The sequence below is a fragment of the Giraffa tippelskirchi genome, chromosome 13 (assembly GCF_054371585.1).
Source record: "Giraffa tippelskirchi isolate mGirTip1 chromosome 13, T2T-mGirTip1v1.2.pri, whole genome shotgun sequence".
Taxonomy (NCBI): domain Eukaryota; kingdom Metazoa; phylum Chordata; class Mammalia; order Artiodactyla; family Giraffidae; genus Giraffa; species Giraffa tippelskirchi.
In genome coordinates this window covers 103236843-103301453 of record NC_137287.1, presented here as the reverse complement: position 1 = coordinate 103301453, position 64611 = coordinate 103236843, and the positions used below count along the sequence as shown (strand labels likewise).

Sequence of the window (64611 nt, the reverse complement as noted above, 5' to 3'; positions counted from 1 at the left end):
CATCCTCTCGTGGGATGTAACTGGTGTGGTGCAAAGGGCACTTGAGGGCACAGACCTGGGTCCAAATTCTGACTTTGCCACTTACCAGTAGTGTGACTTTGGGATAGTAACTTAAACTCACAGCCTCAGTTTTCCTCATCTGTCTTATGACTTGTTGCAAGGACATATGGAAAAGCATTCTTCCTTCCATCTTAATTCTGGTAATGGAGCCTTGGCTAAGGAGATAAACACTCAAACTCAGCAGCTCTCCTGGGTAACATGAACAGGCTGCACAAATGTGACTCTCCAGGGAGCTCAGAGGGGAGGCATGTTCCTGCTGTCCACGTGGGCTCTAGGTTTCGCCTGGATACTGAGGGTCACAGGAGAGAATGGCTGCAGATTCCCTGATTCATAGGGAGCATTGAGTTGGGAGTCCTGTTGTCCACTAGGACAACATCTCCTGACATGGTGGTCCTCACCCTTGGGGATACGTCACAGCTCTCTGTAGGGCTTGTTAAAACACAGTGCTGGGCTCCATGTCCATAGTGTCTAATTCAGGGGGCTGGGGAATTTGCATTTCTAGTACCAGTGATGCTGATCTGCTGGTCTCCAGGCCAACCTGAGGACCACCGCCCTAGAGAAAAGTTCCCCAACTCTAGTGGCTGAGCTTTCAAGCCCGCCAATTCCTACCCATTTTCCTGGGGCCGCTGGGTAGGAGTGTTTTGGTATGTGTGTGAGGAAGACACAACACTAAGACCCTGTGGTCAGTACAGCTAGGGAGATGCACAAAAAGTTGTTTAGTGAAGGTGGGAAGATACTGACAACCCCTCCCAACTCCCACCTGCTATGTTGCTTCATGTATTGGTTTTCTATAACTGCAGTAACAAATTACAAGAGAGAAAATGGCTAATGTGCAAATAAGAGTCAAGGAGGCTACAATGTAGACATCAACCTCCAGACCAGTGAGAATGAGATTCTACAAGCTCCACTAAACTTCCTTGCTTCTCTTGCTTATGGCTGACTAGTAGCTGCTGGCCCTGTTCTGTCAGGCTGTTAGCTTTGGGTAAACTGCAGGGGCCTCTGGTGACACATACTGACAATTAATATTGAACATACAACTCAAGCAGGGTCACACTGAATCACACCGGCCAACACAGGGATGAATAAGTGCCCAATGTGCCAGTCACCATGACTGCCCAGAGTGCTTTCTGGTCATTTTCAAGCTAGGAGCAAATTCTCCTCCATGGAGCCTGAGAAAAGGTCCTTTCTAGAAATGCTGTTTTAAACTTCTAAGATGGAGAATTGAGACCCACAAAATGCAAATGACATGCTCAAGACCACAAAACCAGAAGCTGCTCTCCCAATCCCCAATCTGGGGTTCACTCCACTAAACAATTTTGTACTCCTCCAGAACTCTGTGACAGTTATCTCAAATCCATCCAAGTTCCCTTTGACCACAAACATTATAAAAACTGAATTGCAGCAGAGAGAAATGGAAGAGCAGCAAGGCAAGGTGATGTCCTTAAACCGCCTCTAACAACTAAAGCAGCTTACATCTTGGAAAAGCCAAGGGTGGGAGGGACTTCCTTGTTGTAGTCTGTTAGAATTCATTGAGCATTCTGTGCTCTCTCTAACCAGTTCCAAGGTCAAGAGAAACATCAGAAAATATGTGTGTGTGTCAGAGGACATTATTTAGAGATTAGTCCCCTGGAGTGATCTGGGCTAGATTTCCGCTTCCAGAACAACCGTTGGAAAGTCCTCAACGAGTTAGTGCACTGGTCTCCAACATACTTCACTGAAGTTCAAATGGAAATCTAGGGGCAGGGAGCTTGCTAGAAGAGCCCTCTTGCAGTGACTGAGCAGCTGACTATAGAAAAATATAAATGTGAAAGCAGGGCTAATGTGATGAAAACAAATTGCCTAGGAAAAAAATCTGAAAATATTCAAGCTGGGAAGAATCTTATTTTTCTTTCTAATTCAATCTCCTCTTTGACAATATGGAAACTGAAGTGATGTGGAAACTGAGGTCCAGAAAAGGGGAGTGCCTTTTTAAAGGTCACCCAGTGTGCCAGTGCCAGAAGAGAGATTATATTCCCTGCCTCTACTCTTCCCAAAAGACACCATCACAGCCCAGCTAGTTAAGAAAGACAAAGGCGGTTCTAAGACAAATCTCAACAGCTTTGAGACAATCTACTGGGTAAATGTGTCTTAAGACAGAGTTCTAAAACTTTAAAATAGCATAACTAGAATTCTCTAGAGAAAGGCTTTGCTAAGGGCCTATAAACTTTTTCACTGGGCACCAGTGCCAGTAACATTGACATGTCAGCCAAAAGGAGCTTTCCAATTTGCAAACGTGTATGCCAGAATGACGTCATTAACTATGCTTTTGGGAGGGACTTACATTTCCTTTGAACATTTTAATTACAAAGATTGACTAAGTGGTTTGAAATAGCCATTTAAATTTTAGAGAAAGATATAATACATTAGGGGGACAAAGAAATCTGTCTTATAAATAGCCTAGAAAAATCTTTCGCAAAACAAACATTTTCAATGGGGAGAAGTAAACTCAACACAATGGAACAGCATGCTGCTATTACAATTGGTATTTATAGAGTATGCAGTAATACAGGAAAAATATTTTGAGTTACTACTCTGAAAAAAAAATCAGAATACAAAAAATACATATAAACAGAACACCCCTACAATGTAGAAAAAAATTTTTATAAGAGAAGATTATACATAGAAAACACCAGTGTTCAACATGGGTGATGGGACCACGTATTTTTTTCTCCTGCCATTACCAGGTATTTTCTGAATTGTATACAATTAACAATAAATCCCAATTTTAAAAACAAAAACACTGCAAAATCCGGTTGATATTTTTGCATAGAGAAAATTCAGAGTATGTAAGAGAGTATGTTGGAGCACTGTGAGTGGAGTACGTCAGTGTCAGGTCAGACTGTTTTCATCTCTCCTTACCAGCAAACTTGATAATGCTGCCCCAAAATGCTTTCCAAATAACAATTTATAACCACTGACTATATAATATTTGACCCACTGAAAAACACCCATCTTGGCTCCCAAAAGCAGCCCTGAGAATACTGTGTGCCTGTGTGTGCTCAGTCACTCGGTCGTGTCCAACTCTTGCGACCACATAGACTGTAGCCTGCCAGGCTCCTCTGTTCATGGAATTCTCAGGCAAAAATACTGGAGTGGGTTGCCATGTCCTTCTCCAGAATACTACCAGTGCTGAAACAAGCTGATGACAATTAGCCCGTTCACACACCTGCCTGTGAGGTTCTGGGATACTAGTCCCGTAACTACTTGAGTTTTGGCAGATCAGACTGGCCAAGTTTTTATTTCCCTTCTATTTAATAAAATTTTAAGAAAAAGAAAGAAGGTAATTGATGTCCTCAGGCAAGGCTTAATCTGGCAAAATAATTCCTGATAAAACCTAAGATTTCCCTAAGCCCCTCCAACCATGGTTTCTTGGAGTATGTTAGCATTTGTCAAGCCCTTTTAGGAAGCTGATACCTTCAGCACTTAAGAGCCATGTTTTGACCAGAGCCCTACCTCTTATTCTCTTAGAAAAAAGAATAGCAAACAGCATCAGACATTGTTTTTGATGTCAGCAATCTTCACCACAGTACTAGAGAACAGAATGGGTATGTAGGAAGACAAAAACAAGGAAAAGGTATGTCCCCAGGCTTCTTTTTTGTAGCAACCACACAGGCTTCGGTTGAATAACAAATTGTCCTGGAATTCTTGGCACTGGAGCAAACATGCCAGCTCCCTGGTTACACCTTCGTCACTGCTCCAAGTACCACACACTTTAACCTTCCTGCTCTTTCCATAGGCCTGGGTTTGTCCTGTATCCAGGAAACTTTATATGTTGTCTAAACTGAGCATCCCAGCAGGCTGCAAGGCAGATTCAGAATGCTGGCCAGTTTCTACCTGGATCCACACCACCAAGTTGTTACTCAGCCTGCCTGTGCAGAAATAGGAGCCCACCCACGTGGCTGACAGCTTTTTCAACTGCTACTCTCAGCAATGAGGAACTTCCCCTGCAGACAAGATTCAGAAGGGAAATGAAAAGGAAGGGTATCAAGATTCACCTGAGAGGATACACAGGTTTAACCAGATACTCAGGCCAATAAGCCCTCAAGGTTTCAGCAAAGCCAAGAGGAGCTAAAAGGCCAGGTGTTGCTGACCTGACCTCCAGGCCTTGGGACCTCAGGTCACTTGGCCAGGACTTCACACAGAACTAGACCCCACATCAGGTCTGCCTCCACATCACACTAGATTCTCCTAAGAGGGTTCATACTTTCGCCAGGGAGAAAGCTAGCACAATGCCCAAGGTAGCACCTGAGTCATATCACCCATGCAAAATACATATGAAAAGAGCAAGGTGCAGAGTGTAAATTATGACACTAGGTGTGGAAAAATAAGAGACAGCAGGTAGGAATACATCCATGCTGAAACCGTCTCTGCAAGGGAACAAATCTGGCAGCACCAATACCTGGAGTGGGGAACTAAACACCTTTGCAGCTTTTGAATTTTGAATAATGTGACATATAACCTTCAAAGAATAAATTAAAGGCAAATGCATAGTGCTATCATCTTAGTATTAAAATATGCTCTGTGACTCTGCGTGTATATAAAAAACATTCTGGAAGAATACACAACTGTTAATAATGGGTAACTCCCGGAGAATGGGAGGAGGGACAGAAAGGGAGACTTTCATGTTTTACACAGTTTGTACTATTTTATAGTACAGTCAGCCCTCTGTATCTACAGGTTCCATATCTGCAGATTCAACCAACCACAGATCAAAAATTTAAAAAAAAAAAAAAAATCCAGAAGTTCCAGAAAATAAAACTTGAATTTGCTGTACAGGGACAACTTTTTACATACCATTTACATTGTATTAGGTACTGTAAGTAATCTAGAGATGATTTCAAGTACATGGGAGGATGTACATAGGTTATATCCACTTCATATGAGACTTGAGCATCTGTGGATTTTGGTATCCACAGGTCCTTGGAACCAATCCCTTGTGGATCCTGAGGGATGACTGTACTACTTTCATAATTTTTACTTAAAAAAGAGACATCTTTAAGAATGGCAATCTCACCTCAAACAAGAATTTCTAAATTCCTGCAGCATTTTTTCTGTCTCCTGTTACTCACAGTCACATCCTATCTTGTATGACGACAATTTGTGTACAAGACTTATCTCCATTAAATGCTGGAGCAAATGCCACTGCAGCCTGTCTACTACTTAAGCTCCACTTTCCAAGGACAAAATTCTGTGGAAAAGAACTGGTAAGGAATAAAACAGTAGTCAAAATGGCAATAAAACAATTACACAAGAACAAAATGATCAAATTCAGAGTGAACAATAATTTTATATTAATTAGTATAAAACTACTAGCAATGGGGAACCATGACCACGTCAAAACAACACTGAAAACAAGAGTCCTTCCCAGAAAGTGTGGGAATTCCAATAATCTGCATGTGCACATATGCTAGGAGTTTTACAAAATTGCCAAGCCAAGTATGGCCACCAGATTTCCCAGTAGAATTCAGTAAATTCCTATTAGAGGTCCAGTTCTTTGTTTAGGAAAATTCCAGGGTAGCTTGAGTATTAAAAGAGAAGCTCCCTCTTGGACAAGTCCTGAAGGAAAAAATAGAACACAAATTTCTCTGTAAAATAAAAGCAGTTTGATTTTCAGGGAAAATGGGAGGCTTTACTAGGAAAATGAAAGTCATGTGAGGTGGTCCAAAAGAAAGGATTCAATACTAGATAGACTCTGCTGAGAAGAGATAGACAGCCACCCGGTCTGGGAAGCAAGGGCATCTTAATTTGAAAAGCTATTTGCTCTGAAGTAATATAATCCCTCCTTGTTGTCTCTAAGAGACTGTCACACATTACCACCCTGATGTAGGTATGTCCAGAGAGGGTAATCCAGGCTGGAGCAAATGGAGTTGGAAGGATCCCATAGGTCCACAATTCTTGATAACACTCTAAAATTCTCACCCTGAGGGTCAGATTTATTCTTCTATCTGAAACTGAAACAACAAATGGACAAAATATATGAAAAAATGATTTTAGATGGTACTATATGAATGATAGCAAACTGTTAAGAGAACTGATGATACACGGGAAGGAGAAAAGTTGAAAAGGACAAACACAGAGAGGGGATCAACATATGAACAGAGGTAGAAAAACCAGAGAGGTGACAAGAAACAAATGAAAGCCCTCCTCACCCCCTGAGAACCCACAAGAGATACAAGGACTGGGGTAGAACTGGATTTTTCACAGCACAAGCCTGGAGAACTCTATCTCTGTTTGGGGCTGATACCTGAATGCCCTTCTCTACCCTCTCTCCCTCTCCATGTCCAATCAGTAAGCAAGTCTTGTCAGTTACAGCTTCAAAATCCATTCAGAATCCAACCATTTCTCATCACACCTCCACTGCTACCACCCTAGCCCAAGCCACTACCAGTTCTCACCTGGACAACAGCAAGAACCTCCTCTCCTTCCTGTTTCCAATCTCACATGGCCCCAAATCCCCATCTCAGTCTATTTTCCACACAGCAGTCAGTCAGAGAAACATTTATCACCTAACAAAAGAGGACAGTTACTTGTTTATTGTCTGTCTCCCTTCTAAAAGGTAACCTCCATAAAGTCAAGGTCTTCTATTTCTGTTCATTGCTTATATGCCCAGAGACTAGACAATGCCAACATATATATAACTAGCACCAAATCAATCTTTCGTAAGTGAACTACACAAGCTGTTATGGACTATACACCACATATCCCTAGGAAACGAGCAAAAGAACTACACTTTGTATCAGTCTGTGAGCCTTCAGGAGACCCAGGGATCTGCAAATTACACCTCGCTTTGTTGCCCATCACTAAATCTGCAATGGACTGTAGATAATGCTCACCAAATGAATAAACAAAAGGAATATGAAATAGATCCAAAATGATATATACTGCCTAGGACTGACTGGCCTTTAACTTGTGGCACAGAAGTAAGACTGGTACAGAGTAAGAGTTCATAAATGATATCAAGTCTAAAAGAAAATAAACTATTTCACATGAACCTAGCAAATTCTGTGCCAACAGAATACAAGGACCATAGATATGATTACCCTAATTTTTATCTTCAAGGAATAACATAATTTTAGTTATCCACATCTCTACTAGTTTGTAAACAAGTCCAAGTAACTCAGTGGTTTACCTGTTCTACTAGAGATATATACATTAAGAAATATGTGGGAGGCACAAAGAAGGAAGTTATCATCCTTACCGGACGAAACCAGATGGTCAAGGAAAGATTTATGAGAAAGATTTCATAAGGAAGAGTTTACCAGATGAGAAAAAACACGTTTGAAGAAGGCACAGTCCGTTTCGAAGGAATAACAGGCTTCCAGAGTCGTTCCTAGGAGGGAGTTAACAAACAATGGAAGGATTCTGACAAAGGACAGAAAAGAGCACTTTGCTTTAAGGACAGAGACTGCTTTTAAAAGCTCCTGGACTCTCCTCTCAAAGTACCCACTTCCCCAATAAGATGTGACCTCTAAAGGGGCTCAACAGATGTAGAAACATCAAATAACAAAAAATCGGGGCTGGGGGCAGGGAGGGGAAAGACAAACTTTTATTCCAGTCCAGGTCACTGGAAGACTTAACACATGTACTGCTCAGCATTCTGTTATCATAGGCACCAACAAGGGAAGAATCTGCCTGAACAGCAGACCTGCCTGAAGCCGGCTGATGGCTGCTGTGAGATTCTGGTCAGTCAAGTCTCTTTCTCATCAGGGGGTTCATGAGGCTTCCCCACTCATAGTAATGGGCTCCTTAACTCTAAATTCATTTTGCACAGAGAAGAGGAAAGAATCTGACAAGAATCTGATGGTTCCATTTAATCCATGACTTAAATCTCTCAGTATTTAACTATGTTTATTTTACGATTAAAATAGAAAAAGAGAGGTGGGATAAGGGCAATAGAAATTACACTGCGCTGATACAGAGGCTTAAATTCTAGTCAGAATTAAGGTCCATACTGAAGGTCAACCATCATACTGATGGTTCCAAAGAGTCTGGTTGAGACATACATGAGTTGAGTCTCATTATTAGCCACAAGAATATAGGAAAACAACTCTCAATGAAATCGGGAGTCCACACTTATCAGGCATGCTCTGTCAGGCATGAGTAGGAAAAAGCCTGGAGAAATGGATTCTCTCTATGCCCCCATGACAAAGGTGGCTCCTGGTTTGATGGAAAAAGCAGCTCAGGTTCCCAGATGGTGTCCGCAGCTCAAAGCCAAGTTTAGCAGTGGAATCGGGTAGAGAACTTTGGTGAGACAGGCACAGTCAGGGGCTGGTCACTGGACTTGACTTCCACACCCTGGTATCTTCGTATTGGATTTGCTTTGTGCACCTGCAGAGAAAAATGCATTTTCCATTGATGAGGATGTAAGAGAACTACACTTATGGGTGTTTTTATTTTTCTTGAGAACATTTTTGTATAGTATTCAACATCCCAGTCACTAATTAAGAGAAGGGGGAAAAAGGCAACACAGTTTAGCATGAAAGCATTAAGAACTCTGGAGCCCAAGTAGATTTCATATCCATTATTTTTTTAAAGATTTTTTTTTTTTTTAATGTGGACCATTTTTAAAGTCTTTATTGAGTTTGTTACAATGTTGCTTCTGTTTTTCATGCTCTGGTTTTTTGGCCATGAGGCATGCGGGATCTTAGCTCCCCAACCAGGGACTGAACCCTCACCCCCTGCACTGGAGGGAGAAGTCAGCCACTGAACCACCAGGGACGTCCCCCAAGTAGATTTCTATTCTGGTCTTGCTGGATTCCTCAGAGTGCACCTATCTCTAGTCTGACTGTTCAGTACTGGGGTATAATGGGGCTTGTACTCAATTACATCAGAGGAGTTACACCTTAAGAATCTGCCAGAGTCCAATCTTAAGCTTACTGAATCTTAAAGCAAACAAACAAGCAAACAAAAAACTAGGAAGCACTGCTGGGAGAAGGCATGGTCTCATCCATTCTTAACCCTGAATTAAACCAGATTACCAAAGAGCTCTTACAATATGGATAAACACAAGAGGCAGGACTCAAGCGGTGAAGAAAAGTCAAAACACTTGAGGCTGGCTTTGTGAGTATATCTGGACTGAGGATTATATATATATATATATTTTATCTAATTAGCAAATGGTAGCTTGGTTTTGTCAAGAAGCTATTCCCTTTAATAGTTTGTCCCTAGAGCCTTCCTTGGCATTGTCACCTCTACCAACAGCTATATCAACTGCTGGCTTAGCTATTTTAGACAGAATCTCAATAACTTCTGTATTCCCACAGTCATCCTTTTATTACACTAAGCATTTGAAGTTCCATCTAAAACTTCCCTGATTAATGCAGTTCATGTGGCTTGCTACCATCTTAGGGAAAGGGTCCTTAAGGTGAATTAAGCTTTCTTTCTGGGTAACTAATATTTAAATCATTATCTAGTGATAGCATGGAAGGTCACCTGAACTGATATGCACTATAACTCCAAGGAATCTGAGTCAAGTATTTCAAGGAAAATGAAAATACAGTTGTCACACAGCTCCCATGCCCTTCCTTACCTATATATTCTAATTGTAAAACACACTGGTTTCCTTATTATTCCTTAAGCCTTAAGGCAATGATAAAAATAAGTTAAATAAAGAGTCCTGGGACTTCCTTGGTGTTACAGTGGATAGAAGTCCCCCTGCCAATGCAGGGGACACGGGTTCGATCCCTGATCTGGGAAGATTCCACATGCCGTGGCACACAACTACTGAGCCCAAGTGCTGCAACTACTGAAGCCCATGGGCCCAGAGCCCACGCTCTGCAACAAGAGAAGCCACCATAATGAGAAGCCTGCGCACAGCAAAGAAGACCCAGCACAACCAAAAACAATTTTTTTAAAAAGTCCTACAAATGTGTTATTGTACACTGGCATAGCATGTGATGTTCTCTTTAGGAAGAAATTCTGACTGAATCTAGGATCAAAGACAAATGCATTTTTTAAAATAACTAGTTTGTTTATATCTCTCAACCATGATAAGTTTTGCAAGTGACAGGTTGGTTCCCACAAAGGGCCAAAATTATAGTATAAACTTAGGAGATCCATGGATCACAATATACACATCTTTAGCCTCATTCACGTGTCAACTTTGTCACCACCCTTGGTTTGTGTGACTTCTTGGTTTCACTCATCTTTGATGGCGTCCTTGGAGGCCACCTTAGATCCCTTCTGGAACAAGGCAAGGTACAGATAAACAAAACAGATGCAATCATGGGTTACCAGCTCTTTCCGTAGTCTGGCCAACTCCTCCTTCTGCTGCTCTTCCTCCTGCTGCCTGGCTTCCTCTAGCTGCTGGGCTTTCAGGGCCTCCACCTCAGCCATTCTTTTCTCCAGCTCCTGCCGCTCCTTGGCTCTCTTCTCTGTCGCCAGCTGAAAAGGTTCCTGAACTAGAGAACCAGAAAGGCCCTCTGAGTACAGAAACAGAGAGAATATTGGTGCACAAGCATGACTTGCAGAACCCTAGCCCCATAGACCCAGCAAGTGTACAGAGAAGCATGGCAACAGAAAGGAGGAGCTCAAAGGAAGCCCAAGGGGGAGAAAGGTGAAGTACACCACAACAAAGAGTCCTCAAATTTTCAGGGTTGTAAGGACACCTATAAATCATCTAATTAGGAGAAAAGCAAGACCCATACAGATAGTGGCTTGTTCAAAATTACATAGTGACTGTGAGACAGATTTAGGAGAAGAATCCCACTTTTCTAGAAACGCAGCTCGGTTCTTAAAGGAATCAAATGTTTTCTATCTAAGACTAGCTTTAGGGTAAAGTCCAGAAAGCAGTCCTGGCTCTTCCCTCCTTACTTGCTACTCTCTGGGTTGGGAAATAAAACTGTTGAAATGCCAGCTGCCTCCACCCAGGCACTGTTCTGCTACATTCAACAAACATATAGGGGAGAAATGCTAGATCTCTACAGGCAAATGCTTCTGGTTGACACAGCATTGTACTGACACAACTCAGTCCTAGGAAGTCTCAAAATTCTTACCCAATCCCTCAAGAACACATAAAATACTACCGATAACGGATTTTTTCTCTCGCTTAGGAACAAAGGGCTCCTGGGAGATGACAGTGTTTGGACGAGCCTTGAAGCAAGCTGCTTCTTTCTGCTGTTTTAGTTCTTCGTCCAGCTGTAAGAAAGAAAATCTGTCAGACAAGCAACCACCAACTTTCCATAATTACCACCTCAATGACTCAAGTTTGAATTTTTCTGAACTGTTTCATTTATAAAGACAGCAGGTGATTATTGATCAATACCATGGGAACACAATGAGCAATATCCAGACTGTAAAACCTAGATAGGACAAACAATCCCATTTACTCAACATAAAAATGCACACAGAGCAGCCTATAGATGAAAAGGGATTTAGAGATATATCAAACAAATATAAAATACAGACCTTTTCCGAATCCTGATTTGAACAATTCAACTGTTTTAAAAATGAGAGATAGGGTATATATGAATGCTACTTGTCACTATTAAGAAATTACTGTTAATCTTTTTAAGTGTGATAATAGCATTGGAGTTATGAAATTCTTTTAATCCTTACATTTTAAAGTTACACACTGAAGTATTTTTGGATAAAATGAGATGGCACCTAGGATTTGCTTCAAAATAATCTTGTGTAGGCAGAAATATCCAGTATAGAGATGAGTAGGTAGAAAGTTAGATGAAATAAGATTTTTCATGTTTTGAGCACTAGAAAACAGGGTGACAGGTTCATGGAAGTTCATTATTTATTCTTTCTATTATATATGTCTAAAAAACTTTAAAAATATTTTTATTATGGAAAATACCCCCCACATTCTATGTCATGATTGCTTTCAAAGCAACAGCCCTAAGTTCTCCTAGAGAACAGTGCCAACAATGGGCCTAGATTTAGTAACTTAATCAATCGTATCTCTTGGGCTTCAACAGGGGTGACTTTCTACAAAGATCAAGCCAGAGCCCCTTTTGGACAGACACCAAAATAAGAGATAATATCAATACTGACAAACTTAGGGATTCAGGAGATTTTTTTTTTCCAGACAAGGCAGGATTAGATCCCAACTAAACCAGCCAACAACTGATTAACTGTTTTAAAGCACCTATCATCTATAAAGAGCAAATAGCACACTATGTTGAGAAAACATACTCTATTGAGAATCTATTCTTACCACAGGTTCTTATCAAAGCACCAACAGAAAAAAGTGAATATTTAATGAACAAGTCCAATAGATGAAATAGATGAGATCTTTAAGAATCTCCTATCACAAAAAAAGTCTATCAGCTCTCATATTCTCCAGATAACCACTTACAAACTTAAGCTTGCAGACCAAATTCAGCTTGCAATGTCTTTTTGTACAGCCCTTAGGCTAAAGATGGTCTTTATATTTTTAAAGGGTTGAAACACACATGTGACAGAGACCATATGTAAACAACACAATCTATAACACTTAATATATGGTATTTTATAGAAAAAGTTTTCTGACCCCTGACTACAGTGAGAGTCCCTAAAACAATCCAGTATGTTAGTTTCCAGATGAAGCCTGGTGTAGCGGATCTACCTACTGTAACAAACCAATAGTCAAGCAATTCACATTTTAGCTGCTCTCCCCATCCCCACCTGGTGCTTCCAAGTCTGTGCCTTCAGGGCACCTCTTCTGTCAGTCTCCAAGCAGAATGGCTCAACCTGGGTGGTATTCTTCACCTTCTTTTCTGGCAGGTTAATGGTGTCAAAGTGAGGCAAAGGATGTGCCTTGAACTTGGGCACCTAATAGAAGAGAAAATGTAAGATTTAAGATAAGGCCTTTCTAGTCAGAAAGCCACAGCTGCTCCAGAATATTTGGATGAATCTGAAAAATATGAAAGGCGAGTTTTCAAACCAGTACGGTACAGAAGACTAATAGGCTCAAAAGGAAATCAAGGTTTTCCTCCCAATTTTGCCAATAACTAGCAGCATGATCATGGGCAAGTCACTTAACTTCCTTGTGCCAGAATGGTTATTTAAATTACTTGCCCTATTTATATTTCATAAGGTTCTTAGGGGGATCAAAGGAAGTTAATGATTATATAGTTAAAAGTACAACATAAGGAACTTCCCCGGTGGTCCAGTGGTTAACAACTGCCTTCCAATGCAGGAAACACGGGGAACTAACATGTCATGGTGCAACTAGAGAACCCATGTGCTCTGGAGCCCATGAACCACAACTAGAGAGTCCATGTGCTGCGATGAAGATCCCGCATGCCGTAACTAAGACCTGATGCGGCCAAATAAATACATTTTTTAAAAAGTGCAAGATAAAAGATTACCTTTGAGTGATTAAAGACTAGTATTAATATTGTGCTACTTATAGAAATGGAAACACCTACCTCTCCTTTCTGGAGTTCTTTTATTTTCTTCTCTTTCTGTAATTGACGTTCTTTGTCTCGGGAATCAAAAGAAAAAGGGCATACTTCCACAGTTCTCCCCACTGGGATCTGGGGCTTAAAAGGCATTCCAAAATATGGCACAGGTTGAGCTCTTATCACTACTGGCTCCTCCTCTTCCTAAGGGAAAACATTGCAGTTTAGAGACAAGACTTCTCACTCTCTTGCCTCCTGTGAATGTGAAGTCAGAAGACAATATATGAAAGAAGTCATTAAGGCAAGTCACTCAACTTCTCAGGTGTCTTAGCTTCCTTTTCTATCAAAGAGGGATACCTACCAACTAACCAACCTACCAACCATTTACTAACTCACAGGTGTGAGATCGTCATGAAAGCATTTGATAAACGAACACAATTAATTTTGAAGGATCTAAAATTTTTCACAGGAAGGTTGGAAAAACTAAATGAGCTCAAACAGTGTAAGTAAAATGAAGAACAGAAGCAAAGTACTAACCAAGCGTATACCTTGGCCTCTTCTTTGACCTAGCCTCCAGACTCCACTAAAACATGTGACTGGGAGTATTTCCAGTTGCCAAACCCAGAATAGGACCAAGTAAGTTGACTGGGTTCAAGCTGGTAACATAAGAGTACTGTGTATTCTAGTTTCAAATGAATCTATAAAAAGGTTTATGCTTGAGATATGCTATAAAATTACCCTAACTCTGGATATTTATAGATAAAAAGGGAGATGTAACAAGAAACTAGCCTGATCAATGACAGTTTATATATTCCAACTTCATGAACCATCACCACATAGTCACTTTAACACTTGGGTCAATGGAGATAGGACAGGGCAGATGTAACTATTTAGTGTGAATTTTAAAAAACCTTCACTGAATGATGACAATAGCTCAGGCAAAATAGAGTATAGGTCTTAAAAAAAGACTGATTTTCAATCCAATGGAAACAAACATAACTCGTTACAACCAGTTACCACTGAAAGCCAAAATGACTCATCATTGTCATTCAGTTGCTAAGCCATGTCCAACTCTTTGAGACCCCAAGAACTGCAGCACACCAGGCTTCCCTGTCTTTAACTGTGCCCCAGAGTTTGCTTAGATTCATGTCCACTGAGTTGGTGATGCCATCCAACCATATCATCCTCTGTTGCTCCCTTCTCCTCCTGCCCTCAATCTCCCCCAGCATCAGGGTCTTGTCCAATGTATCAGCTCTTTGTATCAGATGGCTGAAGTATTAGTTTCCACTTGAGCATCAGTCCTTCCAATGAATATTCAGGGTTGATTTCCTCTAGGACTGACTGGCTTGAACTCCTTGCTATCTAAGGGACTTTTAAGAGTCTTCTCCAGCACCAAAATTCTAAAGCATCAATTCTTCAGCACTCAGCTTTCTTTATGGTCCAACTCTCACATCCGTATATGACTACTGGAAAAACCATAGCTTTGACTAGACGGACCTTTGTTGGCAAAGAGCCTCATACACTTACTACTTTGTTCTTGGAAAAGCAAAAATAGATGATCAATTATTCGTACCCATTGCAGGCAAGAATGACTGCCTTTGAATTCCTCTCTGTTTAAGAAAGAGTAACACTTAGATTTGGAGAAGGGCATGGCAACTCTCTCCAGTATTCTTGCCTGGAGAAACCCATAAACAGAGGAGCCTAGTGGGCTACAGTCCATAGGATTGCAGAGTCGGACACAACTGAAGTGACTTAGCATGCACGCAATGCTTAGATTGATTATGCAGAAGGAGTAGAGATCCCATCCTAGGGAATCACCTCATCTTCTTTGGTGGGTATTCTGATTCTGTTCTTCAGAGCGAAGGCTGGTGACTTTGGAACAGTGATTGGAAGCTCTTTCTTTTCAGGAACACCCTGAAGGGAGTAAGCAACTCTGTTAGATATCCCAGAACAATCTCAACTAGGTTATGTGATGAAATTAATACCTTTCTTAGAAGTTCATGTATCAGAAATCAAAAAAGGCTAGGTGTTATTTATCCACCTAACACTGGTATGTATTAGTACTCCAAAGGTGGATTAACATGACAGAAGATCAACAAAAAACATAGTTTGAGTTGTATATTCAATAAAAAATAGAACTCATCAAATCTTTGATATTTTTGAAAAACACCACAAAATAAACTAACGTCAATATTTTATTGCTTCTCTCCCTTTTTATACCCCAATCCCTTAAAAACAAAATCAAAAAGGACTTCCAAATGTGGAAGAATGGACAGAATATGGTCCATTCTCCTAAACCTATTTCACATACATCTCTACAATAAGAACTTATATTTTAAAATGTTACCCTCAAAAGGTGAATGGAAAAAAGCACTGGGCAAGGTCTAGCTTAATTTCCTTTTGCCAAATAACTGGACAAAGAGCAAGAAGTTAACAAAGATATACAAGAGGCTTAATATCTAGAATTTTAGAAATGATATATAAAGTAAAATAAGGCATTTTTCACCTAAAAGACTGAGTAATACACTTCAAAGACTGATTAATACCAGTGTTGGTTGGCATGTGACGAGAAGTGGGCAGTCACATACAGTTGGGGGAGGTACAGGACACAAGCTGGTACAATCTTTAGGAATTAGCTATTAAACCTTTAAATGGTCATACTCTTTAACCCAATATTACACCCTAATATTTGATCTCTAGTTTAGTTTTTAGGTATATTTCAATATAACATTTTTAAAAAGAATAAAAACAACTGGTTAAATCCTTTCTTAAATTGTGGTACATATCCACACAATAGAATATTATACAGTCATCAAAAAGAATAAAATAAATCTTTATTACTGACATAGAACAGTATTCATAATATTGAGAGAGGAGGGACAAGTGGCTGAAACAAAAAATATTTTGTGTTTTTAAACTGTACATGTAGAAAGACAAATATATGATATCACTCACGTGGAATCAAAATTTTTTAAATAATATAAATGAACTTATTCACAAAAAAGAAACAGACTCACAGATCTCAAAAATAACTTATGGTTACCAAAGGGGAAATAGGGGCAGGGGGTGGGAGGTGGGCAGGGATAAATTAGGAGATTGGGATTAACACACACACTACTATAGATAAAACAGAAAATCAACAAGGACCTACTATATAGCACAGGGAACTCTACTCAATATTCTATAATAACCTACATGGGAAAAGAATCTAAAAAAAATGACTATGTGTATGTATATAACAGAATCACTTTGCTGTACATCTGAAACTCACACACTGTCAATCAACTATACCCCCCCAAAAATTTTAATAAGTCAAATTAAAAGATAAATGCACATACACTAAAATAAAATGTATATATAGTTAATCTAAGCATAGAAAATAAAATAAAATATGACACCAAACTGTCAACTCTCACATCTCTTTGAGAGCAGATTAAAAGAGGCATTTAATCTCTATATTCCTTAATTCTTATACATTCAACTCCTATGAAGATTTTCCTGCTTTGTGATTTCAGAACACTGCCAACATTTCAAATCCTTTTGGACTGAACTATGTGTATCATACTATGCATGTGATTCAAAACTAACATATTTTGGAAAGTTGTTCCCCAAGTATTTTCTAACTCTGCTAGTTTACCCTCTATCATGAATCTGGCAATCTCTAGGGCTGTTGTTCTACATAAAGTGTATGACCAGATCAATTTTAAAAATTCCAAAGGATTTAAGACATCCTCAGTAACTCCTTATTTGTTACACCCACATCCATATGCTTCCCCCATCAGCTCTCTATTCTACTTCTCTAACTCTTCAGTTATGCCATAGGCCACACTATCTATTGCCGGTACCATTCCACTAGCCCACTAACAGCTTTCAGCATCTCATCTCATTCTGCGAGTCCATCTTCTTATACAGTCAAAAGATCTGATCGTTACTTCCTGACTTAAAATTCTTTAATGGCTCCTAATGTATACTTACAACAGTATAACATATTCCTTAGCATGAAGGACAAGGTGCTTCATAATTTGGTACCCTGCCTGACTCTCCAGGCATGTCTCTTGTCCCTCTTTAGACATCATCTTTCAGCCACAATAAACTACTGGCAACTGCCAAAATTTAACACTGGTTCTCATCTCAATAACTTTGCCTATGCTCTCTCCGAAATGCTCCAGCTGCTGGAAGTATCTAATCTTTCTTTTCAAGCCTCCACTAAAGCATCTCCTCTCTTATAAAACCCGTCAATAGATCACTCCCTGAACCTACTGACCCCACTCTCCTTTGTACATAGTCTATTATGGTACATACAAAAACTTCACTGCAGGACTTCCCTTGTGGTCCAGTGGTTGAGAATCTGCCTGCCAATGCAGGGGACACAGGTTTGATCCCTGGTCTGGGATGATCCCACATGCCACAGGGTAACTAAGCCTATAGGCCACAACTAGTGATGAACTGGAGCTCCCCAGAGCCCGTGCACCACTAGAGAAGAGCCCCCATTCACATCAACTAGAGAAAGCCTGTGCACAGCAACAATAAATAAATTTATTAAAAAGAAGCCTTCATGGAGAAGGAAATGGCAACCCACTCCAGTATTCTTGCCTGGAAAAGTCCATGGACAGAGGAGCCTGGTGGGCTGCAGTCCATGGGGTTACATGACTGAGCACGCGTGCATGAGGGTGGAGGGAGATGGGTTGGTAGCAAGAAACTGGTAGAACTAAAAAAAAAAAAAAAGAAGAAGAAGAAGCCTTCATTGCACTTGTTGATTTAAGATATTCATCTCCTCCTACTATGAGTGCTTTGAGAGTGGCGACTGTTATTCCATCAATCCTTAATACCTAACCCAGATCTTGGCAAGTATAAGGCATTCAGTAAATGTTTCTTGAATGAATATTGTAAGCATGAATAACAGAATTTATACCTTGGACTTGAAGACTCTTGGACTCTACCTTGGGAGACTTCTTAATCCCAACAATGCTGCAACTGTGCCAAACATGTTTGGAATGTCTTTCTTGGAGTGGCCTTCAAAGCCAGTTTTAGGGCCATGCAAGGCAGTTGTTCCCTCTTTACTTTTAATTAAGCAATACTGTTTCCAGCTCTATTACTTCAGACTACTCTGAAGTTTTAATTCTGAATGACTTTAGACCAACTCCTAAAAGCTAATTAATCTTTAAAGTATCAAGACCTGGTATTGTTGAAGAGATCCAAAAAACTGCCACAACATCCAAGACAAGTGGCTTTTCCAAAATACTTTGTACACTATCAATCTTTGGAAAGAATACACACTCTCTCAAGGTGACCACTGTAAAGGGGAGCTTAAATCTGCTGTGAAAAGTTGTCACACACTCTCCAAAGAAAATCAGAATCACCAGTATAGTAAAATTTAATACAGAACTTGTAACCAGACTGACAAAAGTTTATGAAGTGGGTTTTCATCTAATGCTTACCAGAAAACAACAAAAATCTGTTGTTCTACATCCTGAACAGGTAGACACCAGCCTGGAGCTTGAACATTGCCAGGACAGGTGGAAATGGAAAGAACACTGAACAAGAAGTTAGAGGTCCGTTCTAGCCCATCTTCCATTCCCATCTGTATAACATGTCCTTGGTTTTTTTCTTTTCATAAAAATAATTGAAATAAATATCTGAGAACTCATTTAGTTCTAAAATAACTCCTCATTTCCTACCTTCCCCCCCCTCTGTCTGCATCCTCCCAGCAGAGATATGCATTTTAAAAGAAATCTCTAACAAGTAAGCCAGGAAAGAGATATATTTGATATGAGTGGGAACAATCCTCATATTACTTGGGGGAGAAGGAAAGGTGATTTATGAAAATCAACTTTGCAGCAACTATTTATCCATACCCCATCTCCACTGCAATCAAAGCCAATAGGGGGCTCATTCAGAAATAGAGATAAGGAAACTGGGTTTCTAGAAACAGAGAAAGCTTCTTGTTTTACTGTTTTAAATTGTTTTTAGTTCTAAGCTCCTTGAGGGCAGAGATACTGCCATTTGCATTCCTTTGCATTCTCTACAGCACCTACAAGAAGTAGTAATTGTTCAGGGAACATATGTTGATTAGTATTACTGTCCTTATTTGTTGACATGCCAATCTGCTCTTCCAGACTATGAAAGCTTTGAGGATGAAGGCTGTGCCTGATTCCATTTGAATTCCCAGTGTCTAACACAGGCTGATGTATTTCAGCTTGTATTGTCTCTCACACAGTTGTCCAATACCCCAGTGCCTATGCTATGCTTAGATGTTGGGGAAGCAGGAGTGAACAATACAGACAGACATGGTCCTTGCTATCTGGGAGCTCACATTCTAGTGGAGGAAAGAAAAGACAATGAAAAAGTAATAAACCAAATATTTCTTGATTTTCACAAGTGCTCTGAAGAAACCCAACAGAATATGGAGGAAGGATAATGGGGAAGCTCTGAAAGGAAGCTGAGGGAGGGTATTTCTAAAGAGGTGATAAATGGGTATAAGTGGGCAACATGGATGGATAAAAGACACATTTAGGAAAAGCAGCCTGGGATGGGATGTAAGGGGTGAGCATGTCTCCCTAAGGCAGATATGCCCCCAAGTGCCCTGGGACAAGTTATCAGGCCTGTCCCAGAGCAATTAGGAAATCACCATGAAGCAATGTTATCTCAGGGACTATGAAAGAATTTTTTTAAAGCCTGCTGGTCTCCCCAAGTCCCTAAAATATCACTGCTAAAATTACTCACTGGCCTCACTGATACCATATCCACCTCTGTGGAGCCCCAACTCCCCACTAGATGTCGGCACCAAGTTCACATTTCACACCCTGGAGCTCAAGGCTTTCATCACTCCACCTCGGCCCCAAGAGCCCTTTTCTCATCCCTGCCTCAAGGCCCATTGCTGCCCAAGCCCATCTCTCATCAGCCCCATTGTCTCCTTGCCACCTATCAACAAGTGGGAGAGTACAAGAAACGCTGTAAGGAAACGAGGAAAGAGAGCTTCAGCATTGAGGGGACACAGATGGAGACAAACAGTGGCAGACAGACAGCTGCACTCATGCTCTGGAGGCATGTTCTTCTGCTTTAAATAAGAGTCCAGCACCAAAAGTTAAGACACCTAACTTCAGTTCTGCCACCAACTTTTAAAAATGTTCCTATGGGCAAGCCACGTTCTTCGAAGAAAGCCCCCCTTTTCTAAAAAAATGAAGAGAGTAGAAGGAATAAATATCTCTATGACTCCTTCTATGCTTTGTTTTCTCTCGAATCCAAAAGTTGAAGTCCCTGGAAATTTCAGCAGGGAAAGAGCTGGAAACAAACTCAAAACTGCACTTGCCAGAATAAACAATAATAACAGCATTGTGAGGTAGAGAAACATAGTGTTTAAGGAGATGACAGGTTCAAATCCTGGTTCTGTATAATAGACACCTCTTAGCATCTCTTTGCTAATCTGAAAAGTAGGGATAAAAATAGAACCTATTTCTTAACAGTTGTTGTGAGAAATCAATAAGATAATCTGTATAAAATGCTGCACAATGTAAGCATGCAACGGTTATCACTATTAACAACACGACTGCTTACTCTATGTCAGACACTAAGGTCTTCATCGGGGCTCTCTAATCTATGCTGCACCTGACAAATCAAAACTCCAGGGTTGGGGCCCAGGAATCTGTTTATGTAACAAAATCCCAGAGGACTTGGAGACCCAGTTGATTTGGCAATGCCTACCCTACAGCATACCATATCAGTTCAGTAGCTTCTTATTTACTCACCTAGTGTTTTGCTGATCCGTTTATCCAGAACTCCCAACAATGCATTACCCAGTACAACACTACTTTATGATCTCACTTAACCAACTCCTAATGAACTCTAGTCACCCCCCCCCCCAACTTACCACTTCACCACAATATTTCCAAAGCACAACAAACTGCCAAACCAATTTCCTCAATCAGTGTTTCTAAAAATGGAGTTCAGGTAATACTGGTGATATTTAGGTAGGATGTAGATAGTTTTTTAAAAAATAATCACATATTTTCCAAAGAACCTTTGATTTTAAAAGGTACCTTCTATTTTAATACAAGAGCATGGACCTTTGAACCATATTACCTAAATTCATATCCCACCTCTGCCATTGGCTACTTTATGATCCCATACTGGACTTTAAGTGTCCTAAGAGCAAAATCCACCTCTGACATGTCTCTTTTTCACCCAGAGCTCCTAATATGATGTCCTGATCACAGTATCCAAACATGTGTGACTGGGTGGATATGTGGTTGTGAACATGACACTTCAACCTGCTCGCAGGGCTTCCCCACTCTTACCACAACATCTTCCAAGATCTTAGTAGGGCAGGGCCTGGAATGAAATTCATAGTGTTCCTCTTCCAATTTCTTCTTTGACTCCCGCTCCTGGATTCTTTTCTCAATTTCTAAATCAAAGCCAACAGGCTGAGTAGGTGGCTTCACAGGCGGTTTCTTAGGCAAGATGGGCCCACCTTCAAGAATTCTGGGATCAAGTTCCTGTGCTTTGAATTTGTATCTGTAAGGCAAGAGTTTAAGTGATAACCACAAAAAAAATTTTTTTAATAAAATGAAAACTAAACAACAAAGTAGGCCAAAACCAGGAAAAAAAAAAAAAGTAATCATTAAGATTATCCATCATGTGCAACAAAAATTCAACTCTCTCCATAGCCATTATCCCTGCCTTGAGAGCAAAGAAAAAACAAGACAGTCTAACATCCCCACCACTCTAAAGACTGGGGTTTCTCTTGTACTTCTTTTGAGAAAAGAAACTCCCCCTTCCCAAAAGAAGTACAAGAAAGGAGAAAGAAGGCTACAGGAGACAACCCCCAGACTTAACTCACATTAAATTCCAGTTCTCTCTACTGGTAACAGTTGTAACAATCCCTTGGGTAGCCATAAAAGGGTGAAGATTTACCTAAACCTCAAAGGGCACTCTTTATTGGAATCATAAATTCTCCCACCCCAATGTCTGATTATTTTTTTTTACCAGTTTACACTCCAGGACAGCTCCCTACTCCCACTTTCAATCCTTTCATCACAGAGGCAAGGCAGAGCCTGTAGCTCAAATACCATAATTCCCAAGGCAAGAAAAACAGTAACTGTCCCCCTTACAGAAGTGAAAAGGAAGCAGGCAGGTTCTAGGAACTCTTCCTCAAATACTGCCAGTGGAACTTACTGTTGCAGCTTCTCAAGCTCCTCGGCCTCCAGATCTGCTGCACTTTTGCAGGTCACAGGACGTGTACGATGTTTGGTTTGCAGCACTGGAGTCTGTGGGTCTCTGCATATTCTGACCACAGATTTGGAGGGTAACGGCACTGTAAACCAAGATCATAGACATTCACCTAGCTAAGACCCCGTTTACCTGTAGGTGCTGAATCAGCTAGGCAGCCCAGAGATGCTAAGCCACAGAGTGGCTGGCCCCTCACACTCAGCTCAGCTCACATCAGTCAGTCTGACAAACATTCAGTCCCTTCTCCCCTATCACTCTTTATTGAGAGGTGATGATAAAGGTAGCCTGTGGGTAAACTCTGCTATCATCTTCTGAATCTAAAATCCATTTGTGTCTGATGGATTTCTTACCACTGCAGAGGCCTGCTCTGCCTTTCTACTGACAGTGCCAATTATTTTGCATGTTATTGACAAATAAGATTTAAAATAAGGCATTTTTAAAGACCAAGTAATAATTTCCAATATTATGAACTCCTTAAAATCATCTATATCAAAACATCAAGACTATTTCCCACAGAAAGTCAAACAGAAAAAGTAAAAAAAAAGAAAAAAAAACTATGTCAAAGCACCAATATTAAGATCACCATCACCATTCACAGAAAATACTATTTATCTGGTCAGAAGCAACCTTGTCAATTTTCATAATTACCCAGAATGAATTTTCTAATTTAGACTTTACCATCTAACAATTGGAGATGGAAACCAAATCTACTTATTTTAGAAATAAGACAGGCTTCAAGTATACATATAACTATTATTGAGCTATAATAGTCCAAAATTTTAAATAAAAATTGCAGAAAATAATTTTTCTTTCTATTTGCTAGGACCAAGATTCTAAGAGCAGAAAACCAGACTCTAAGAGTCACATATTATTTGGAAAGTCATGGTTAATATTTACATTTCCATTAGAATAAAAAAGATTATTTTCATGATATAAAATTTGACAAATGGCTACTAGAACATAGTAACATTAGGAAATGCTGTCCTTAAAGGAACTAACTCCTCTGGCTACCTAAAAGAGCACTAAACAGTGCCTATGCAAAGGCAGGAAAAATTTAGAAACCTTCAAACAACCAGATTTTGCTTTATCCAGAACACTACCCTGTTGACAACTAGTTTACACCACACCTCCAATCCTCAAACTTCTTTTAGGAATTATTTTCATAAAGATAGACGTTATCAGATTAGCTTCCTCTCATCTGTTCACCACCAAATCTACAAACTAACCAACATTTGCACTCATTGCTCTCTTCTACTCCCCTTTCAAAGAACAATCACCCGACTCGTGCTAAGTATCCCTCTCCTACCTGCACAGGTTCTTAACCATTGGTTATCTCTTTTCTCTCCTGTATTTCCCTGCCTGGACTTCTCAGCACACAGCCCTGCTCTCTCTATCTCACACTTCCTTTGATTCTTACATTTCCTTCCATGTTCACAGCACGCACAATAATCTGTGATGACCTGTTTATCCCTCTCGCTGAGTTACACACTTGATGTTGAGTAGCACCAAGTCTGTTTTGCTCACTTCTATACTGCCTACATCACACAGAGTGTCTGCTTTGTAGTAGTCAACATTTACTGAGCCAATGAACAAAAAGCACACAACATTAAGTGAATAGAAAGCTTTCATTTTCTACAGGTAAATGTGTACCTTGACACATGGCAAAGATAACCTTGATGTGTCATGACCTTAGTTGATGTCTCACGTTACCTTAATTCCCCTCAGCCAATTACTGACCAGGAGGATCAAGGTGGTTGATGGGTGTTAAGTGGACAGATAGCTAAGTGGTTTGAGACATGTTCAACTATGGGTACATTTGTTGTCTGCATACAATATATGCCATGCTTTAGTTCAAAAACTAGGATTTCAACTAAAGACAAATTTGTACCTAAGATGCAAGCAAAGGGAATTCTAGGGGAGGCTCCGGCCAGGTATGATACTGTAAAGAAACTTACTAATATCATCCTTCCTGTTCCTCAGGTGGTATCTGGTAGGGGTTCGTTTATGGAATGCTTCGACCTGCTGTGCAAGGGGAACATACGTAGAAGCCGTCTCATCAAATGTTCTTTTCTTTCCTTGTGACAGGTTGAAAGGCATAACAATGGTGCATCCCTTAGTCACTCGGGCCTGAAAACAAAGAATTCATTCCCTAAATGGAATGTTGTGGAAGAGTTCAGATACACCACAAGTCTCAAACTCAGCACAGAGGATCAAAAGGAAAATAATCCATGGAAAGCCAAGATTATTCTTCTTCTTAAGTTGTCAGTCCTTGAGCATGGGTTACAATCTGTATACTCCCATCTTTTAAAAAGGGGGAGAAAGCATCCAGCACTTAACAAATTGTCTATTCTGTACATAAGGTGATTTTTCCCAAGCATGTTCATGTTTTGAAGCAATCAAGAGCAAGTTTTCTTAGAATTAGAAGGGGGAAAAAGCTGTACAGGTATCCCACCCTGAGTCATTTAAAAATTTTAACTGGGCTTCTGGATCTGCTCAGGCAGCTGTCTGAATCAAATTCTCTTCTCATATCCTAACCCAAAACTGACTAATGAAGAAGTCTACTCCTTGGGTCATTAATTTTTATAAAATTAGTTTCTGACTAGAAGTAAAACTCAAGGACCTACATCTCAAAGGAAGAAGCACAACTCCAGGATTTAAGTCTGCAAAGGACTGACTTAAACAAGTAATGATGATGGACTTCCCTGGTGGTACAGTGGATAATGCCAATGCAGGGAACCTGAGTTTGATCTCTGGTCTGGGAAGATTTCACATGTTGCAGAGCAACCACAACTACTGAAACCTGTGCATACTAGGGCCCAAGAGCCCCAGCTACTGAGCCCATGTACCGCAACTACTGAAGCCCGTATGCCTAGAGCCTACGCTCTGCAACAAGAGAAGCTACTGCAATGAGAAGCTCATGCACCACAACAAAGAGTAACCCCCGCTCGCCACAACTAGATAAAGCCCGCACACAATGATAAAGATCCAGTGCAACCAAAAATTCATTGATTTTTTTAAAAAGAGATTAACCTACTTAAAAAAAAAAGTGATGATGATGACTGCAAATGCAAGTAGAAATTCTTAGTGCTAGATTTTTTACTTAGGATTATTACTGCTTTTGTTAGTGTTCTGGTAACAAACAAAACTGCATAGGATTTGAGTGGTCTGCCCCAACTTGACTTTCCCCGTAAGCCCATTATATTTTGCACAAAACTTTGCAGACACAAGATTTTTTTAAAAAAATTTTCAATAGCACAAGCTGTAACAAGCCTGTACCTACAATTTGCCACATGTAATTCTATGTGTTTTATGTTCATTCTCAATTCAGTTTTCACAGCAATTTATAAGATGCTTCCCAAAGACAGTGATTTATTCAAGATTACACAGCTAACAGGGGGCAAAGTAAGGATTTAGATCTATCGTAACTCAAAAACACATGCTTCTCTCAGTTACATTACTACAAGTAGTGACTACAAATACTACACCAGAATCTTCACTGAATAACTAACAAGAATATTGATCTAGTCAGTCAACTTACAGGAGATGGAGGATGCTTTCGCAGTTCCGATGTAAAGTTCACTTCCTTATACTCCTCCTGGTTTTTAGGATGCTGTTTGATCCGCTCATCTGTGCGGAAGTGGAAGTCAACTGATTTGGTTACCTGGCTCACTGATTTCTTCACAGGTTGCCCTGAGTAAAAAGTACAGAAAAACATACAGGTAACACTAAGAATACAGAACATACATAGAGTAAGTCCCTTTTGATTCAGTCCTTTTGGTATTTCTATTACCATGGATCTAACTTTGTTTACTCTCTGCATGTAACCCAACTTGAAACAGTCCTCAAGGACACCAATATATGTGCCTTATTCATTTAGTACTACTGAGTTTGAGGCCCTTCAGTCAGATGCAAATTTGTAATAAGGTAGCAGAGGGGAGAAGAATCCCATCTCCCAGGTGTGTTCACAGCTCTGGAGACAGAGAGAAACTGGAATACTTTTGACAAGAAAAGCTATGAAATGACTTTAGAAACACACTTAACTAAGCATCTCTAAGAGGGAGACTCCATAAACTCCAAAGATGCTTTTCAACCCAGTGAGCAGAGCTTTACAGCTTTGACTTCACCAATATAATTATGCTAAAGCAAAGCAGAACTCTGATCCCTTCAGCTCCCTCAGTCACACTTTCCTCCCCAGCTACAAGTAGATTCACTCAACTTTCTTCTCCTCTGCCAAGGATAAAACAGAAAAAAAAAAAAATTGGTCTGTCCAACTGCTCTATCTCCTGTCTTAATCCTAGTTCCTTCTTTTTCTAATACAAAGTAAAAGAATTAGGAGGAAAAAAGAAGGAGAGATTAATTCTACTTGGGAAAATGAGGTAAGGACTCATGGAAAAGACCTCAAAAGATGGGTGTGAAAAAAAAAAGATGGGTGTGACTTCTACAGTTAGAGATGGAGAGGAATGACAGCATACTCTAAGAAAGGACCAAGGTATATAAAACATTCTAGGGAATGATAATTGGGATATGAATGGTACCCATGTCCAGCCTCCTAAAGATACGTATCTTTTTATGCTGATTACTGACCAAGAAAGACATTTTTGCTTTTGAGACTTTAAAAACTCTACCAAGGTTATGAGAAGCACCACCTCATAAATCAGACTCGATCAGAACCAAACTGACCTGCTCCTGCAAGAGCAAACTTTTTGAATTCTTCATTCCTTTTCCGCATCTCTACCACTTCCTGCTGCATTTTCACTCTCTTCTCCAACTCTTGCTCCTCAGTACTTTTTAGAATCTTCTGCCTAAAGGGCAAATAAGTAAAGGAGATGAAAGAGGAGAGGAGAAAAAGATTCAATGGTAAAAAACATCTAAAGGCATTATATAGATTAGATTTTTAACCTGGGATAAAATAAGCATAAAAACCAAAAAGTATTATCCAAGAAATCAATATTAGCTTAGATAACACTATAAAAAAAAAAGATGCAAAATTTATTCCAAAATATTGAAAAAATTTCAGAAAAAAAGTTAAAACAGACTATAGAGGATTTTACAAAATATCCAAAGTTGATTGTATAATGATTAACTTTCATGCCACAAGAAAAACTAAAAAACTAGTAGTAATATTTTCAATAAACACAGCAAAAGGTTAATATACATAAAATATATACTATGATAAAGAGAAAAGCCTTAGGAGTAAAGCCAACCAGAGCCCAAACCACAACCCTGCTGTTTCATTTCCTTCCTATGTGATCCTGAGAAAACTATTTAACCTCTATGAACCTGTGTTCCCCGAGGTAAATGGGTAATACAAATACTTGTTTTCACGGAATACTTGTGACTATTAAAAACCAGACAGTTTCTGAAATAATTGACATAGCATAAGTTCAATTTAAAGTAGCCAAAAAACAATAATAAAGTAGTCATTCTTAGTAATGAAAACATCACTAAGACCACTTACAGATAAAAGGAAACAACTTTGGAAAAGATGTTTACAGCAACAGTAATACAATCCTGTTAGCAAACAAATAAAAATTAAAATAATTTGATGCCATCAACATTATATCAGTTAAATTTGAAACAATTTTTAAAGTAAAAAGTTCAATACAGGTGAGACTACAAGGAAATAAAATATTCAACATTGATGGCACTAAAAATTCACACATTCATTTCAGAAATAAAACTGACAATAAATATCAATGGCCATAAAAAGGATCATACTCATAGACCAAGGAATTTCTCTTTCCTTATCTTGAGGAGACTACTCAAAGAAAAGAATCTCTCTATAAAGATGTTCACTGATTCCTTGTAACTGAAAAATTTGAAACAGCATTTTTAACAGGAAATAATTAATATAAAGAATGTTAACCATCTACCAAAAGGAAGGATAAATGTGAAGATTTTGTAGCAGTACAGAAAATAAGAGTTTCATAGTGAGTGAATACGGAGAAGGCACTGGCGACCCACTCCAGTACTCTTGCCTGGAAAATCCCATGGACGGAGGAGCCTGGTAGGCTGCAGTCCATGGGGTCACTAAGAGTCGGACACGACTGAGCAACTTCACTTTCACTTTTCACTTTCACGCATTGGAGAAGGAAATGGCAATCCACTCCAGTGTTCTTGTCTGAAGAATCCCAGGGACGGCGGAGCCCGGTGGGCTGCTGTCTATGGGCTCGCACAGAGTCAGATACGACTGAAGCGACTTAGCAGCAGCAGCAGCAGTGAGTGAATAAAGCAGAATCCAAAGACTGCTTATATACTGACTGTAAAAATAGGTATTTTACTTGAGTAAAGTCCAGAATGGAGCTTGACAAAGTAAATACTGTTCAATTTAGGTAATTGGCCACCTGATGTGAAGAGAGAACTCAGAGGGAAGACCCTGATGCTGGGAAAGACTGAAGGCAGGAGGAGGACACAACAGAGGATGAGATAGTTGGATAGCATCACCAATTCCATGGACGTGAGTTTGGGCAAGCTCCAGGAGACTGTGAAGGACAGGGAAGCCTGGCAAGCTGCAGTTCATGGAGTCGCAAACAGTCAGACATGACTGAGCGACTGAACAAGAACCTTTACTAATTTTTTTCTTTTATATTTCTTTTACATTTGTTTTAATAGTTTATTTTTTTCAATGTATAAAACTCAAGCACCCACCAGGACATAAACAATGTACCTTACCATGGTGACAGCCTTTAGAGTTTCCCAGACTCCATGTGCTTCAAACAGACTGTAGTGGTACACATTTGTAATTTTACTCTGACTCTAAAGCTGAAATTCAGAAAAGTATCATACCTTACAGGTGGGATACAAGGTGTAGTATGTCTGCCTTTGGCTTTTTCTGGGGAAGATTCATTCTTTTCAGAAATATCTTGACGAACATTGCCTTCTTCCTCTTCTTCTAACTTCTTTTTATTGTGAGAGCTTGAGTTGAAAAGGACAAAAAATATCTCAATCCCCTACAGCATACAAATATCTCAATCTCCTCCCCAGATCTACCACACATGGCTTAAGTTTTGTCATTCTTTAGGACAACAGCCATACTTCAAAAGCCAAGATTCTTCCAATAGTATCATCAGTTTATATGTACCAATAGCTACAACAAGCAAACTTTGAGAATACCAACAGAAGTCACGTGAGGGTTGTCTCGTGATGGTTCAGAAAGGTGGAAAGAGATTCCAACTGCTCATCATCAAATGAACAAATGCAAGACAGTTTCCTTCCCAAAATTTATGTCACTTTCTTTCTTATTAACAGAACTCTAACTTTGTTTGGGGCAGCCAACATATGAAGGTAAAAGTATCGTACTTGCTTCAACAGTCTCTACTGCAACTAGAGGGGATCTAAGTTACAGTTCAGTCAACTAATGTATAAACATAAGCATTACTGGAAAATATTTTACTTTCCTATTATGGATGCTACCCCTCTTTCTTCATCACACCCTTCTTCTCTCGAACATGGATATGATACCTAGAGATAGAGAAGCTATCGTAATAATGAGACAACAAGCACAAGGAAGAAGCTAAGAAACACAGAGCAGCCACTCTGAGCATCAAGTATGGGGGGAAAAACCCCACTAAGACTCAGAAATGTCACCGAACCAAAGCTAGCAGCAAACTACTTTCAGAATTCTACGAAGCAAGTAAATCACTGTTCTTTAAACTTCTCTGATTAAATTGGCTACCATATTACCGTCAACAAAACACACTCCTAAGTGACAAAAATAAGAACAAGTGCCACGTATTCTGCTTGCTATTACCATAGGAGCAAACAGGGGTAAAATCTATGCCAACTGACAGAAGCTGTGGCTACTTACACTTTCATTTTTTTGGAGGGTGGAAATTCATTGATGATTACAGGAGTAGCACATCTCTTGGCTTTCATTTTTACATGATGCTTTTCTTTCTGTTCCAAATTCTTCTGAGCAGAGAGTCTGAGAGATCTTCTATGGTAGAAGAATTGACAAAACTTATCTGTAGTGAATAAATCTACTAGATATGCTGCAGAAATGTGAAAATATCTCAAACTACAAAGGCTGTTTTTACAAACTACAAAAATGGTATTATTTCCACTCTAAAAATCTAATGTCTGATTGACGGCTTTTGAAAATTCACCATAAAATGTTGGTACTTTAAGTGCATTGGTATTTGTAAATCAAACCTCAATAAAGTTGATTCAATTTTGTAAAAAGGCACTGGTACAACTCCCTCCTTTTGAAGATATGAGTAAATGTAAAAAAAAAAAGATGAGGTGACTTGACCCTGTTATACAGTTAACTAATCAGACCTCAAGTTAGAAAGAAGATCTTCCGTAAATTTACTAAAGTGTTTATTTTCTCCTCTTTCTTTTAGTCATGACCCCCTATTTTTCTTAAACTATGTAACACAACAAAAAGTACACAAAAACCAAGTTAAGTTAATGATTACAAAGTGGAGACTCATGAAATCACCACTTAGACTAAGAAACAAAACACTGGCAGCAGGTGCTATCTTGACTTTTATAGTAATGATTACTTTGGCTTTATCTTTTTGCCATATAAACACACATTCCATAAACGTAGTATGTTGGTTTGAAAAGAAAACGAAAACTTTATACATTTTTTCTGTCTTGCTTTCTGTCTCAACATTATGTTTGTGAGATTCAACCACATTTATTCATGGAGTTCTAATTCAGGAATTTTCAATGCTCTATAACATTCATTATAGGAACATACCACTATTTATCCAGTCAACTGTTGATTCTCACATATATCTCCTGATGTACACATTGTTGTTGTAAGATTGCTAGGTCACAGTACATTGGTTTATTAACTAAAGTTATTTTCCAAGGTGCTTTTACCAATTTATACTTACACTGGCAAATTTATAAGTGTCTGTATTGCTCTACATTCTCCTAAACACTTAGTATTGTCAGATGACTTAATTTTAGTCATACAAATTGGTATATATTAATCATAGAGCCTCACTGTGGTTTTAGTTTGCTTTTCCCAGGGAGATTGAGCACCTTTTCACATGTTTATTGGCCATTTGGTTATCACCTTTCATTAAGTACTAGTTAAGTCTCTTGGTTGTTTTCTACTGCATTGTGAATCATTTTCTAACTGATTAGTAGGAATTCTTTATATATTGTGACTATGAGCCCGTTGTAGGTTTTAAGTGTTACAAATACCTCCTGCCAATCGAGGGGTTGGCTTCTCACTCCTTTTTTTTTGAGGGGGTGGGGGGTGGGGCTTCTCACTCTTTATGGTATTATTTGATTAGACAGTAAGTTCAAAAAGCACTTCTTCCCAAAAAGCATGTCAGTGCTTTTCTGTGTGGATTCTATTTAAGAAATCTTTCCCTATTCCAAGGTCATGAAGATATTCTCCTGTATTTCCTTACTTGAGCTGTGTTTTCACATTGAGATCTACAATTCACCTAGTACTGACTGTTTCATATGGAGTGAGATAGATGACAACTCTCATTTTGTTCTATTTGGCTATCCATTGTCCAATCATTGTTTACTGAAGGGGGAAAAATAAAAACACCCTCTCCTCATAGACATGCAGTACCACTTTTGTATATATTGTGTCCATATATGAGAGAGTAAGCTTCTATATGATTCCATTGGTCTCATCACTGGGCAATACCCAAATTAATACAAACCATTCATTATTGTAGCTTTATACTATGACTTGCTATCTACAAAATACTTTAAAAGTATTTTGACTACTCTTGGACCTTTGCATTTCTGTATAACTTTTAGCATTAACTTATCAATATCCAAAATGAAAACCTTTGGGACTTTTGTAGAAATCACATTGAATCTATAGGTCGGGTAAGGAAACTTGATATTTATAGTATTGAGTCTCTCAAAGCATTAACATGGGGGCTTCTCTGGTGTCTCAGTGGTAAAGAATCTGCCGGTCAATGCAGCAGCCAAGGATTCAATCCCTGACTTGGAAAGATTCCACATGCTGCAGATTAATAGGCTCATGAGCCACAACTATTGAGCCTGTGCTGCAGAGCCCAGGAACCACAACTACTGAGTCCACGTGCTACAACTACTAAAGCCCACGTGCCTAGAGCCTATGGTCTGCAACAAGAGAAGCCTGCACCACAACTAGAGTAGCCTCCACTTGCTGCAATCAGAGAAAAGTCCACACAGCAAAGACAACTAAGCACAGCCAAAGTAAATAAAACATGAATGTAGTATGTCCTGTCATTTATTTAGATCTTGTTTAATTTTTCTCAACACTCTCTTAAGATTTATTAGTATATATTCAAATTTTTATGAATGCATAGAGTACCTAATTTAAAAATCTTTATCACAGAGAATTTAAAGCATATTAAAAATGAAGACTAATATAAACAACCAAATAGGTACTCATCATTCAGCTTTAAAAATTACAAACTTATAAAAAAAAAATTACCAACTTATAGCCAATCACATTGTCAACTTTCTTTTCATCTACCCATCTTAAGATTTTGAAGCAAATCCCAAATTTCATATCTTTCACCTGCAAGTATTTTCATATTAATCTCTAAAGGGACTCATAAAAACAAAAATATGGAGTAATGTGAAGTACATTTATCATGCAAATCTTCTTGCATATTATTACAAAATGTACACAATATACAAAAATATGACTCTGAGTGCACTGGAAAGTGACCAAAAGCAGGCAGAAAACAGGAATATTTATCCATGAATAGCAACTACACAAGTTAAGAGTTATGAGTTTTTTGCCTGCAGGCATGCCCCAAACGTGGCAGCTCCAGCAGCAGAAAACTCTCCTCTCACTGGCTTTAGATAACAGAAGATAGAATTCAGGCCGGTACAGGAGCTAGAAACCTAGGAGGAAAGTCCCAGAAGAAAAAGAGCTACAAAAAAGGTGTCACTCAAAATCTGAGCCAAAACTGCACAAATTTCCTGTTACTATATATGCTAACTATGTGTATTTAGGGGAGACCAAACATGCCCAGTGAAGAAAGCAGAAACTGGTGAGGTGTCCACCCTTCAAAGACAAGCGCACTAGGTAAGACTGGTGAGTTGCTGGGTCTCTTTGATTCAGCGCATTACCCAGTGTGCATACAGTACAACAGCACATGACTAAAGTCTGACTGGCTTGAGGTATCCGAAGCAAAGCAGCTGGAAATTTAGAGGCAAAACTCCAGAAGCAAGAGAACCACACAGAGGATGAAAACTTAAGCCTGAGTATAAACTCTACTTGGTTTGGCTGACCACTAAGATTTTCAGGCACAGGGGAGACTCCAAGAAGCCAGATTTAAAAAGCAATTATATATGTAGATATATGAATGGCCAGAAACCACATGAAAATGATCAACATCATTAGTCATCAAGAAAATGCAAATTATAAACACAATGAAATATCAGTAAAAAGACTGATAATACCAAGTGTTCTCCAAGATATGGAGCAACTGATACTCTCATACTATCCTGCTTATGGAAATGTAAAATGGTACAGTCACTTTGGAAAAATTCTGGCTGTTTCTTATAAACAGTTTGAATCCTGTCTCTGAAATAAATCTGCTCTCAACAAGCAACTTTAGCACCTCTGAGCCCTTATCTATAAAATAAGTATATTACCTACAACTCATTAATGTTATAAAGATTAAATAAGGTAACATGAAAAGTCGAATGTACTATGGGACACAAAACCCTTCTCTGAACATTATTAATATAACCACCACTTTTGAACACCTCTTACCTCTGAGGCTGAGCTAGAATATTCCTTGATGTGGTTCCTTTGACTTTCATAGAAGGACATTCATTTGATGGAATGGACTCTTCCACCAGATTTTCTTTTTCTGCCTGTGTGTTGTAAGTATTATCAACTGCAAGAGAACAAAAGCTAGTCTGTACTCAAATCCCAAGGAAATACATGTCTGTATATACATATGACTTAATACAGAATTCTAGATTGAAGTGTGTGTGTGTGTGTGTGTGTGTGTGTGTCCCTCCTAAGCAGTGGAACCTTTTGTTCCAGTGGAATCTTATGCAGAAGACCAATTTATAAAAGCTACTTTAGTTGAAGCAGAAATGAAATATCCAGGGCCCTGCCTATTTACTAGCCTAAGGCACCTCAGAAAAAAGTGTCCCAAACCCCTCATGACACTTTGTTTTATTATTTATTTATCTGGCTGCACTGAGTCTTAGTTACAGCATGTGGAATTGCTGACCGTTGTTGTGGCATGTGGGATCTTTAGTTGTGGCATGCGAACTCTTAGTTGCAACATGCGGAATCTGGTTCCCTGACCAGGGATCAAACCTGGCCATCCTGCACTGAGACCAGAGTCTTAGCCATCAGACCACCAAGGAAGTCCCTCTCATGACACTTCAAAAAGATAAAAATTCTGAAAGCTTCTGTGAGAAAATGAAATCACTTAAGTAAGGAAAACAGGATAAGCTGAATTCCTCATCAGCAACAAAGGATGATAAAAGATAATGGAACAGTGCCTTCAGAGAAGTCAGGAAAAAAAAATCTTTTAAACTGCAATTCTATATTAAGTCCAATTTTCAATAGTAAACAAAGGTGGAACAATGACATTTTCAGACATATGAGAACTCAAAGTTCTCTTCCTGCACCTTATCTTAGGAAGCTCCCTGAAGACGTACCCCTGCCTAATGAAGTACAAATGAAAGAATATAAGAAAGAGGACATAAGACCCAGGAAACAAGACACTAAGAAGAAACTAAGAAAAATAATGCCATCCTCAAATAAAGCAGTGTAACTTCCAAGGATCATTGTTCAATATGTAGGAAGCTCAAATATGACAAAATTTTAAGTAATTGATAAAGTTTAAAGAATCTACCTGACCCTGGTGTCAAGATCACCTTTATGTGGTCAAGACACTGTGACAAATAACACCAAGAAGAACCAAGAAGAAATGTAGCTGCATCACAGTAACTGACCTGGCATTGAGTAATATTTACATAATCAAAATAATGTAAATATTTCTGTAGTAATCATATGACCAGACATTATAAATACAACCCCCAAATCAATTTAAAACAATAAGAGTTTTAAAATGTAGCATCTAAGAAAAGGGACTGTGTATGGGGTGGGAAGAGGAAGGAAATATTTTATCAAAGTATTCTGATGTTACTATGGACATCATAAAACAGAAGCAGAAAAAAAATGCTGAGAATAATGAGAAAGAAACAATCAAGTAAAAGCTTCATGGAAAAAACAGCATTTGATAGTACAGCTTATGAATTGAGCCTTGATTAAAGAACACTTCAACCAGATGACAGGGAAAAAAAGTCAGGCCAAGAAAACACATTTCACACAATATTTACTCCAGAGAACAATTATTTAGCTCATTTTTTTCTGGAGGGGAGAAAAAGACAGAAAAAAAAAATAGTATGCTATGTCAAAGCTTCAATAGAGGCTGTTACCCAATTAAAAGACACAGATGATTACATTTTAAAAAAGACCTAACTGTATGCTGCCTGTAAAAAACACATTTATAATAATCATGAAAGTGAAAGTGTGAGTCGCTCAGTTTGTCCAATTCTTTGCAACCCCATGGACTGTAGCCCGCCAGGCTCCTCTGTCCATGGAATTCTCCAGGCAAGAATATTGGAGAGGGTAGCCATTCCCTTCTCCAAGGGATCTTCCTAACCCAGGGATTGAACCCAGGTCTCCCACATTGCAGGAGGATTCTTTACCATCTGAGCCACCAGGGAAGCCCAAGAATACTGGAGTGGGTAGCCTATCCCTTCTCCAGGGTATCTTCCCAGCCCAGGAATCAAATCAGGGTCTCCTGCATTGCATGTGGATTCTTTACTAGCTGAGCTACCAGGGAAGCCTGCCCATAAAGCTATCCACTGACTTTTCAGTAAGCATATGTTAGACAGCAATCATAAGGGGAGGAGAGTACAAATTTAGGACTGTTAAAATGCATCTGAAATTATGAGATAAGCAACATAAAATTATTATGGAGATACAGATACATAAATACATATATATAAACCTCATGGTAATCACAAACCAAAAACATCTATAATAGATATACAGACACAGGAGAAGGCAATGGCACTCCACTCCAGTACTCTTGCCTGGGAAACCCCATGGACAGAGGAGCCTGGTGGGCTGCAGCCCATGGGGTCTCGAAGAGTTGGACATGACTGAGCAACTTCACTTTCACTTATCACTTTCATGCACTGGAGGAGGAAATAGCAACCCACTCCAGTATTCTTGCCTGGAGAATCCCAGGGACGGAGGAGCCTGGTGGGCTGCCATCTATGGGGTCGCACAGAGTCGGACATGACTGACGCGACTTAGCAGCATACAGACACATAAAAAAGAGAAAGGAATACAAATATAACACTACAGACTGTCATCAAACCATAAGAAAAGAGAACAAAGGAACAAAAACAGATACATAAAAACAACCCCCAAACAATTAAAATGGCAATAAGCAGATATATATCAGTAATTACTCTAAATGCAAATGGATTAAATGCTCCAATCAAACAACACCAAGTAGTTGAATGGATATAAAACAAGACCCATATATATGTTGCCTTCAAGAGACTGACTTCAGATCTAAAGACACACACAGACTGAAGTGAGGGGATGGAAAAAGGCATTCTATGCAAATACAAATCAAGGAAAGCAGGGGTAGCAATAATTATATCAGACAAATGGACTTTAAAACAAAGACTGAGGACTTCCCTGGCGGTTCAGTGGTTAAGAGTCTGAGCTTCCAATGCCAGGGGCATGGGTTCGATCCCTGGGGGGGGAACTAAGATCCCACATATGCACAGCACAGCCAAAAAATAAAAAAATTTTAAAAATATATAAATAAATAAAACAAAGACTGTTACAAGAGACAAAGGATATTACATATGATCAAGGAATCAATTCAAAAAGAAGATATAGCAATTGTAAATATATATGCACCCAACATAGGACCACCTAAACATATAAAACAAATATTAACAATCATAAAAGGAAAAATTGACAGTAACACAACAACAGAGAACTTTAACACCCCACATATCTCAATGGACAGATTATCCAGACAGAAAACTCAGTAAGGAAACACTGGCCTTAAAGGACACAGTAGACCAGATATATAGAGAGAGAACATTTCATCCAAAAACAGCAAAACACATATTATTTTCAAGTGCACAGGGAACACTCTCCAGGATTGATCACATTCTACGCCACAATACAAACTTTTGTAAATTTTAGAAAACTGAAATCATATTAAGCATCTTTTCTGACCACAACACTATGACACTAGCAGCTAACCACAAGAAAAAAACTGCAAAACACAAAAACACATGGAGGTTAACCAATATGCTACTAACCAACCAATGGATCACTGAAGAAATCAAGGAAATAAAAAAAATACCTGGAGACAAATGAAAAAAGAACACAACAGTCCAAAATCTATGGGATGCAGCAAAAGTGGTTCTAAGATGGAAGTTTACAGCAATACAAGCTTACCTTAGTAAACAAGAAAAATCTCAATCAACCTAAACTTACACCAAAATCAACCAGATAAAGAACAAATAAAACCCAGTTAGTAGAATGAAAATAAAAAAAAATCGTAAAGATCAGAACAGAAAGAAATAAATAAATGGAAATAAATGAAATAGTGACTAACAGAAAAATAGAAAAGATCAATGAAACTAAGGGCTGGTCCTTTGAAAAGATAAACAATATTGATAAACATTTAGCTAGACTCATTAAGAAGAGAGAAAGGCCAAATCAATAAAATCAGAAATGAAAAAGGAGAAGTTGCGAGCAACACCACAGAAATACGAAGGATCACAGGAGATTATCACAAACGTCTACATACCAATAAAATGGACAACCTAGAGGAAATGGAAAAATTCCTAGAAATGTATAATCTCCTAAGACTGAATCAGGAAGTAATAGAAAAGATGAAACCAATTACTAGTAATAAATTTGAATCATTAATTTAAAAAAACTCCCAACAAATGAAAGTCCAGAAACAGATGACTTCACAGGTAAATTCTACCAAACATTTAGAAGAGTTAACACCTACCCTTCTCAAGCTATTTCAAAAAACTGCAGAGGAAGGAACTCTTCCAAACTCATTCCATGAGGCCAGCATCACCCTGACATCAAAACCAGACAAAGATACTACCAAAAAAGGTCAATGTCACTGATGAACATACAGGCAAAAATTCTCAACAAAAAAGGATCATACACCATGGATCAAGTGGGATACTGTATCATCTGTATTCATACCAGATACTTAAGGAGAAATAAACAATCCACAATCATAGTCTGAAATTTCAGAACCTCTCTCTAACTGATGGAACAAGTTGACAGAAAAATCAGCAAGACTGTAACAGCCATGCATACGTGTATATGCTAAGTCACTTTACTCATGTCCAACTCTTTGTGACCCTATGGACTGTGGCTCCTGCCAGGCTCCTCTGTCCATTGGGATTCTCCAGGCACAAATACTGGAGAGGTGTTAGATTGGTAACTCTGATAAGCTGGTTCTTTGAGAAGATTAAAATAACACTGCTAAATCTTTAGCCACACTGATTAGAAAAATAGAGGTGACACAAATTTCTAATATCAGGAATGAGAGAGGTGATATCACTACAGAATTTATAAGTATCAAAAGGATAATAAGGTAACATTACAACAACTTTTTGCCTATAAATTATAACAACTTAGATGACATTGATAAATTACTTGAAAGACAAACTACCAAAGCTCATTCAAGAAGAAACAGATAATCTATATCTGCTAAAGAAATTGAATTTTTAGTTAAAAACCTCTCTGCAAAGAAAACTGCAGAGCCAGATGGCTTCAATGGTGAATTCTATAATATTAATATTATGTAATATTAATATTAAATATTACACAAACTCTTCCAGAGATATGAAAAGGGAATATTTATATAGTAAGGCCAACATTTACTCTATCAAAATCAAACAAATGCATCACAAGAAAGGAAAACTACAGATTATTCCCCATGAACACCGATGAAGAAAATTTTAAACAAAATAATGTAGCAAACTAAACCTAGAATATATATATATAAAGAAAAATACCATCCTGACTATTTGGGGTTCATTCCAGAAAAGAAGGATTGGCTTAAAATTGGAAAAGCAGCATAACTAAGAAAGGGAAAAAAAATCATATAAACATCCTAATATATGCAGACAAAGCATCTAAGAAAATTTAGCATATATTACTATAAACATTATCAGCAAAATAGGAATAGAAGAGAAATTCCTCAGCCTGATAAAGGACATCTATGAAAAAACTACATCAGGATTGAAATCAAAATAAGAACTGAGGCCTCCAAAAAAAAAAAAGGACTACAGTTAACATTATACTTAATGGTGAAAGCCTGCATGCTTTCCCCTAAAATCAGGAATAAAACAAGCATGTCTACTTCTCCTCTCCTATTCAACGTTGCATTAAGGCTCTAGGCACTGCAATGTGCAAGAAAAACAAAAGGCTTATTTGAAGATGACATAATCACTTAAGTAGAAATCTGATGAAATCTATAAAAAAGGTACTAAAACTAATAAATGAGTTTAGAAGGTTGTAGGATAAAAGATCAATATAGAAAAATTTATCATAATTCTTTGTACTAGCAGCACAATAAAAAGTTGAAATTAAAAATAGAGATCTGGGGACTTCCCTGATAGTCCAGTAGTGAAGACCGTGCTCCCACTGCCAGGGGGCGTGGGTGGGATCCCTGGTTGAAGAACTAAGATCACACATGCTGCGAGGCCAAAAAAAAAAACAAAAACAAAAACAACCAGAGCTCTGAAAAGTGCTTTATGAACACAAATAAGGGGAATCAATTAGAGAAAAAAAGATATTTAAGCTGGAAACTGAATGATGAGTAAGAATTTTTCAGTTAGATTAAGGGTAGAATAGCACTAATGAGACAAGTGAGAATGTGTACTAAGAAAGACCAAAAACACTGTGGCCAAGGGGTATGCACGAGGGGAAACAGTGTATATGGTTTTTGATACATGATGGGCCAAGCAGAGGCATCCTGCTCTAGGGCTCACTGCTGACAAATAATTTTAAACTGAAAGTGGTCCAGACAAACTAGGTACCATCACATCCTCTTTCAATTCAAGAAGAGCACAAAGACCATCAAAGCAACAGAAAAATCTTCCACACTTCTAAGCACCTCAAGTGAAATATGTATACATGGTTATAACCTCTTATGCAAGAAAGATGGATACTTGTCCAGACCCCAAATTCAGTAAGATATCATCTGTGTTTGAAAGTTAGCCTAGCAACTGAGACTCTGCAAACTAAACAAGTTCACTGAAAATACAGCGACTTTCTGATATGGCCCTCTAGTTAGTGCTGTGATTGGGGCGAGTTTCAGATTAACCCATAAGATTAATTTTCAAATGTTCTAAACTGATTGTGGTGATTGCACAACTATTCCATGAGCATATGAAAAAAAGACTGAAACGTATACTTTAAGCAGATGAATTGTATGACATGTGAATTATATCTAAATACAGGTACTATTTCAAAACAATTATTTTTGAGGATTTAAGATCTCTTAAAAGAATACTTTTTGTTCTCATCAAACAGACAGTATTTTGTATATTTAGTAACTATTAGTTAAATGTGAATCATCTTTTAAAATCAGATACAAGACTCAAAGAATTCTTGCACAATTAGCAAGCAGTACATTCTTCTCTCCTGCTGTTTTGTTTCCAAGCCAGGCTCAGGTTAGGTTACATTAGATCTAGTCAAAAAAGAAAATAGTTATATATCTGGCAATAAAATTCTATGTTAGCTTAATTTCCCAAAGTTTGAAAAATGAAAAGAACACAGCATATCATTAGTTTTCAACTCACCATGAAATGAATAAATGAATTAGCCCATTTCACTAATTAAAAACAAAGGGATACATCATTTAAATAAGGTAATTTCCCCAGGTCCCTCAGGTTCCTAATATACTGCTCCACCATTCTGCCCAGGAGCTTTTTTCTAAGATGTTCTTTCTTACCTGGCCTCAAAGGTGTGACATCTTGATGAAGATTAGCCTTCCTCAGAGGTGTTTTGCCCTGAAAAAGCCCTCCTGTACCATCCTTCCCAGGAAACTTATTCTCCAAATTAGCCTTCTCATCTGTGAAAAGGTAAAATCATGATCACCTAAACAACCAGCAAGGAAGCAAACAAAAGTGTCATACACTTAAAATGAGGCCTAAAGCCTCCTACTGGTATACTTCGAACTCAACTGGCAAGTACCAGCAAAGTTTCAGTGATTAAAAAAAAATAAGTACAGGTTATATAACAGAGACAGCAACTGCAAAAACTATCACTAAAACACTGGTAACACTGAACAAAGTATTACAGAAAAAGAGAAGTGCAGACTCTGCATTGTGAAGAGCTCTTTATCTTTGCCCGATACACATTTAGGACCATATAATCATAAACTGTCCTTATCTACTACCTAAATACATCATGTTCCTTTTAAAGAAATCTGTAATCAGTGAGATTGGTAAGGCTTACAAGGGACATCTTGTAATCTAATTGAGTTGAGGTTCTTCCTCAATTAAGACGGTGTGGGGTGCAAGAGGATGGAATAGAGCTAGGTTTTCTCAGGGAATTATATCTTAGGTTTTGCCATGCCCAAAGCCAGTACAAGCAGTGAAAAGTGTGTTCTATGAACAGCCTACTGATACAAGTTTTAGGAATGTGCTGAGTCCCACACAGCACTCTGTGTGGGACTGCAACTCTGACTGCAACTGTGTAAAAAGATGTGATTATCTGGAAGAAAATTATAAAGGAATACATTAGAACTTGTGTGGACCACAATAAACTCTGGAAAATTCTGAAAGAGATGGAAATACCAGACCATCTGACCTGCCTCCTGAGAAATCTGTATGCAGGTCAGGAAGCAAAAGTTAGAACTGGACATGGAACAGACTGGTTCCAAATAGGGAAAGGAGTACGTCAAGGCTGTATATTGTCACCCTGCTTATTTAACTTATATGCAGAGTACATCATGAGAAACGCTGGGTTGGAAGAAGCACAAGCTGGAATTAAGATTGCCGGGAGAAATATCAATAACCCCAGATATGCAGATGACACCACCCTTATGGCAGGAAGCGAAGAAGAACTAAAGAGCCTCTTGATGAAAGTGAAAGAGGAGAGTGAAAAAGTTGGCTTAAAATTCAACATTCAGAAAACTAAGATCATGGCATCTGGTCCCATCACTTCCTGGCAAATAGGTGGGGAAACAGTGACAGACTTTATTTTCCTGGGCTCCAAAATCACTGCAGATGGTGACTGCAGCAATGAAATTAAAACACGCTTACTCCCTGGAAGAAAAGTTATGACCAACCTAGACAGCATATTAAAAAGCAGAGACATTACTTGGCCAACAAAGGTCAGTCTAGTCAAAGCTATGGTTTTTCCAGTGGTCATGTATGGATGTGAGAGTGGACTATAAAGAAAGCTGAGCGCCGAAGAATTGATGCTTTTGAACTGTGGTGTTGGAGAAGACTCTTGAGAATCCCTTGGACTGCAAGGAGATCCAACCAGTCCATCCTAAAGGAAATCAGTCCTGAATATTCATTAGAAGGACTGATGCTGAAGCTGAAACTCCAATCCTTTGGCCACCTCATGTGAAGAACTGACTCATTGGAAAAGACCCTGATGCTGGGAAAGATTGAAGACGGGAGAAGAAAGGGATGACAGAGGATGAGATGGTTGGATGGCATCACTTGACTCAATGGACATGATTTTGAGTAAGCTTCAGGAGTTGGTGATGGACAGGGAAGCCTGGCGTGCTGCAGTCCATGGGGTCGCAAAGAGTCGGGACACAACTGAGCAACTGAACTGAACTCAACATTAGAACTAAGATGATTTTGAAAAAACAGTGGGATCCATTTTTTCTTCCAAAGTGTATTTAAAAGTATTGTTATACTGATATTTCCTTTCCTGTTTTCAAGAAAAAAACTTGGAAAAAGAGAGACAGCCCGGCTATTTCCTCAGGGTTTTAGTGGACCAAGGGCATGGAGAAGACCTCCTGTACGGCAGATGGCTTTCTTATCCACCCTCCACCCTTCCTCCTATACACACCCAACAGACCCGCTGGATTTCATTAGAGTCCTTTTCCAAGAGAATGGCATATGCTATCACATTTGGACACTGCACTATAAGTGTTAAGTACAGCTGCAATGGACTCATTTCTACCCCCATCACATACTGATTTCTCTTAATGAGAAAGAAAAAATGAAGAAGACCCAGCAATAACTAGCGTGATATATCACTGGTCTCACATATTATCCCAAAATAATATAAAAACAGAGAACAGATTTATAGATGTGGGGAGAGGGGAGGAGAGGGTGAGATGCATGGAAACAGTAACATGGAAACTTACATTACAATATGTAAAATAGATAGCCAAAGGGGATTGCTGTATGGCTCAGGAAACTCAAACAGGGCCTCTGTATCAACCTAGAGGGATAGGATGGGGAGGGAGTTGGGAGGGAAGATCAAAAGGGAGAAGATATATGTATACCTGTAGCTGATTCACGTTGAAGTTTGACAGAAAAAAACAAAATTCTGTAAAGCAATTACCCTTCAATAAAAAAATAAATTAAAATAAAAACCTACATCCTTATTTGTTGACGATGTCAAAGTGACACATCATATCACCTGACCCAATATCAGGGAATCCTATCTCTATTTGGAGACTGGGTTCTGAGTAGCATAATCCCTCCATTTTAAAATGGCAACCCACTCCAGTATTCTTGCCTAGAGAATTCCATGGACAGAGGATCCTGAGGGGCTACAGTTCATGGGGTCCCAAAGAGTCAGACAAGACTGAGTGACTAACACTTTCACTGTGACTTTGGGCTAGTTCCATAAATCCTAGAAGCCTGAATTTTAATAACCAAAGCAGTCTTGAGAAAGAAGAATGGAGTTGGAGGAATCAACCATGCTTACTTCAGATTATACTACAAAGCTACAGTCATCAAGACAGTATGGTACAAAAAGAAATATAGACCAATGGAACAAGATAGAAAGCCTAGAAATAAACCCATGCATCTATGGGTACCTTATTTTTGATAAAGGAGGCAAGAATATACAATGGGGCAAAGACAGCCTCTTCAATAAATGGTACTGGGAAAACTGGACAGCTACATATAAAAGAATGAAATTAGAACACTTCCTAACACCATACACAGATAAACTCAAAGTGGATTAAAGACCTAAATGTAAGACCAGAAACTATAAAACTCTCTGAGAGAAAACATAAGCAGAACACTTGATGACATAAAACAAAGCAAGATCCTCTATGACCCAACTCCTAGGGTAATAGAAATAAAAACAAAAGTAAACAAGAGGGACCTGATTAAACTTAAAAGCTTTTGCACAGCAAAGGAAACTATAAGCAAGGTGAAAAGACAACCTCAGAATGGGAGAAAATAATAGCAAATGAAACAACTGACAAAGGATTAATTTCCAAAATATACAAGCAGTTCATATAACTCAATAACAGAAAAGCGAACGACTCAATCAAAAAGTGGGGAAAAGACCTAAACAGACATTTCTCCAAAGAAGATATACCGATGGCTAACAAACACATGAAAAGATGACCATCTTCGCTCATTATTTGAGAAATGCAAATCAAAACTACAATGAGATATCACCTCACACCAGTCAGAATGGCCCTCATCAAAAAGTCTACAAACAATAAATGCTGGAGAGGATGTGGAGAAAAGGGAACCCTCTTGCACTGTTGGTGGGAATGTACATTGATACAGCCACTATGGAAGACAGTATGGAGATTTCTTTAAAAACTAGGAATAAAAGCACCATATGACCCAGCAACCCCACTCCTAGGCATATACCCTGAGGAAACCAAAATTGAAAGAGACACATGTATCCCTTTGTTCACTGCAGCACTATTTACAATAGCTAGAACCTGGAATCAACGTAGATGTCCATCGACAGATGAATGGATAAAGAAGTTGTGGCACATATACACAAAGGAATAATACTCAGCCATAAAAAGGAACACATTTGAGCCAATTCTAATGAGGTGGATGAACCTAGAATCTATTATACAGAGTGAAATGAGTCAGAAAGAGAAAGATAAATACCATATTCTAAAGCATATATATGGAATCTAGAAAAATGGTAATGAAGAATTTATTTACAGGGCAACAATGGAGAAACAAACATAGAGAATAGACTTATGGACATGGGGAGAGAGGAGGAAAGGGTGAGATGAATGGAAAGAGTAACATAGAAACTTATATTACCATATGTAAGATAGATAGCCAACAGGAATTTGCTGTATGGCTCAGGAAACTCAAACAGGGGCTCTGTATCAACCTAGAGGAGTGGGATGGGGAGGGAGATGGGAGGGAGTTTCAAAAGGGAGGGGATATATGTATACCTATGGCCGATTCATGTTGAGATTTGACAGAAAACAGGGAAATTCTGTAAAACAATTATCCTTCAATAAGAAATAAATTTTAAAAAAAAATAAGCTGGGGAGAGGTAGCAAGAGGGAGGTGAGTATAGTTCTAAAAGGGGAACACAAGGATCCTCGTGATGTTAGAACGGTTTGATATCTTGACTGTGGTAGTAAATCAATGAACCTACGCAGGTGATAAAATTACATAGAACTTAACACACATGAAAATAAGTACAAGTGAAACTGGGGAAATCTGAGTAAGATTGGTGGAGTGTATCACTGTCAACATTCCACCTGTAATATTCTACTCTATGCTCAGTGACAATAAAGCAAGTTTTTATGTGACTGCATGTCACATGTCTCACTACAGACATGTAGTTGAATTTCACTCAACTTTTTTCAACCAGATTTTACCACATGTTCATAAAGCTAAAATATTCATCATTTTTAACTGCAAAACTTTGATTTCTACTGATAGTCCATTTCCAAAATAGTGGACATTTCAACTATTTCTATCACATCATGGATGACAAAGTCTCTGAGTACAGAAAGGAATTTATATTTTAGTTATCTACAATCCATTCTTCTGAAAGGTGCTCAGCACAAAGCAAGTCACTAACCCTTAAAACAACTAGAAAAGCAGGCACTTACCAAACCAGGAATCTATGTTTTGTGTATCTTCCTCATCAATCAAAGATGAAAAATTGATAAAGTCCGTTGGAGCATCATAGGAATAAGAGGTTGTGACTTGTGACATTGTGTCCCACCCTTGGTGCAAAACGGTAGGTTATTTCCAACTTTTGTGTCACTTTTCTCAACAGGTCACTTCCTAAGGAGATAAATGGTTCAGAAACTTGGTTGCACATTTATCTAAAGTACTGGTTCCCTATTTTGCTTTTACAATCACATATGAAATTCTGAAAATAACCTGGGCAATATGCCTTACTTTTCAAGTCACACTAAAAGTAAAGTTTACTTTTTCAGTAACTTGACACTCCTTGAGGTAAATACACTGGAATTAGAAAGAGGCCAAATTTAATGAATACCTACAATATGTCATATACTGTGCTATGTCTTTTACATTCATTATCTTATTTTCCTCAATCTACCGTTTTCTCATTTCCAGTCTCTTCCACATCCAATGCACTTTCTCTTTGTCCTGAATAACCCAATTTCTGAAACACATCATAGCTACCAACCAAAATCTTACTCATCATTCAAAATCCAATTCAATCATCTCTAAAATCTTTCCCAATTTTCACCTACCATTCATTACTGTTGCCCCTCCAAAGCCACTGTGTTATATACCATCTAATTTTATATTAGTTAACTATGCAGATCTCTGTCCTAGTAAACTCTAAGTTCCTGCAGACAAGGATGACGTCTACTCACTTGTGTATACCTCATCCATTAAGGTGCTTAGAACAGTATCTCGCACATAGTAAAAAATCTCAATAGTGTTTTGCCAAGTACAGGTTTCTTCTTTAAAAATACTTTGGTAAAAAATACTACTCCTGGGCATAAAGAGAAATACCTTTAAAAATACATAAAAGGGACAACATGCAGGTTAGGTTAAGAAAAAAAGATGTGGGCCCATCCTTCCTTCTGCATACTTTGTACAGAAGAACTGTCACGTGTCGTGTGGAAACCTGGGTAGGAGTGTCAATCCCCTACTCCAACCCAATGTGGTTAAAAAAAGAGCTGAAAGTAATAGCCTAAAGGCTATACTCACTTGGCAAATAATTTCCCTATAAAACTCAATGAATCATTTGTCTTCATTATGGAATGACATGGACTTAAAGTATTCTCTATCATGGAGGAGAAGCAGACATCAGTTAATGACTTACATACACATTTGCTAATTTAAGTACTTTCTTTAAGCCTTTATAAATACATGCTCATCTTTTAAATGAGATCACAAAAACAGCTTTCATAAAAATCCACAATGCCATACTACTTCACACACCCACACAATTTCTCTCAATGTCTCTCTATACACACAACACATACACACACTTAACTTTTACTTTTTTTTTCAAATGGGATCATTGACATTTTGAATCTGCTTCACATATCTCAAGTATCTTCCATGTCAATATAGATATATCAGCAACTAATGACTGTGCCCTAATTTACTTATCGCCTATATTAGGACTGTCCTAATACTTCCACTTTAAAGATACTACTAGAAGAATTTCCATGAAGCTGTTTCCGTATATATACTTAATTCTTCCCTGAAGACAAATTCTTAAAAGACAGAATCACTGGGTACTGACACATAATGTGAAAACGTTCCTCAGGAGAGTAATATCGCCTTGCATTACAGAGAGGTGTGCCAGTTCTCTTCCAGGTACTAATAGCCCTCACTACTCATTTTCTCTGTATTATACCACTATACCTATGCTCTGAGATCAATTATGAGATTAGGTCCACCCAACCTCATTGTTGCTCAGTGGTTTGGCCAGTGGACTTGGGTAATTTCTCTCAGTGGACTTGGGTAATTCAGAAGGAATTTGTTCTATTTGGTTTACATAGTGAAATCAATCTACGCACCAGAGAACCTCATCCTCCCATGGTCTCCCCTATGAACTCACTGAAGCTATACCTCCACAGGTACCTTTATAACAATGCTCCAATTGAAGTACTTACTGTAGAAATATGACATTTTGGAGTTGGGAGGAGTTTTAAATAACACCTGTATTTTTCAGTTTATATATAAAGATTAAATAAAGCAAAATGAGGTCCTCTAGGATCATATAACACTACTAGTAATGATCATGGTAAAAACAAGGTACCAAAGGTGCTTACAAATGCCAAGCACCATGAATTATCAATACTAAATACATACAATTTTAATACCCTCAACAATCCTCTAAAGCATCAATTATTCCCATCCTAGAAGAGGAAGCTGAAAGTAAGGGAAATTGAAAAAGACTTGCCCAATATCATAAAGTTATATAAAGGAAGAATCCGATCTAGAACTGAGGCTCCTGACTTTAGTATAATATGTCTTCTACATCATCTGCCCTCACCCTATGAATTAGAGAAGCATGTTAATGTAGTTATGGTCTATATTTGCATAGGAAACAGTCCTGTATAGGTAACAGTCCTGTATTTCTTCCCTAGTTGAGACAGTCTTTGTAGTCTTTTACCCTGAAGAGAGGATTCTTTATTACCCTCAAGTCTTAAGTTTTCACACTTCCCCATTTCTACTTTCATTATTCAATTTAACTCAGTAAGCTATGTGTTAGCAGTTCACTCATACTTGCTAGGGGCCATAAATCTGGGCTTGATAATACTGGAGCTCCTTTCTCACTAATATTCAAGGATGAGACACTGTCTCATAACAAAAAGTAGATCTAGTCTCAGACACAAAGGAATTCAAAATCTAGACATGAGGCCTATCAGACTTAAAAGATGTGCTGTGCTTAGTCACTCAGTCACGTCAGACTCTTTACGACCCCGTGGACTGTAGCCTGTCAGGCTCCTCTGTCCATGAGATTCTCCATGCAAGAATACTGGAGTGGGTTGCCACGCCCTCCTATAGGGAATCTTCTCAACCCAGGAATCAAACCCAGGTCTCCTGCACTGCAGGTGGATTCTTTGCCGTTTGAGCCACCAGAGAAGCCTAGACTTATTTTAAGACTATTAATCAGACTTAAGAGATAAGACGGTATAAATATTTAAATCATACAGTATGAACTATAAGCATAAAGAAAATTAGAGGTTAACATGGCTTAAGTCAAGCTATGATTAAATATTTTTCATTGAACATCATTAAAACAGTAAAAAGTGCTCTAAGACAGAAATCACCTCCTTGATTACCAAGTTTCCAAGCTTGGAGTAGTAGCCATGGGACAGTTTGGCCAATAAGAACAAAGTAGGAATCTGCTAAGGGATACGTAAGAAAACTCATACTTTCCTAATATAGATATACACAGCCCTTGCTCCTCCCCTTTTCCTTCACCTTGCTTCTTGCCTTGAATGCAGATGTAATGGCTAGAGCTATAGCAGTCATCATATACACAGGAGTAAATGGCAGAGAGTAACAGATATCACTGAGCTACTGATCAGTGATGATCAAATATCAGCAACCACCTACCTCCAGACAATAAAATTCTTTTCATATAGGTCCTTACTAAGCAATCCCAACACGGAAATACAGAATTCTAGGCCTCTCCCTGGCATTACTTGATGTATATGACAATGGGGAAGTCACTCCACCTTTCTGCCTACCTACTTCCCATAAACAAGTAAGAAGGTATTTTGAGTGCTATGATATTATCACTGCCTTTTGACCTACTGATACCTTTCCTCTCCTTGACCATATTTCTATTCAAAGGACCCTATTGGAAGATTATCCAGCAACTGACAGGGGTTAAAATTCCTCTGCTGTAAGAAGGAAGTTTTCCTATTCTTTGAACAAACATACTAGAAGACATGGGAAAATCTTGGATTCCCATGATCTTAATGCCTAACCCAGGTCACTGGGAACCCTTCCCAGGCGGGAATGTTACAATGACAAGTAAAGCTAGGGGGAGGGAAGAGGCAGGAATGTAATATGCAGCAATCCCACTTAGTCTTCTAAAAATCATGCTTCCACCAAAGCATGTTGCTGAAAACCACCTGGAAAGAATTCAAATTTAACCCCTCACAGCCTTTTTTCCTTTTTTTTAAATTATAGAGCTACACTGCTAGGCTCTTTGGAAAGTAATTTGCATTTTTCTTCGATAGATGTTGCCAAAAGTAGAAATTTATCTTATAAACATGTATCTATGCATATATAAGAATATTCACAAAGCATTGCTCGTTAAAGCCAAAAAACTGAATATGCAAATTTGACTAATAGATTAGTTGAATAAATTATGGCACAACCACATGTTGAGATATTGAGTAACTTGAATATTAAATAATGTTACATATGTGATTTCTACAGAATGAGCTCCAAGAGCTATTAAATAAGAAAAGCAAAATGCACACGTGTGTGCTCTCATTCAGGTGAAAGAGGAAAGGGGTAATGTATACTCATGAATACCTTTATACACACACAGACATTGCAGAAGACACAAAAGTGTTAACAGCATTTGGGACTAGGAAGAAAGCTGGGAGGTCTGGGTAAGGGGAACACTTTTCACTATATTAACTTTCATATTCTATTATTTCAGTGCATACCTTTTCAGTTTAAAGAGCTAGTTAAGCAGTATTATTATCCCCCGAAATCTACGGTGACAGTCCAGAAGTCATTAGGTTTTCTGGGATTTGTATTAAATATTCTTATAATCCAGCAATAACTATAAACCTTTTGATTTTGGGAAATAATGCTTCCCAATTATATGGTCTATAAACCGGCTACTAACTTCACATATCCAAATGATAAATACTTTCTTTTTTAATGTTTCTGTATAAAATCCTATGTATTGACCTAATAAAAACTTTGAAAGCAAAGTTTAAAATAGTAATAACTATTAATTACTGAGTACTTACGACAAGTCAGACATCGTGTAGTGTTTTCATGTATTAACTCCACTAAATTCTCACAGTACTTCTACAAAGTGGGTACTATTATTAATTTCACAGATAAGGAAACTGAGGCACAGAGAGATTTACTATTTGTTCATGGTCATACACATAAGTAGCAGAGCCAGGATTTGAAGACAAGCCCTGAAGGGAGTGTCCTTATCCACCACACTATCCACTGCCTCTCCTATTTGCTTAAAAATAGATATTTATGTAGATCAATATCAAATGTCAAGGAGCGAGAGACAAAACCATTTAGATAATAACTTCCAAATACTGATTGTGTACTACAGGCCAAGTACAAGCACTTTACTAGGCACTTCATATAAATTATCTCATTTAAACTGTATTAACAGAACAGAAAGTAGATATCATCACTGTTTTACAAATAAGGAACTGACTCAGCTCCTCCCTGGTGGCTCAGACAGTAAAGAGCCCACCTGCAATGCAGGAGACCCAGATTCAATCTCTGGGTCGGGAAGATCCCCTGGAAAAGGAAATGGCAACCCACTTCAGTATTCTTGCCTGGAAAATCCCACGGACAGAGGAGCCTGGCAGGCTACAGTCCATGGGGTCACAAAAAGTCAGATACGACTGAGTGACTTCACTCAGTTCCTGCAGGAACCAAGCTACTCCAGGATCACAAACTGGCAGGTAGCAGTACTGAGTTATAAGACTCAGTCTATAGGATTACAAAATCTGAGGTCACTATAATATACAGGGTTTTCCTATCAATATTCCTTCAAAAATGAGGAGCCTGTTAGACAAATACAAAAATAAACTATTCTCTACAGAAAAATTAACCATTTTTAACAAGTTTTGCAAAAAGAACACTCTGGTAAATTAAAAACCCTATTCTAAGTATACCAAGAAAGCTCGGAGCTGAATCTTCTTATAAACTAAAACATCACCCCTTAATTTCTCTTTTTCTAAGTTTTTACTCTTGCATATAAATTTTTGCTATAAACAAGGTGGAGGTTTGTCTGAATCTCTCAGTGGATAGTCCAGAGTAAAACGGACAACTCAAGCATCAGAAGGAGGGATGTGCTCTGAAGTCTAGAACTGCATTTGATCAGTGGGGGTTAAAAGGCAAACGGGGCTCAAACCTAAATATACCTATTCTTTATTTAGGTTAAAAATTTAAAACCAAAATACCAATTTTTAAAATGACCTCTTTTTCAAAAAATCTTTTGAGCCATCTTTTGGTCTAATACACCCCTCTACCGCACTACCAAAAAAAGGAACAAATAAATATGTATCCATTGAGAAGTCTGACTCTCCTCAATAAAGAGTGACTGCACAAGTACATGAACAAAACCAAAAGTAACTCCTGGCAACTGCTCACTTCATTACAGCGCCTCTCCCACAAATAATATTAGGATGTGAAACCTTCAAAAACTAAAAGCCTTGTGGGAAATGCAATAGGCCAAAGCCAACTGTTTAAATGAGAGCCCCAAGCAGGGTGGAACTGGATGCCTTCCTGCACCCCTTAATCAAGATTGAATTTCTGTCAACAGGTTTCACTGAAAGAAAAAAAAAAAGGCACATGCGTCAACCACATTCCCCAACACAAATCAAGCTGCCGCAAGAGAATCGGCTTCACATTTCAAAATTACCTGCATCCACCACAGTTTCAGACTCCTGCAAAACTAGAAACATTCTGTGTGAAGAAATAGCTCTTCCTGACCAATAATCCTATGACAGACCTGAGGGAAAGGCTTCTCCTACATTATGAACTAATTAGGTTCCTTTTAAAACCGCCTATTGCGTGCCATCCATCATATCACATAGCTTATTCTTGTTTCCAAAAAACAAACTCTCAAAAGATACATATAATCCTTCCCCTTAAGGAACTGACAGTTAATTGTGATACAGGGTAATCTTTGCAGTAACAAGGGAGAAACAAACAGCACTGTGGAAGTGCAGAAAAGGGTAATAGATGAAGGAGGGTCAGAGAAGGCTTGCTGGTGGAAGTGATACATAAAAGATACAGACAGACATGCAGAGTTCTGCAGGCTGAAGATGAATACTGACTTTTTCTAGCAGAAGAAATAAATGGAAAAGGAAAACAAATACAGGGAACCATGCAATTGAGAAAGACTGTAAAAGAAGCAATGCAACATATTTCCACATTCAACTGAAATTAACCTCCATGGTTCCCTGTCTCTCTTCACTCTCCAACCAAAAATAACCAGCCATGACAAGCTCTATAAATCAATAGGTGCAGGTTCAGAGCAGGGTGAAGGAAAGCTGGAAAAGGGTGCATTCTAAGCAAGGCTGAAATAGCAGACCAGCAGCTCCTGAGCAAAACAAAGACTTTGGTGTGATAGATGATCTCAAGTACCTCACAGTTCACTTCTGAACTGTCTTGCCTTGTTCTGTTGGAGGAAAATCATGAGTTAAATAAATGGTAATACAATAGAATAAATAGAGTAAGTCAAGACCTCATTAGAAGTGTAGTTAAGTTAAAATGGTCCCATCCCAGGCAGTGCCATTTCCCCAGGGACACCCTCTCCTATTTCCACCAGGGATAAGAGATCTTGTTACACTACCACAAGCTAGACTTGAGTTATTTTCATCTTGCCCAGGGAGAAAATACCTACATCCTTTTTTTTCTTTTTTTCCTGTACATAAGATTAGCAAGAGACAGCAAATGGCAACATAATCCAGACTGCAATTTTAATTGTTAATCAAAGTCACAAACCAAGTCTGAAGGAAGTTAATGGACTTTGTGTTTCTACATTTGTTTGTTAACTTCTATGTTGAAATCAGATCTGTTTACAGAAACAGATCTATGAAGCTTCCAAAATTGGGTCAATTTAAAATCCAATGACAATCTCTCACTGTCCAAGCACTTAGAAGTCAGCACAGGACACAAGGACATTTGTTCTAATTCATCACTGTCCAGAAATCTCAAGCAAACACACTTTTCTATCATTTTCCTTCCAAACTTTGATATTTCATTTTTGAATGATTACAAATTCAGTTCCACTTTTTTATTCATCCACAGAATTCTATAAACCATAATTCACTCTTACATGACTAATAGAACCTGGATAGAAATCAAGGATGCCATTTACCTCTAGGCCAAATAACAACTCTTACCTTTACCAAAGTGTTCTGATGTTCCAAAAGTCAGAAGCTAAGAGACTTTGTCAGGGCTGACAATGGGGCTATAGGAGGTTACAATCCTAGTCAAATCTCACTCAGTCTTATAGAGAATGATACCCCTCAAAAGGTGTCTGGTTTGGGAAGCAGACACCCCAAAAAGTGATTAGGTGGGGTGAGAAAGTGGCAGGGGGTGAGACAGACAGTGACAGGGTTGGAAGATTTTGAATGCTAAATTTTTTTATATTACTTTGATTTTTGCACCTTGTGAATCTAAATATTAAATGTTTTAGAAATATAAAATTGTGCCTGTGTGATGTACACTGTCAGTGGATAGGTAAATCAGCATCATCTTCCTATGAGGCAATTTGGTGTTTCGTACAAGTCTTAAAAATATGTATTCTTTTTGACCAGTGATTCCACTGGGTACAATACTACAGCAGAACCATATAACGGAATAATATATTAGCCATTAAAATTATGTTATAGAAAATTTTAATGAAATGACAAAATTTTCATAGCCTAATTATAAAGTGGAAAAAAATGATAGTTATTAGTGCATGATTTCTTAAAACCAAATATACGTTACCCACCCCCCCAAACTGGAATGAAACCTACCAAAATGCTAGCCATAATTTATCCGAGAAGCAGGATAGTGGGTGACATTATTTTCTTTTCCATATTAGATAAATTTTCTTCCAAAATGTTACATTAGAAAGATGAACAAAAATTATTTAAATAATTTTTAAGCTATTAGCGTTCCTCTTATTTTTCAATGTAACACTGTGAACACAGCCTTACCTGTGGTTTAATCCGGTCAGTACCCCTGACTACCGACTTTATTCAAAGTTGCAATATACTCTTTCACCTCTCTTCTGAAATTCTGAAGTCCACAAAATACTTGTTTTCCAGAATCTGAAAGCAGCAGAAAGATGATGAAACAGGTTCAAGTTCTTTGTAGCAAAAAAGGTTAGCAGAGAACAGAAGGTGGTATAAAACACCAAGGATAACCATGCTTAAAACCAGAGTACTTCTGAGAGCTAAGGTCTAAATAGCATGATGCCCCCTAAACACCAAACTTAACAGATTATTGTTTCATTAGTGTAAAAGTGTTCTTAAAGTTTTTTAGGGTATATGTGCTATGTCCCTGTGTTTTTGCTGTCACATACTTCCACTTCAAAGCAACCTCTCCACAGCCTGCAACTGAGGAACACTAAAATCAAGGGGTCATTAGTGTGTGTCCTATTCAAATATCAGGACAGAGTAGGCACACTGTATGTGAAAAAAAAATTTACTATCTTTTTAAATTTAAAAAAGTAGAAACAGCATTTTATTAATTTCTAAAGTTTGCTCCTACATACAATTTTATACCTTTCTCACTAACCTTTAATTTCCCCCAATCAAGTTTCTTTACGCAAACAAACAAAAACAGAACCCCTTCCAGTTACCTATACTTTTTTCACAAAGTGCCTTGGCAGGTGATCTGTCTCAAACACAGATCTAGTCACAGAATTGACTGGGTTGTTCAATGTCCCTGGAGTAAATTCTGCTTCCTACCTTTATCCATGGCAAAGAAAATTCATTTGCCAAAGGACATTTAAATCTCTCCTCTTGGGGACTTTCCTGGTGGTCCAGAGATTGGGAATCTGCCTGTCAATGCCGGGGACAGGGGTTTAATCCCTGGTCTGGGAACTAGGATGCCACATGCCATGGAGCAACTAAGCCTACAAGCCACAACTACTGAAGCCTGCATGCCTTAAGGTCCGCAAGAGAAGACAGCCGCACACAACTAGAGAAAGCCTGAGCACAGCAAAACGAAGAGCACATGTGCTGCAATGAAGACGCAATTCAGCCATAAACTAAAGACTTAAAAAAAAAACCACTCAAAACTCTAAAAAAAAAAACCCACAAAACTCTCCTCCTCCTTTCTTCTCCAACAATTCCAAAAGAATTAGGGAAAGGCTAAAGAAAAAATACACATAGGAAATATGGGAGAACTCTTGACCCTCTCCTGGTGCCTATACAAGAAATAAAGGACCCTCTCACTAATCCTGTCACCTGTTGAAGCTTAATTGCAGCTACAGGATAAGGTAACTTTATTAAGGTCAGAATACACAAACTTAAGCATAAGGCTGGCCAAAATAACTATTTTGTTTAAATGACTTGAAGGTTTAAACAAATTTACCAACCTAATTCAATATACTCAGTTTTTCATACCTGAAATTTTGTAGTCAATTTAAGATAACACCTTCTTGCCTTTCCAATTCAACAGATATTGAATGGGTGGTTTCCATGCACCAAGATTGCCCTGGTTCCTAACTAAACTCTCTTTATCAAGAGCAGCTTGTGTTCCCCCTGCTTCACAAAGCTACCTTTGCCTGTTTTAAGCCTCAACAATCTCCCTTACCTCTAAACTTCCAGGTGCTTACAATACAAAAACTAGAATATGCAGATGCTATCTTGTCTTGTTCTAATTGTCACTTGTCAATTTGAATCAGACTTTTGTCCTCAAACATACCAGAAACCCTTTGACTGTACACACACAGTATCTTACACCAATCTGAGCACAGAGTATGACTTCAAAGATCAATTAGCTAAGTGAGCTGGGAGTCACAATAATTTTGATCCCAAGAGTGACAACATAATACGGAATTGACACACCCACAGTACAAAACCAGAACAACCAACCAAAGGGACTCAAGTTTGATTTAGGGGTGGCTTGACAGGGGGTGTGATACACTGAGGCCGCAACCAAAAATATGCTTAGTATTGCAGCAAATAGTTCGAATTTTGACATCTCATGAGACAATTTCAAAGACAGGCCATAGATTATCAAGACAAGGTAAGGCTGAATCCAGGCAAACTCCAAGTGATGATCTTAAAGCAAAATCTGTAGAGCACTCAGATGCTATCTTGTCCTAAGCAGGACTGATTGGAAGTTCTTGGTACCTAAGTACTAGAAAATTGTGAGAAAAAGAAACCACTAATGAAGAAAACCAGAGAAGGAAATGGCAACCCACTCCAGTATTCTTGCCTGGAGAATCCCGTGGACAGAGGAGCCTGGTGGGCTGCTGTCTATGGGGTCGCACAGAGTCGGACACGACTGAAGCGACTTAGCAGCAGCAGCAGCAATGAAGAAAACGGGGAGAAAAACAATCCTGCAATATTATAATCTGGTTCACTTTTTCTTTCCACTTCAATCTGCTAAGTGTCTTAGCAGGAAAGACAGGAAATTAGAAAGTCAATAATACCCAGTGATGCACACAAAGGGGGAGGGCTGATAAAACCGAATGAATTTTAAACCCCCAATAGAAAATCAACTCCAAGTAGAATTACACGCCTTTAATTATGTTCTCACTTCCTTTACCTTTCTATTTTACAAAATAGTTATGAGATGCAGTTGTTTCGTGGCCACACCTGTTTTCCTCCACCAAACGCCACACGTCTTGAGGGCGGGGCTTCTGTATTACCCATTTCTAGAAATTTATCTAGATGATGGGCCTCATTTCCCTCCTATAAAAGAGAGCGAAGACTAGCACCGACTTCACTGGCTTGGGGAGAAAATTAAATGAGAAAACACACAGCGCTGCGTCCAGTAAACGCTTATTGCCTGTGTGCTGGGTAACGATATAATTATCACTACCCTTAGCCCAGAGCCTCGCCCTAATTCCTCCTTCTGTCTATTTCCCACGTTGGCCTCCGCCTCTACCTGCAAACACAGCCTACTAGACCCGGTCCCGCCGAACTTCACGGGGAAATTCTGTCGCGAAGGGAAGGGAGGCCGGAAGCTCCGCTCCTGCTCCGCGGGGTCAGAGCGGCACCGCTGCAGTACACGTCCCAGGAGCTGCGCCCTACACGCGGAGACCTCCAGTCGCTCGAAATTAGGGTGAAGGCCGCCGGGCGCCCCAATTGCTCCTCTTTCCTCCTCACTGCTCACCTTAGCCCAGCGCTGTCAACCGACCGCCGCGAAGACCGCCGCGGGACTCATTCAGTACCGTTGGAAAATTTGAACGCAGACTCTGCACAAACACACCAATCAGCGTGCCGGGAACCGGCAATCCCAGCCTTCCGATTGGCCCCTGAGATCCTGGCGACGCCGGAAGTCAGGGTGAGGGACAAGCAAACAACCGGCCCCGAAGGTTTCTGGGAAATGTAGTGTAACTGCGAGAGCCGGTTGCAACAACTCGACGAAGGAAGTTACTACAAGCCCAGAATGCTCCGCTACAAACTATTTGGGATAGGTGGTTAAAAAGCCGCCTGCCGATGCGGGAGACCTAGGAGACACGGGTTCGATCTCTGGGTTGGGAAGATCCTCTGGAGGAGGGCTTGACAACCCACTCCAGTATTCTTGCTGGAGAATCCCATGGACAGAGGAGCCTGGCGGGCCAACGTCCATAGGTCCTAAAGAGTAGGACACGACTGAAGCGACTTAGCACGCACCTTGCAATGCAACATAGACTGGCCCTTAGATTCTTTGCCAACTGTGGAGTCTCTCAGACTCTTCAACCAAGTCCACGCCCTGATGTTAGTGCCTGAAGCCACGGTTTTTAGAGGATTGTTCTTTTTTCCTTGAATTCCACCAACATCCTTGGTTTTATTACCCTCGTATTGTAGAAGAGAAAACAAAGGCTTAGAGAAGTTTAGTAAACTTGTTTAAAGTCACATTTTTTTGAGTGGAGAGATGGGATTTGCATTAAGAACATCTAGTCCTATTTATCATCAATAATCACTTAGGAGGTAATAGCAGCAACAAGAATAAAAAGATCAACGTTCACCCCACACACACACCCTTCAGGATTTTGTTTTAATTAGTCTGTGGGGCTTGTGCATTGGCATTTTCAAGTGCCCAGTCAATTCTCACATGCAGCCGAGATTGAGAAGCATTACTCCAAACCAGTAGTTCTCAAAGGACCAGATGATCAGTATAATTGGAAACTTGTTAGAAATGTAAATTTTAGGTCCCACGTGGGACCTATTGAATCAGAAACTCTGAGAGTGGGCGCAGCAATCCGTGTTTTCTATCGGCCCCTCAGCTGATACTGATGCCCACTGAGTTTTGAGGCCCCTGCTCTAAACCAAGTGACACTGGCAAAATCTCAGGCCTCAGGACCTATTTGTGTTGACAAGAAGGGTTTGAGCTGGATGGTCTTGGCTCTGGATTCTCCCAGGACCCCTGTTATTTCACCCAGCATTCTGTGAAGCTGAGATGCCTGCTACAGATTCTGGCGCCAATTCTGGGCACCCGAGTGGCCCAAGAAACCTAGGTGAGGAGGGATGGTCCACTCTTGCAGCGTGTTACTTCTCCTTAAAGTCGTCTGCACCCACTTGGATATTCCCCGTCTGCAGCAAGAGCCCAGTGCGTTTTCCAGGAGCCCCTTGCCCACCTAGAATGACCACACACCAAAGGAATGTCACTGCAACGCCTTGCCACTTCACACCGTGCCTCACACTGAGCACAGAGGCTCTGGGGCGCAGAGAGCACCTTTCTCATGGCAAATATTATTAGAATTCAGATGTCCCTCTCTAAGAAAAAAGGGAGGAGATGATCACTAAAGCATAAAATCTGGATATATTTTAACGGCTTTTAGGGTTGGATTTTTGGAGCAAAAAAATTACTCATGGCAGACCATAGCATCTGTCACAACGATGAGCTTTGGGCTCTTTAGAGAAATTTCTGGCTCCTTAAAGGAAAGTTTCACTGGCTTGACCTAGTGTCTCAACATTTTCTGGTCATGGATGCTTTTGAGAAGCTAATGACCTCTCTGGATCAGTGCTGCTCCATAGAACTTTCTGTGATAATAGAACTCTTCTCCCCTTTGTGGTCCAACACAGTGACACCAGGTGGCTACTGAACATTCAAAATGTGGAAAAGGCAACTGAAGAAGGGAACATTTAATTTTATTTAAACTTAAATAATTTGCATTTAAATATAGTATTGGACAGCTTGGGTCTAGAATTCCAAGCACCCTCAAAATATGCATGTGAATATAAACACTGTACACACAGTTTGCGGGGGTGTGTGGAGGGGTGCTGTGGAGAAGAATGGGTTGTCAAACTTGGCCTCCAACACCCCTCAGGGTTCCGCACAAGTAGGGAAGGGGGTGGGTGTGTGGGGGGGGTCCTCTTCTCAACCTGAGATTTCTTTTTTAAAAATATATTTTTTTAATGTATTGGCTTTTGTATAATCTTCAGTTTGGAATGGGGATAAATTAACTTTTTCTTTAAAAGGACACAAATCTGAGGAACTTTCTGGAGTGATACAGATGTTCCATATCTGGATCTGATGATTACACTGATGTATAATAGGTAAAATTTGGTAAGTTGTACCTTTAAGATTTGTGTATTTTACTATATGTAAATTATGCTTAGTAAAAATACATAAAATTTTTTAAAAAGATCAGTGTTCATAATAAAAAAAGCTACAAAAGTTTTAACAAATAAGCCTAAAACTTTTACAGGAAATTTTAAAACTGAAACTTTGTTGAATAACTTTAAAAATAAATAAGGCTTGGTGTTCCTGGTAACTCAGACTGTAAAGAATCTGCCTGCAATACAGGAGACCTGGGTTCGATCCCTGAGTTGGAAAGATCCCCTGGAAAAGGGAATGTCTGCCTATTCCAGTATTCTTGCCTGGAGAATTCCATGGACAGAGGAGCCTGGTGGGCTACAGTCCATGGGGTCACAAAGAGTCAGATACGACTGGGTAACTCACGCTTTCATATACCTTATTAATGAATGGTGAGATCTAATACTGTAAATTCTCCATATTAAAAGTTAAATGCAATTCTAATGAAAATCCAATACATGTTTGTCATGGAATTTGCCAAATTGACTCTAAAATTCACATGGAAGAAAAAAATAGAAGAATTGGCATCTGAATTTTGAAAAATAATAGGAAGAATTGCCATACCAGATCTCATAAATATTAACATGTTACAAAATTGTAAATTTTAAAGTATCATTAATTGATTCCATGGGAATACAATCAGCAAAATCCAGTTGGGACAACTGGACAACAAAAAGACAAAAGATCTAGTTTTTTCAAAAAATAAACAGGAAAAAAAACAAGCAAAAATACAGCAAGAGTAGAGTTTTTCGGTTTGTTTTTGTTTTTCAATACTCCTTATTTCTAGAGATACATATAGAAATGGTGAGAATGAAATAAGTCTAGAATTTGCTTCAAAATAATCTGGAGTATACCAAGAAGAGAAGATGGGAGTATAGCTGAAACACGGTTAGCCACAAATTGATAATTGTTAAAACTGAGTAACAGGAGGTTTTCCCTAGTGGTCCAGTGGCTGAAGACTCATGCTCCCAATGCAGGGACCCCAGTTCAATCCCGGGACTCCAGTTCAATCCCAGGTAAGGGAACCAGATCCCACATGCCACAACTAAAGATGCTGCATGCTGCAGTGAAGATCAAAGATCCTATTTGCTCCAACTAAGACCTAGTGCAGCCAAATAAATAAATAAAACATTTTTTAAAAACCTGACTGACAGGTTCATGATACATATATACATGCGTGTGTGCATGCTAAGTCACTTTGTGCCTGATTCTTTGCGACCCAATGAACTATATAGCTCACCAGGCCACTCTGTCCTTGGGAATTTCCAAGTTAAGAACACTGGAGTGGGTTGCCGTGTCCTCCTCCAAGGGATCTTCCTGACCTAGGGGTCAAAGTTGCATCTCTTATGTCTCCTGCATTGGTGGGAGAGTTCTTTACCACTAGCACCACCTGGGAAGCCCACGTATATACATATTCAAACATATATGCATTTGAAATTTTCCACAATTTTTTAAAGCAGGATACTGGCATAGAAGTTTTTTTTAACAACAACAAAAGATCAGTAGAAGAATTTAAGAGTGCAGACACAGACCCATGGATATCAGAATTTAGTAAATGCTGAGTAGAATTTCAAATCGGAACAAATAATGGATTTAGGACATTTGCTTTTCATTTGGGGAATATATTATGTTAGATTTTTATCCAATACTATTTACAAAAACAAATTTCAGATGAATTAAAACCCTAAAGATATAAAATAATTAAATTTTTAAAGCTAAAAAAAATGACATCATATAGGAAATTTTAAAGTTAAGACATAAAAGAAAAAAACTAAGATGTAAAGGAAAAGGCTGACCAAATCAAAACTTTAAAATTCTGTTTGACAAAAGTAAAACAAACAGGGACTTCCCTCCTGGTCCAGTGGTTAAGAATCCACCTGCAAGTGTACAGGACACCGGTTCAATCCCTGGTCCAGGAACTAAGATCCCACATGCCTCAAGGCAACTAAACACCACTGAGCTCACGAGCTCTAAAGCCCCTGCTCTGCAACGAGAAGCCACCTCAGCGAGAAGCCCTTGCACCACAACTAGAGAGTAGCAATGAAGACCAAACACAGCCATAAATAAATAAATAATAAAATTATTTTTTAAAAGAAAAACAACAAAATCAAATATTTCCAACACATCTAACAAAATGCAAACAACAAAAAAAACCCTCCTAAGAATCAGTGATAAGAGGACAAAAGCTCAGTGGGGGTGGGAGTGGGAGGGAAGGCAATTGGTAGAAGAAGAAACAAAACTGGCCATTAAAGACATGAAAAGATGCTTGGTCTCAGCAGTAATGCTGAAATTTAATTTTAAGTTTAATTAAACAAAGAAGTATTGTCTTTCACCCATCAGACTGACCAAAATTAAAAGTGTGATGGTATCAATAATTTAAAAGGTAACTCAGAAGATGGGAGAATGGATGGGTTCAGCTGTTTTAAAAGGCAACTTGGCAACATCTATTTAAAATGTCAAACATGTGTGCCTTGCAACCTAGGACTTCTATTTCTAGATTTAGTTCCAAGAGACACACTTATCAACTTTCACATGGAGACACAGTCACTGCAACATTTACTGAGCGCCTACTATATGTCAGTCGCTGTGCTAAATGAGGGGATGCAGTAGTGAAAAGACAGACAAAAATCTCTGTCTTCAGGGAGCTGACATACTAGTGGAAAAGACACTAAACAAGGTAAATAAAGTAAATGATATCTCATCAGTTCAGTTCAGTTCAGTTGCTCAGCCGTGTCCGACTCTTTGCGACCCCATGGACTGCAGCACTCTAGGCCTCCCTGTCCATCACCAACTCCCGGAGTTTACCCAAACTCATGTCCATTGAGTCGGTTATGCCATCCAGCCATCTCAACCTCTGTTGTCCCCTTCTCCCCCTGCCCCCAATCCTTCCCAGCATCAGGGTCTTTTCCAATGAGTCAACTCTAATAGGTGATAAATGCAAAGCTGTCTGCTCACCAGGCCCCTAAGGGTGGATGAAAAGAAGAGGAGAAACAGAGGGCTGGACAGAGACAAAGGGAGGACAGGGCCTGCCTAGGCTTTGGCTGTTCACTGACCTCTAGGTACATGCAGGGCCATGGGCAGGGAAGGTAAATGTGCTTGCTTTATATTAGAAGAGAAGGGGTATCAAAGCTGTGCTGTGGTCAGGGCCTACTGGGAAAAAAGTGCTCAGTGAATGAATGAATGAACCAATGCCAGGAGGCTGTGTGCAAGAACTTCCCAAGTCCTCCCAAATTAACAAGAGGTAAACCTGGCCCCAGAGAGTCCTTCTGCATCCATTAATATGGTATGATGGGTCTCAAGTTCCCATTATTTATGAATAGGAGACATCAAGATCTGAAATCACCAAAGTAGAATTTTAGACCTGAAAGAAACACAGATACATCTGGTTGGCTCTATCCACAATTTCACTCATGACTCTTTGGCCTTACCCATGTAAAAGGGTAAATATAAATAGGGTAGTTCAGGGGCATTTGGATGAAGACCTGAAGAAGGAGGAGTAAGTTATGCAGATATCTTAAGGAAGAGTGTTCTAGGCAGAAGGAACAGCCAGTGCAAAGGCAGGAGCAGA

The 64611-nt window shown here is 38.9% G+C and overlaps 1 protein-coding gene across 32 annotated transcripts; it reads right to left on the bottom strand.

Moving 5' to 3' along the window:
• Positions 1 to 7930: 7930 nt before the first annotated feature.
• TPX2 (TPX2 microtubule nucleation factor) lies at positions 7931 to 58683 on the bottom strand. 32 transcript variants are annotated; one of them, XM_081559489.1, is made up of 19 exons: positions 58407 to 58683; positions 58065 to 58210; positions 55499 to 55612; positions 46724 to 46901; positions 41642 to 41761; positions 34354 to 34480; positions 30463 to 30591; positions 29442 to 29570; positions 27336 to 27457; positions 26194 to 26345; positions 24611 to 24782; positions 22602 to 22740; positions 21725 to 21941; positions 15249 to 15344; positions 13458 to 13634; positions 12712 to 12858; positions 11124 to 11235; positions 10333 to 10520; positions 7931 to 8427 (listed from the first exon to the last, which is right to left on the bottom strand). In XM_081559489.1, exons 4-19 carry the CDS (start codon positions 46827 to 46829, stop codon positions 8317 to 8319), a joined length of 2244 nt encoding a protein of 747 aa, XP_081415615.1. In that variant the 5' UTR covers positions 46830 to 46901; positions 55499 to 55612; positions 58065 to 58210; positions 58407 to 58683; the 3' UTR covers positions 7931 to 8316. The 32 variants fall into 32 exon arrangements, 30 of the variants coding, with proteins under 30 accessions (XP_081415615.1, XP_081415629.1, XP_081415622.1 ...); XM_081559503.1 differs by having other exon boundaries at positions 10333 to 10499; XM_081559496.1 differs by having other exon boundaries at positions 21728 to 21941.
• Positions 58684 to 64611: the final 5928 nt, after the last annotated feature.

What these genes read in the sequence shown, in the direction of transcription:
- TPX2 (XM_081559489.1), bottom strand. Translation starts at nt 46,829, where the DNA reads ATGTCACAAGTCACAACCTCTTATTCCTATGATGCTCCAACGGACTTT. An exon ending in GAACAGGAAGGATGATATTA is followed by an intron (nt 22,741 to 24,610) that starts GTAAGTTTCTTT and finishes CTTGGTTTACAG; the next exon opens with TGCCGTTACCCTCCAAATCT. An exon ending in AGAGAAAAAATCCGTTATCG is followed by an intron (nt 10,521 to 11,123) that starts GTAGTATTTTAT and finishes TTCTGTACTCAG; the next exon opens with AGGGCCTTTCTGGTTCTCTA.